Source organism: Pseudonaja textilis, chromosome 8 (assembly GCF_049901715.1).
Source record: "Pseudonaja textilis isolate UNSWEBS1 chromosome 8, rPseTex1.2, whole genome shotgun sequence".
In the NCBI taxonomy this organism is placed as follows: Eukaryota; Metazoa; Chordata; class Lepidosauria; order Squamata; family Elapidae; genus Pseudonaja; species Pseudonaja textilis.
Genome location: NC_141997.1, coordinates 20,359,172 through 20,412,006, shown reverse-complemented (window position 1 = coordinate 20,412,006; position 52,835 = coordinate 20,359,172). Strand labels below are relative to the sequence as shown.

The window sequence follows — 52,835 nt, the reverse complement described above, 5'->3', positions numbered from 1 at the left end:
TCTTCTGCCCTATTTCTCCACCCTGCTTGCCTAGCTTGTCACACCTGCCCAGCTTTGCCTATGGGAAGGTACCCTATATTTTAACAAGGAGACTAGCCTTAAGGCACACAACATTAATGCATTATAATTGTTAGCTTCAGAATTGTAGCAATTGTAGCTGACTCAGACATCCTTAAGTATATTGTAATTTACAGGAAGTCTCTTCTTTGTTCTCAGAAAAGGATGCAGCACAGTGACAATACTGTCGTTTTGGCCACAGTGATAACCAGAGGGTGATTAGGATAGATTCCATTGTAAATAGATAGCTCTCAATTACTTGAAGCAATTTCTGATATGCAGCTACTAACAACAAAACCAAACTAAATTCTCCACTTACATTGAAATGTTTTCATAAAGACAGCCACATTGGAGTCTAAGGAACTCCTGCTCTCTTTACAAATGTACTTCTCACATATTTTTGTGTGGGAAGAGAAGCTCCAAGTGAAATATTTGCTTTCTCAGTGGGCCCCTCCGGTCTTATTAAGAATTACCTTTTCAATAAAAATCATTGATATCACATCTATGTATGCTCTCACAAGGCAAACAGGTTTGGCTATAATTTATAAGCATTTACTTCATAGTCCCCATAACTAGATGTTTCTTAGCAATATTTGCCCAGTACGCATTCTAGTCATTATCAACTAAAAGTGGTCTCTGCTGTCATCTATCACAGTGGTGGCTAACCTTTTTGGGCTCCTGTGCCAAAAATTGTGCATGTGCCCCCCATGCTCCATGCACATATGCATGTGACCCCCCATGCACCACACATCTCTGTACATGCGAGACCCCTCCGTACCTCCCATGCCTCTGTGCATGTGTACATATCTCCCGCGCTCCCCCGCCCCTGTGCATGCACGCGAGATACCCGACAACCAGTTGTCGGGTGGGCAGCATGCGTGCATGCGCAGTGCGGCTCTTCCGGGCGACTTCTCGTGTGCCAGCAGAAGTGGCTCTGCATGCCATGTCTGGCACACATGCCACAGGTTCGTCCTTATGGCTCTATCATCACCTGGTAAATCAGACATGAGCAGCTGTTGGTTGCCTGCCACTTCTGGGTTATCCAAAAAGTACATAAAATAGCCATAATGGCATGATTACTCATTAATTATATACAGAAAACTAAATATAATAAGTGTGTTAAGTCTTGAACACAGTAATGCTAAAAATAACTCCAAATTTAACAAATTCTCTTTTCAAGGGTCTCTTTTCTGACCCTTGATCCTTGTGGTTTTTTACCATCAGCTCTCTGTTTCAAATACCAGTAACTCTTGATTGATTAAAAAAAAACCCTGCCTTCTCTTGAAGCAAGTGAAACTTACACTGTTGTGATATTTGTCTTCAAATTATGCTGAATGTTAAAAGTCAATACTTCATGGTTCATATTTTGAACTAAAATATATTAAATTTAAAAAATCACTCCCGCAACCCAACACGTAAATCAAAAAAGGGAAAAGTACTTCATTCCATTTATTTAAAAAAACAACATTTTGGATTCACAGTGATTTGCTACCTGTAGGAGTGTCCTGGGATTGCATTACTTGTTGACTAATTGCAAAGTGTTTACTTTTGCAGAGTAGGCAAACAAGTCACTTAAGAGACAAACAAGCAATTTAGTCATAAGTGCAGCATCCTCCAACTAGATGCCCACACAGCTATTCGGCTTCAGGAAGACGGGTGTTGCCTAAGCCATTTGGGGAGGCAGATCAACAATGCATGTTGCCACTGTTTTGCAGTCATGATGCAAGAAACATGACAGGTAATTAAAATTCAATTCCAAGCATAGAAGCAAAACTGCCTGCCCAACTTCAACTATCCACTATCTTTCTGATGACCTGAATTCAAAAGCCCATGTTTTCACTGTTAAATGGTTCATTTGTTTGGCTTAGGGTTACGTATCACATTTAATAAAAGTGTCATGAAGGACATGAATGAACTACTTCAAAAGTATCGATGTAATGGAAATTTCAAATAAAATATGCACATAGTAAAGGTTAGTGAGGAGGATACATCTTGTTCTTCTTAGTCTCCTGAGAAATACTATCAAAGTATCTTAATTTGTTGCTGTTTTCTACAGCCTTACACTGAATGAAGTACAGCCTTTTTTTAAATGGCAGTGGGGGTTATTTAGGGCTCAGCAGACTATTTGATGAGATGTTTTGAAAAAATAAAAAGTTGTTGAGGAAATTAATGCCCAGACCAGCACTCCTTGCACACCTAGAACTTTCTCAGTTGCCTTTTCAACAAAGAGAATGTGCAACCATTCCAATAACAGATGGTGGAAGCAGTGGTGGGATTCTAATTTTTTTACCAGCAGTTTGGTGGGTGTAGCATGCTGTGCGCACGTGTGCAAAGGGTTTCCTACTGACCTTCTCTTGCAATCCTGCACTCTCCCTGTCTGTTAAACAGCTGATGTTCGGCAATCCGTTGTGCCGTGCAAAGCAACTGAGCTTTAAAACCAGGAAACAAAAGGTCAGTATAGAGCCGGGGTGGGAGGGTCCAGCAGCTGATTGTCAGAGTGAACTAGTTCACTCACAGATGATCCTTGGAGCTACCGGTTGGGCTGAACCGGGCTGAGCCAGTAGAATATCACCCCTGGGTGGAAGGTAGAATCAGTAAAAAAACATTAAATGAAATTTCAGTATATCATGGCCAGTGCAATTCTGTTGTCTTGGGTGCAGTGAAAAGCATTCTCACAGCAAAGTAAAATATAGGTAGTCCTTGACTTAAGATCAGAACTGAGCCTAAAATTTGTTGTTAAGTGAGATATTTGTTAAGTGGGTTTTGCTCCATTTTATGAAGTTTGTTACCAGTTAAGTGAATCATTGCAGTTGTTAAATTAGTAACCCAGTTGTTAAATGAATCTGGCTTCCCCATTGCTTGTCAGAAGGTCGCAAAAGGTAATAAATAACATGACCTTGGAAAATAGCAATCATCATAAATACCTGTCTCTTCACAGGTCTCTATATCAGTGTTGTCAAATTGTCCATCATATGATCAATTCATAGGCTCATCAAATCAAATCAATCATATGGCTCTTTGCAGTCTCCTTATATTCCCTCACAAACTGCTGGTTAGGTAGGAGCCCACTTACCTAAGCGTCTTAAGTATGGTTCACTGAACTGTAGAAGCGATTACCCACAAAGCAACTTAAATATTAAAATATCAAAAAACAGGTCTTGAGAACAGATGACTGTGATGCTGGATTAAATTGCATTGTCAAACAAATAAACCTTCCCTCCTCAAAATAAAATCATGAATGGAAGATATAAGAAAGAATATCTAAAATGGAATTTCATTGGACCAGAATGGACAGGTGCATGCACTATAGTTCAAAGTCCCTGGTTCAAAGCTTACTTTAGCAGAGAATACAGTAGTCAGCTTTTGATAAGACCAATAATCCAAGCAATATCACATTTTAGTATCCACCATAACACACAATTAATACCATTCTAGATTTTGATGCTGCAGTATAGCTACTGCAATAATATATATGAAGAGCTTCCATTATTCCATTTTATGTTTTTGTTCCAACTCAGATTACCAGATTAAAACTATGTTTCCACATTTTAGTCTAAAAACTACAGTCCTGTATTTATTATTTGGATTCACCACTAGATGTCTCCAATAAACAATTCTTATTAAAACAGAATTGTCTAACCATTCTAACCAATTAGGCAGTTGTCTATTAAATTAATTATAATACAAAATTAATTTGGTAGTACTGATATATGAAAAATTCCGGTCCCAGAGATGTTTTGCCAGGTATCTTCATCATCCAAAGTTGTGAATAAATATATGTGGTTGTACAGGTCAAATGTAATTAACAGCAATAATATACCATATTTTTCAGACTGTAAGACATACTCCCCCGCCTCCCAAAAAGTGGGTGGAAATGTCTGTGCATCTTATAGAATGAATACAGGCCTGTTTTTGGCCTCTCAAACCTTCCTCACGTCCCATTTTTGCTGTCCCCGACATCCACAGGCACTTTGCAGGCTAAAAACAGGATGCATGGAGGCCTCAGAAGGCCAAAAATGGGCCTGTTTTTAGCCTGAGGAGTGCTTGTAGATGCCAGGGAGGGCAAAAACGGGACATCTGGAGGCAAAAAACTATTTTTTCTTGTTTTCCTCCTCTAAACTTAAGTGCATCTTATGACCCGGTACGTCTTTTAGTCCGGAAAATACGATTATAAATGGTTGGAAATGAATGCATATTTGAATCAATTAACTGTTAATGTGAAACACATGAATTTATTCTTTATCTATCTTAGAAAGTCTAGATAACTTTTTTATTATGTCTTGAGAACTGTATTGCTAAATGTAACCTAAAGCTCAATTTTATTAGTTTCACAATGAAATTCTTCGTGCCTTGGTGAAAATGTTTGAGTGGATAAATGATAACATACATTGTTTATTAAAAACAATCTGAAGATCACTTTTCTATGCAAATTCACATTCTAGATAAGAAAGTGCTCTGTATTTAAAACAAAGATGGATGAAATTGTGATTGCATCTGTGCAGGGAACTTTGCCAAAAGCAATTTGTCTTTTACCAAATTTAAACTTAACAGCATTCTCCAGTGAGCCATGCTGGCTGGGGAATTTTCCATGTTGAACTTCAGGTATCTTAAAAAGTTTCCAAGATTGGAAAACCCTACATTACAACATTTAAAAAGTGTGCAAATGGAGTCAAAAAAAGCCCTTTTCCAGTTTCCCAGGAATTCTAACCTAGTTAAAATGTGTTTCTCAATGGGATCACAACTTCTGATTATTATAAGAGATTCATTCAAACTATAAGCAGAGGCTCACACTGCTCAAATTCTGTCGGTACTATGTAAGAACTTGAATTGATATGTATAATCATAAAAACATTTCCCTGAAGCTGATGAATTTTTCTGTCCGGCAGAGGTAAGCATGCTAGGTCCTCTATTTTACACTACCACTTTCCTTATTCCAGATTATTAATCATACTTGTCAAATGCATCAAGTTTAACTATCTCAGCCTAGTCAATTCACATTGTAAGAAAATACATGAAAAACGTGGGAGGTTTACATTGATAACCTTGCACCTTGATCAATGCAAGCATCATATCTCATTTTGGAAGCTACTATTCAACACTAACGTTTATAACAAATATTAAAACATCAAATATCGTTTTGATACTGAGGGGGGCAATAAGTTCTTGCATAAGAATGATAGAATAACTATGTAGTCTTTCTCTGTGAATACAATGCAAGCCATTCTTTTGAAAAAAAGCAAAAAAAAATTAGGCATAAGTTAATAAATTTGAATATCTTGACTTTAGTGAAGTCAGTGTATTTGCATGCTATGATTTATGATTCAAGCAAACCAGGCCACAGTGATGTACTTAGCACATTGTGTGAGCTCTCATAAATGGTCATCTTCTGTTCAGATTACTGCTAGAAAGTAATCTAGACTAGATTAGAAGTAAGCCAGCATGTTGAATGGTTCGGGAGGGAAGATTTCATCTTTCATTAGGTTCACTTTTTATGAAAATTGAACGGACCCCGCTCCGATCCGAAAACAGACAGCAGGTAGCCCGCTGTGCCTGATAACGTTGCTGCGAAAGTTGCTTTCGCTTCCCTCGGACGTTTGCAAAACAAGGCGGAACAAGTTCGCCGCTAATACCCGTGTTTTCTGAAAAAAAGAAAAAGAAAAAGAAAAAGCAAGCTACGTAAAACGTGTCTATCAAAATACGCCAGATTTACACCCAATGGTTGAAAAGGAAGTTCTAAAAGCACTGGGTAACTGAGACCGCCCCGTGGAGCTCTTTCTAAATAGATGTCACCTACCCAACTCGGCGAAAGATCACCCCGAGCCGCCCTACGGCTGAAGGAAGAGGAAGGCCGGCCAAAAAGGAGCCATTGGGTTACCTGCGCTTCCTTTTCAGGAAGCCTCCGGACGGCGGGCCGACCTCTCTCCGGCCACGCACGTGCGCTGCGGCGGCCATGTGCGCCCTGCTCACCAGGCTGGAGACTGGGCGGGCTCAGGAGGGCGGTGCTGCCCTCCGCCGGGGAGGATGAGTTATACAACGGCTCGGAGTTGCATAAGCGCCCGAGCCCAGAAATAGTCGCGGTCGCCCGCTCGGGTGGCTCCAGAGAGGGAGCGCGCGCCGTCCGATTCTCCTCCCCCTGACCCCGCTGCCGTCTCCACCGCCGGGGACCGCCCGAAGCAGGGCCGGCGGCGCTCCTGAGTCGCCCGGCCCTCTAGCGCGAGGGTCCGAAGCCGGGCTGGGCCGGGGGCGGAGGCGATGGAAGGCTACGCTGGGACGATTCCCCGCGCCGCCTGCCTTCGCGGAGCCTGAGTTCGAGCATGGAGCCATAGCAGCCGCAGCACCCCGCCGCCGCCGCCGCCGCCACACCCACTTGGCTTCTTGGCGGCGACAATGGAGCTGGGGCCGGCCGCCGGGCAGCCGGCGCAACAGTATCCCCACCATCCCCAGGCCCTGTCGGGCGGAGGTCCCTGCCCGGAGATGCTGCAAGTGGCCGAGGAGGCTTTCCGAGGCGGGCAATTCGCGCTGGCGGCCGAAATCCTGAGCTCGCAGCTGGCTGAGCTGCCGCAGCCCGAGCGGGGCCTGTGCCTCCGCCAAGGGGACGCGCTGGCCCGCGCGGGGCGCATGGCCGAAGCGTTGGACTCGTACAGTGTCGCCGCTAGATTGGCCCGCTTGCGTCCCGAGGAGTTACGCGAACTGACCGAGAGTTTCGCCCTCCTCGTCCGCGACAAGGAGCTGCAGCTGCCTCCCTGGCAGGGCCCTGGGAGCGGCGGCGGCGCCCCCGAGGCGGCTGACCCGCTGGGGGACCCCGCTTGCTGCCGCCCTCCGGAGCCTCTTTGTTGCCCTTCGTGCCTGCGTCTCCTCCACGAGCCGGTGACTCTGCACTGCGGGCACACCCACTGCAAGCGTTGCGCCAGGAGCGGCGGCGAGCAGTGTGTCCGCTGCGTTGTCCGGCGTCCCGTCTCCGCCTGTGCCTCTTCTGCGGCCCCCAGCACGGCCGGTCAAGCCCCCGCCGACCTCCGCGTGAACGTGGTGCTGGGCAGTTTGCTGGAGAAATGGTTCCCGGCCGAGAACAGAGCGCGCCGGCTGTGCGCCGAAGGGGATGCCTTGCGGGAGAAGCAGGATCTGGCGGCCGCTTTGGAGAAGTACAACCAGGCCCTTGAACTCGGTGAGTGCCCGTTCGCCTCGCCCCCATTTACATCGTAGTCGCCTTGCTGATTTCCCTCAGTCGCCGGGAACAAGCCAATTTTAGAAAAGACTAGCGTGACATTTAAAACCTCACTGCTGTAACAGTCATAAACCCACTTTTTGGGCCCACAAAGAACGGAAGAGGAGGGGGTGGTGAAAAAATAGGCCGACTTGTATTATTGCATGTTTGCTCTTAGCTAGGAAACAGGTTAGTGGGGAAGGAAACTCCACTGTAATCAGTCTCCCAGTGTGAGGTATTATATCTTCTTAGGCAATTAAAAGGCATACACCACACTTGCAAAGTTGTTCTGCTGGTCTGCTTTGAGAGTCTGCATTTTGATGTTATGTTTCAGATATAACCATTTCTTAGAACTATTCTATACTGTTCTGTGCATCTCTCTGTGTGCACTGTTGACTATTCTGTGTGTCCCTCTCTGTGTTAGCTGCTGTAACCTAAAAGAACTTAGTTTAGATCACTTTTCCTGCAATACAAGGCTTGTATGATGAATTGTATTACGAAAGGGAAGGCATCAGATAAATACATTTCTAGTGCAGTCCTGCTTAGAAGTGTCACACAGATCTGAAAATGTCCCATGAGAAGTTGATTCATTCTATCAGATTTCACAATTCAATGATATTGGTGGTATTGTTTTTAAAAATTGGAAGAAGAGGAGGGGTAAATGTGATCCTTTTTAATTGCATTTTCTGAATATCATAAAAGCCAGCATAAAATGATTTGCATTCTTCTACATACTACATCATAGAAACAGCCAAAGATTTTCCTAGTTATGCAAACAACTCTCTTTAGTTTGATGATTGCATTTGCAAAATAATTCCTTGTTAAATATAGTGTAAGGAATGTACTTCTCCAAAATAGACATGAAATTGGGTGATAATTAAGCTGAAATCTTAAATCTTGTGTGAGTTGTTAAATTTCTTGGCGTAAATGTCAGCAAGATATTCTGGGTCTGATGTGTGAATTAAATGTAAGTAAGAAAAAATTCTATTTGTATATTTGTCTATTATATAAAGCATAATTTTAGTACTGTTGTGAGAATCTTAGTGAAACAGCACAGTGGAAAAGTTTGTATATTGGAAACTTGGGAATGATTTAGTACATCTGAAACAGCACTTATTACTCAGGACAGCTTTTTACCTAACATCTTTTTCCTGCCAACTAATAATAGCCAATCTGATTTTCATTATCTGTGTTTCCGCTAGTCATAGAAGCAGCTGGAAATGAATGCCATAAGTATGGGTATCAGGGAGGGGAGAATTATGAAACATGCACAATGACATCATTACATAAGTGCCACAACTTACTTACAAGCATCAGATATTGAGTGCAAGGATGTAAGGATGGCATATGTTTTATGATATCATTATGGTGTGCTGTGTTAATCATTTTATTACCATTGCAGTTTGCTGCAGATGGTGCTTGGTTCTTTTCCTTTGGGGCAGAATTCCTAAAACAGCATTCTGTCAACAGATATTCTCCAGATACATTACAGACAACCACTTTCATCCCTAGATGAACAATCATGCTAGTGAAGATCATGGGAATTACAGTCAGAAATATCTGGGCACCAGCAGGTAGGAAATGCCCGCTTTAAAATGTGTATGTCCCTGTGTTAAGACATAACTTCATTGCCAGTCCTCTTAATTCAGACCAAAGCATCTAAGAATTTCCTCGACATTTCTTACAATTTGGTTGCAATAGTATATGTCAACATTTTTATTATATGGAACAGGCCAGTATATTTAATTACAAATTCAGTTCAGATAATTCAAGAGTAGAAATAATGAGTACAGAATTGCAGCTGACAAAAATCAAATAATTTGCATCATCATCATCATCATCATTGCAACACAATAAGAAAGAGAAGAAGCATAATAATATAGTCTATGCAAAATACAGACATTTTGAATGTTTGGTGTTGAATGCTGCTTATGAAATTTGATGTATGCTTCTTATACAATCATCTAGTCACTACTCTAAATTTTACAGGTCAATCTAACCATTGAAATTCAAGTAGAGAAAACCCCTATTACTTTCCTGACATGTTCTTCTAACTGAGCTTTCCCTGGCTAACCTAATAGACTAGGGAAGAGTCTTATATGGAAGGAGGCGTGCTCATTTTTTCTGTCTGCTGTTTTTGCTCTTCCCAATAGACCAAAATGTACTTTAATTGAACTGTTATTTTCCATTAGTTTCCAAATAATGCCATTGTAGAAGACATGGGCATTTTCTAAAACAAGGTGTTTCATGACTTATGTTGTCCACCCTGAGAAAAGTTTATATCTCTGTAACATGAACATCAAAATTATCTTTATAAATTTAATAGGCAACATAGTATAATTATTTTATATTTTCCCTCTAACATTGCTAATAAAAAGCTTTTATATAGTCATATTAGAAAACATTTAGAACAATGTTAGATTTTTCAGTTTTGTAATTTGATAAGAAATATATGGACAAAGTTTGAGGGGAAAACTTAGTTAAAATGCAACAACCTATGAAATTATCTTATTTCCTCCCTTTTTCCAAAGACACAATGAGGGTGCTCCTTTTTGATGAAAGATACTTATATTTATCTTGAAAACCATAAACTCAAGTTAGGGTGATTTTATGACTAATAGGTCATTCTGAAACTTAAAAACTGTTTTGGCAACACTCTGATAAGCATACAATTACCAATGAACACTTTTAAAAGTGAAATGTTAGGTAAACAAAAATATAATTCTGAAAGATATGATCACTTGATTTCAGTGGTTTTATATCTTACTTGCAAAAAGTATGGATTTTGAACAATTTAAGTGATTAGATGCTTGTGATACAAGAAAAATAAAGTTGCTAAAAAGATTTTTTCCAAAATGTTACCATAGAACTAAGTTTCAGCTGAACTCAGCCAGATGTGGAACCAGTCCTAATTCTTTGCTTTGTTTTTCTTATCCTAGTATTCCTAACATATATTACCAGAGATGGCTAGGCAGGATTATAGAATTTATACCAAACATGGCCATCCCAGAAACTCTGTAAGTTCTTCTAGAAGAAACACATGCTTCCTGTGCCAGGAGAGCGCTGCAGTTTGGTCACTGATTGTCCAGGACAGTTCTCTCAAGCTAAGGAGAGCTTTGATTGTATTGGTGTAGCTGCCATCTTGACTTTTTTAAAAACTTATTTTGCTGACACCCCACTCTACAACCCCACAGAACTCTAGAATTGGGTGAGAGGAATTTATCTTTGTCATTGCCTTTCAGTGCAATTTATATTTCAGATCATCTCCTATCTTGCAATCATGTCATGTTGGCCTCTTGATCCCTTCCAGTTGCTACTCTGCCAGGTCTTGCTGACAAGGTTGCTGCTGCCAAGACGTATGTTGCTGTTGTTAGATAGCATCTTTTCTTAGTTGGGATTATAATGTGTTGGTTGGATTTCCCCTCTTCTTATAGTTGTCCTTATGTTTAGATTTGTGAAGCTATGCTTTCAAATAACTCATGAAGACTGCTCAGATCCGTCAGTGGATTTTTCTTTTTACTTATATATATGGGAGAGAGAAAGTTTCAGGTTCGATCCGGGTACTTCATTTTGAGTTAAAGAAAAGCACAGATGCAGCTGCCTGCTTCATAGTGAAGCAGTGACTTGTTGATACTTCCTGTCCCAATTTTAGGCTACCAGATATCTGATATAAACTCAAAATCTTCTTTAACAAAATCTACTTCTTAGATGAACAAAAGTAGACTTAGAATTACAAATGGAGCTCATTGTCAATGGCAAGGATTTCCTTTAATAAGCTAGAAATAAATATTTGCACAGAAGAGATCTTGCAGAGCGTTTGATAGAATATAGTTTTAATCAGATGTCTAAGTGATTTAAATTTAAGCTTCAAGAGCAAACCTAACTGTCTCGCACAAAAATTTAATCCATTGAATTAATAATGTATTTAAACTTATTTATAATGTTTGTTGTTAAACATGCCACAGATCTGTTTTTAAAAAACAACAATATAAGAATGTGTCAGAGAAAGTCAATCTTGCCACACGACATTACCTAACTTTTGTTTAAATGTAATTACAGCTACTTTGTGTGCCTAAGGTAGAGGATATATGGAAATGCACATAATTTACGACAGGTTTTATCTACATTTTAGAGTGTCTGTACTTTTTACATTGGAAAGCATGAGGTCTAACAAATGGGATCCAATAGAAAACAAAGCCTGAATTAATCACTCTGTATCAAGTTATCAACTGTGAAATGCTTTACTGCCTTGCAGTTTATGACTCATCCTGCAGCATTTCTAGAAAAGCCTTTTCCGGTTTATGATGAAAACAGCCGTATGTAAAATATGTTGGAACTGCTGCTTTGAGACAAAATAGATTCATTGCAGGACCATTACCTTTGACCTCTGCTGGTGAAACATCCAGAATGATTTATTTATTAATTATGATTTTATCCAAAGTTTCTAACCTTTTCAGGCTTATGTAACAAATATACAGAGTAAGCAAGAGCCAGCTAAAGTCAGATAACAATTACACTTGAAATTTTTCTTTGTTCAGAAGGTTAAAAAAAACCTTTTATCCAGACTCTGGGTAAGGAGTATGGTTTCGCATGCATTATGCAGAAGCAAAGCTAGGATTACTTCTGAGTATAGGGGTTAGCAGAGCTTTATAGTTAAACAATGTCCTAGGGTAAGTAATAATTCCTGAATGTTGGCATAGCTGTATTACTATAGCTGTACATGTACTGTATTTACCAAAGAAGGATGTGGAGGTCAGATGACTGCAAATAAAGTTGGATGCATTTGAAAATCAGCCTTTATGGTTACAGGAGAAGAGCTTTAATTAACTAATGAATTAATTAATTAAATTTGTATAGCCATCTACCTCTAACCAGTAACACTGGGCAGGATACAATCATAAAGACAATTTAGACAATACAAAAGAGAAATTAAATTCAATTAGCAGCCAATAGATATTATAATCCATCAGTGTCAACATAAATTAGGAAAATGGGCCCTTCACACACTGGGGACCTCGGGCCTGGGTACATAGACAAGTCTTGAATTCCTTCGAAAAGGCTATCAGGGTTGGGACCATCCTAATCTCTGGAGGGAGACTGTTCCAGATGGCAAGGACTATGACAGAAGGCATGTATCTTGGTCCCTATCAGCCAATATTCCCTGGCCAATGGGACCTGAAGAATGCCCATCTTGCCAGATTAGATTAGACAGGTAGAAATAACTGGAGAAGGCTAACCTGGCTCAAGACATAAAAGACTTTAAACAGTGATAAAGAGCACATTGAATTGTGCCCAGAACACATTGGCAACCAATGCAGCCCCTTAAGCAATGTTATAGCCAACACCATTTATAACCCAGGCAGCTGCATTTTGCACCAGTAGAAACTTCCAAGCACTCAAGGCAGCCAAGTGAAGCATATTACAATAGTCCAAATGGGAAATAACAAGTACAGTGAACAGAGTTTGCTGGTCCTAGAATGGGCGCAGTTTGAGCACAGCACAAAACATTGTGGGTTGTTCCCTGATACCATTAGATGACATCGCTAGGACTCACTGCCTTAGAAGAGCGAGGAAAATGCTTAGGGACGACTCACATCCCGGTCAGCCCTTCTTCACTCTCCTACCATCGGGTAGGAGATATAGAAGCATAGCCAGCTGCACCAACAGGCTGAAGAACAGTTTCTACCCATGGGCTGTCAGACTTCTGAACTATGTTGACATGACTTCTTCATGTCAACATAGTATGATAGACTTGCGGGGCCAGCTGGTTGTGCAACAAGGTCACATAGTATAATAAGATTGGGACTGGGTTAGGGACTTCTTTCCTCATTCTAAGTTGTGTTGGGGGGTGCACAAAGGGAGGGTCAGCCAATCTCATTGTACACATGTACTCTGGCAATAAAGAGGACCCTTATTGTGCACTAAGCAGGACCAGAGGTGAAAAAACTTTGATACTAGAAGACCCAACATTCAAAGCCCACTTCACGAACTGACTTTCCTGTACAGCTTTGAGAAAGATTGCCTCTGTAGCTTTGAGGAAGATTGTTTTTTGCTAGCTTTCTAACTGAGCTTTGTATCAGTTGGGCACACCTGTCAGCAGCAGCAGGGAAAGGGAAAGGCAAATGGATTTGGCAAGGTGAGGCAAAAAGAAGGCCAGGCCTCTTGGTAGTGTGGGAGGGGGGTGGAGGTAAGGAGGGAGAAGGTCTGCATGCCACTGGGCCTAGTCAGCTGAGGTCTTCCATCTGTGGTGGGAAGGAGAAGGGTCTTGGGAATGGAGGTAGGAAGCCCGCCAGCCACCGCTTTATGGTCCACAGCAAGTTTCCATATACCAGTAAAACTTGCCAACAAAGGCCTCTTGGCCCAAGTGGGGGAGGGGGGATTGCAACACTCCTTTAGTTGTAAGGGTGGGCCCATTATTAATCACCCAAACTTTGATCACATGACCATGGGGTGCTGCAATGATTAAAATTTTAGGCAGGGGTTGTAAGTCCCTACTACGGTAGTAATTTCAAATAGTTGTTTAATGAATGGTTGTAAGTTATCTGTACAATAAGAGAATCCGTTCTACTAGGACATTCCTACTGTTGCAACTGGCATGCCTTTCAGAAATTGTGTGAATGGATGGGATTGTCTGATAGCACTATAAAGAAGTATCTGAGTACTTTTTAAAGATGCTTTTCTACCCACATTGCTATAAATAGGACCCCTACTAGCTATTGAATTCCTAAACAGCTTTGTGTAATTTGGACCTTGATTGTGTCTCCCAGCAGGCATTCCTGTTGCAAACACCGGTAACGCTCTCTCATAGGTTTTCTCCTCTTTACCTAGTTTGCTTTAAGAGACTCGATGTCTGGGCTACTTAGGAATTGACATTTACTACAGCTTTCCTTTATGTTACTCACATTAAACTAAAAACAATACTAGAGTATCAAAATGAGTAGAGGACAATGAAAATTGCATTCTTTTCATCTTGAATTCTTTCAGGGAAGGTATTTGAATGAGTTATTTTTTATTTATTGTCTGATCAATATCTGTTGATCATTTAAAAATAAGATTAGATAATTTTCAATATTAATTTCAAATCATCCCCTCCCCCAAATTTTGAAAAATGAGCTAAATCTTGCTTGGTTTTGTCGGCTGTTGTGCATATAGATATTTTTTCATTTTGGATGCCATTTTATTGGTTGCTATGTGAGAAATCCACACTCAATAAATCAAGTATAGTTCCCATATGAGAACTGCTATATTTAAATATTTAAAAATAGGTACATACATGGGTCACATAGTCAAATAGTTTAAAAACGATCGTTAGCAAAACTAGCTTTTCTTTTTTCTCTTTCCAAATAAGAATTCATGTTTTTGAGGTTGTGTGCAAGAGTTGTGTTGTGGCAAAATAGTGATTAAACATGTAGAATTGAAAGTGCTTGATTCAGATTTTATTTCTCTAATGTATTTACTATGAGGGAAACCACATTTTTCATCTTCTGTATTGTTAGGGCTAATATTTCAGAATTACAAAATTAAAAATTGAGGAATATTTGAAATATAATACTGTATATAAATTCTGGCTAGGAACTGCATTGCTAATTGGTTTTGATTTCATCATCACAAACTAGTAAGTGGTTTGTGTTTTTAAGAGATAATAAGTTTCCTTCCAGGGTCAATACAAGTGGTACATAACATTATTTTAAAATTGTGGTAAAAATGGTAAGTGGTAAAAATAGATAATAGATTTTCTCAGCATTTGTTTATTTACAACTTTCTGATAATGCTCTTTAAGTCTGTTAACATGTGCAGGGAAGTCTCCCTATATAGTCATTGTCTTATAGGACATTACGCGGAAACAATTTTGCTAGTGATATATAGGTAGTCCTAAATTTATGACCACAGTTGAGCCCACAATTTCTGTTGTTAAGTCATACATTTGTTAAGTGAAATTTGCCCCATTTTACAACCTTTCTTGCCATAGTTGTTAAGTGAATCACTGCAGTTGATAAGTGAATCTGGCTTCACCATTGATTTTGCTTGTCAAAACCTTATATGACCTTGGGATACAGCAACAGTCATAAGTATGAACCAGTTGCCAGGCATCTGAATTTTGATCACATGATCATGGGGGATCTCCAAAGGTTGTAAGTGTGAAAATTTGTCATAAGTCACTTTTTTCAGTGCCATTTTAACTTTGGTTATTAAATGAACTGTTGTAAGTTGAGGACTACCTGTAGTGGTCAAAACAACAAAAGTCAATTAACAACGTACAATATAGCAGGCAATACCTTACACAAAATGGCTCTCTTAAGTCCTGACAGGACAATGGGTATGTATGGTTGCATTCTCTTAGCGTACTAATAGCATAAAGAAGTCTCAATTCTGAATCCAACCAATATCTTTGCCTCTAGATTTCCACTTTTCATTTTTTAGTAGAGAAATGGCTTGCCACTGTCTTCTTCAAGGAAATTTTTTGACTACTCTAGAGCCTAGCATTTCCTGATCTTTATTTCCTGGTCTTTATCCCATGTTGTTTCAATAGTATCAGTACCTTTTTCTTCTTAGGCTACAGTACCATGTTTCCATCTGCTCTCCTGAATCCAGAAATTACCTTTTCACTGGCCAGATTCTTCCATGGCTCTAAGGAGGCAGTTTCCTTATTTTTCCCAAAGCTGCTGAAATCAGCTGAGTCAAACCTGTCTAGACATACTGGACATAAAATCTGCTAAATGGGGCACTTTTGAGAAGGCTACATTACTTTTGTTTTTTCTTCTCTCTTTCAAAGCATAGAGATTTAGTAGTGGGGTATCTCTGTCTACTCCAGTTAGTTAATTAAATTATCTTAAGTATAAATCACCTTGCTTTACTCTTTTTTCTCAAGACAGGTCTCTGAAGTATCTTTTAGTAGGTGTCCAATTTTTTGTGGTAACTACTTCATTGTGTATATGAAGGCTTATAAATCTGAAAAGAGCATTAATGCTGAAATTTATAACCAACTCTTTCCCAATCAGTATAAGGAAATAATTATGCGAATTGTATTCCTGTTATAGTTGAATCACACCAAAGTAGAGAAAAGAGAAGATACCTACTTCCCTGAGAATATTTCTCATTGTATTTATTAGAAATATTTTTGAGGGGGTATGTATAGGATTGCCTAGTAAATAAAATATAAGCTTTCATTGTGACTTTTGATACTCTCAATAACCTATAAACTTCTTGAGTATTCCCTGCTGTTTGCCTTTTGCTGTACAGTGTATACTATGTGCAGTTAAAATATGATTTATTGCTATTATTAACACAGGTTCAGAACAAGCTTGATGTAAGGCCATTTGGAAGAGAATGTTTCAATCCACTAAGTAATAATCTTTTGAATGACATCTGTTGTCAAATATGAAATAATTATCTGTGTCCATTTATTGATAAGATTATGGCAATAATTTGTTTCTTCCAACTCTGTCATCTTCTATGAACTTGCACTGATGGTACGCAAATTATTAATTTGATGTTTTAATAGGTCTTATATTGTAATTAATTGTTATGATATTGCCCTTAGTTGTAGAAAGTTGAGATGTTTATGAAATGTAATGTAAGTTGAGATGTTAAAGATGTAATGTAATGTTTGATCATATTTGATTAATATGTATCTCACAAATAATAGTTTTCCACGCATTTATTCAACATCAGAAAAGATACCAGATATCTAGACCTGTTATGAAATATAGACATTTTTTTCTTCAGTTGTAGAAAAAAAGACAGATAAGCTAGACTTTTGTTGCCCAAGTGAGTGGACAAATACTAATCATTCTGTAGATACTTCCCCCCCCCCCAGATCGACCAGCGTTGATCCATTGGTTGTGACAGGAATTGAATGACCGGCTTGTCAACCAAATCTGACATTGCTCTAGATGCTTGTTTGTAAATATCTTAATGTTCTGTTGTTTGCCTTAGAACCTGATACTGCTTGCTCTTTGCCTGTTGCTCTTGAGATAATTCTTTGCTACAATTTAGAAGGGTATATCATAGAGACAAATGCTCTCCTTCAGCAAATTACTTTTAAGAAGGAAAATTAAGTAAAATAACTCCATCATAATGTCTTGTACAATGTTGGGTTTTTTTCCGCTATCAGCTGTAAGTTTAAAATTATCCATTAGCAATCTTTGGTAAAGGTACTCATAGATGTGGGATAATCTAATGGTTCCAAAATGAATTCCTAAAACTTCCAATTTTCAAAGGACTTTCAGAGTCAGTATAAGAGTAGACTTTGTAGAGTTGCTGATACTTAATATCACTAAGTTGGATAGACAAAAAAGCAGATTGAAATGTCCTTCCTGAGTAATTCACAAGAAATCTGTTGAAGGCTGAAGTAGAGTTTTAATTCAAATTCCAAACAACTTATTTTCTTCAATGTAGCTTCAACGTGCCAATTTCACAAAGAGAATTTGAGATGATTTGAGAAAAAGAATGTCCAAAAGCAAAACTGTGTCCCCTAAAATCTACAAGAAAGCAGATAAGAAAACTACTCCCTCTCAAAAATGCACACAATGCAAACTATGCTTCTCCTAAACAAACTCATTGCAACTAAATAGTGCATATAGGTGGTTGATTAATAACAGATCCCACCAGCCCCTCACCACTCTGCCCTCCCCATGTGTCCTTGGTTTTAAAGTCTGATTTTAACTTTTTATGTTTTAACTGTAAGCCACGCAGGGTTACCCTATAATAAGATGGATGACCAATAAAATGTGTTTATTTGTTTATATTTTTCTGCCATCAGCTGTAAGTTTAAAATTATCCATTAGTAATCTTTGGTAAAGGTACTCAAAGATGTGGGATAATCTAAGAAAATCTAATCTAAGAAAAGAATTATTCTTTCCCTTAAAAAAAAAACAGATAATGTAGACACAATTCTCTCCTGTAAATTATAAATACACAAGCACAACCATTCCCTTAAAAAAGGAGAGAAGACAGCATTTTGGCCCCAAAGCAGAGTGACATAATAAGCCCAGGAAACAACAATAACAAGAAAACAACAACTAGCAAACTTTTTCATCTTTCTCTTTCTCAAATCATACCAGCAACAAGGTTCCTTGTTTTTCTAGAAAGTAGTTTCATCAATAAATTGTGGCTGAACTTTTTACAAAGATTACCACGGCAGGGGAGATGCTCAGGTGTTGAATTGTCAGATCCCATAGGAGTAAGCCCAAGTCTTCCCCCCCACCCCCCACCCCCATGATCATTGCCCACACTGTTGGCATCTTCTCAGTTTTTCTTAAAAAAAATAGCATGATTGAAACCCCAGAGCTGAAAATGTATCCATGAGAAAGGAAATAGCTTTTGCTCCTTGTCATGGAGGCGGCTGTGTGTGTGTCTGTTTATCTCACTCTACTGTTCATTCTGGCAAACCTGGACCCAGTTTCTGCCTCACAGTTATGAGCAAAGTAGGAGGGCAATTGATTTGCAATGCAGCCCCCCACACTCTCTTTCCCCGTGGAATGAATAGTGTTTTTTTGTTGGGAGAGGGACAAAAAGACCATGACCACATAGTGAGTTGTTTGAATTCCATAATTGTGACCAAGCCAGCTCCATCTTCTTTTTTTCCCCTTCTTTTTAATCTAAAGACTTGATTAAAATACAACCTGGAAGTTTATACTTATATAATTTTGTTTTTCTTCCTTTGTTTGCTTTTATGCACTCTATATAAATAGTGTTAGTAAGGCTTTGACAAGGTGTCCCACATAGGAATGTTGTATCCTTTGACCTAGTAATATGTCTAACCTTACTCCAAGTCACATCCTTTGGCCTAGTAAATATGTCTTATCTTACTTTGGGGTTAGATTTAATAAGCTGTTTCAGCCTTTCTGATACCTTCTAGATATGCAAATTCAGTGCACAGCTCTTAGCCGATGTGCCTCAAGTCCTAATACATCTGGATGGCGCTAATTTGTGGAAGACTATATTATTTGTCCACCTAGTACAAATAATTCACTTAACCACAGCAGCCAGTTTAGAATTTATTGGTTCTTCTTTTCAAACAGAGTTTAAAAATTAAACTAGCTGACCATGACCAGGGGCATAAGAAATATATTTGAAATGAAATGGTGCATCACTTAAAAAGGAAGCAATTATCCTTTTCCTTTCCAAAAGCATCACATTTGTTTCTCTGAAATTGGTTTTTATAGTTAGAAGAAATGCAGTAGAAAGTATCATGCAGTGGGTGTCTAGTTACCTAGAGACTGTCAATAGCTCATATTTTGTGAAGCAATTTAATTTTTTGTTATGATGACTCCTTTTCTAATCATTTTAATAGATTTCCAATCATTTTAATATACCTAATTAGGGTCTTACATTGTGAGTTATTGCTAATGGGGATGTGCTGAAATATGGGGGGAGGGAACAGCCATATTTCTGTTCCCTTCCCTACTTGTGTCGTCGTCCCCCCCCAAATTCTATATGTCCAGGCATGCAGTATTCTGACCACAGAGCTTTAGAAAAAGGGAGCCACTGACTCTGTATCCACCTTTTTAGTACACTGTAATTGAAATATTTACCATTGGCATACTGGAAAGGAGGAACCAGTGGGAAGGAAGGTAGCAATATTACAAGGATTTTACCTCCATTACCACCACTATCATAATTCTCTCAGATTTTAATTTCCTGATTCCATAGACCAGCCAGTCAAAAAAGGATGAACAAAAAGTCTATGTATAGCCTTCAGAGAAAGATAGGTGGCTCCAAGTCACAGTAGATTCTGTGGAGCCTCTGAATAGAACCTTGTAAGGTTGCCTTTTTAAATTGTGAAGCGCTGACCAGCATTTGTATTCACAGTAACCAGGTACAAAAAATAATTATTTTACAAGAATCAAGGCTGGGAGGACATCCAAGTGAAGAGAAGAACTAAACTCAATCATCTGAATCTCAAATTAGGTCAACAGAATATGCTAGTGAGGGTTATTATGTTAATAGTAACATAGCAAAACTATCTATTGGGCAACAGACAAATTACTGTCTGGACATCCACGCTCCCAGAAATGAACATCTTTAGATCCAATCTAGATTTAAAATCTTAAAATCAATTTAATAATCCCACTAGATGTACCTTAGTTGTGTCAGTTTCTTTCATTTGCAATATATTGTTTTGTGAGTGACCTGATGGCAACTTTTGTGTAAATTTTCATTTGTGTGAAAAAAAAATTGTCCAAATTTTCATCATCTCTACATGAATTACATAATAGCATTGCATGAATTACATAAACATAATTATAGTACAAGAATTACATAAACATCATTACATGAATTACATAAAGCAGTGGGGATGGTATATTGTAATTTATTTAATAGACATTCAGGAAGTATGGGCACCCCTTTTACACAAAAAAGCTTCACTTTGTCTGTATTACACACACTATTTCATTTTCTCAGTACAGTTAAGTCCTGTTCTTTATATAAACTAAAATAAGTTATGCATAGGAACTGTGCTTTCACAGTACTTTTACCTCAGAATTCCTTCTTTCTTGATGGTTTCTTTACTGAACTAAACTTATGATCTCTTAACTCTGACTCAAAAGTGTTTCTGAGAGATGTAGAGTTGAGACAATTAACAGTATCCAGCTCATATTTTCAATATTCAGCAAGAATGGTTGAGAACTTTGCTTCTTGTCAGTTAAAAAAAAAAATTTGAGCCATTGTCAACATTAATGGAAATCCAGGATATAAATATTTCTAACCATATTGGTTAAGCTGAGGTTGCATTATTGACACAATTTAATATTAATGTTCACTACGCATATTTTATTGATTTCCATTAGCATTAACAGTATGTATTATTAAACAAACTTTTAGGCATAGGCTTTAAATCAACTTTCCCCAATTTGATGCTGTTCAATTACCATCATCTTCAGTCTGCCCAACCAGAGGCTAGCAGGTTGAGGAAGACTAATTTAAATTGACCTCAACTATTAAAGGCTGAAAGTAAAGATAATATGATATTTATGTCATCATCAGCTCCTGGTCAATTCAGGCACAAGCTTAGTATTTTCTTGGTGGTGGTGTTTGCTGTTGCTTTCATCCACAATAATTTTTATATTATTATTTTTTAATGTCCAGATATAACTCTGGGGCTCCTGGTGGTCTCCTATCCAAGATTAGTATTATTTCCCCATATGGTTTAATAGGAAGTAGTCAAATCTTGCGAAAGGTCCGCATTGGGGTATTTGGTGCGACAAAACATTACAATTGCAGGTAGGCCCTCACTTATATAACCATTTGTTTAGTGACCATTCGAAGTTACAACACTCAAAAAGTGACTTATAACTGTTCCTCTCACTTAAAACCTTCTCAGTATCCCCATGATAAAAATTTGGGTATCTGACAATCAACACATATTTACAATGGTTGCAGCCTCCTGGAGTGATGGGGTCACCATTTGCAATCTTCCCAGCTGACTTCCAACAAGCAAAGTCAGTGGGGGAAGCCATAATAATTTAAAAACCACATGATTCCCTTAACTACAATGATTCAATCATGACAAAAAGGTTATAAAATTGGATGTGACTCACTTACCCATCTTGGTTAGTAACCAAAACTCTAGTCTCAATTGTGGTTGTACCTCAAGAATTGCCTGTATGTAACAGCTTGTTTTAGCTCCACCCTGCTGATTGTGTTGCATAAGTGAGATTGTAACTACTTTGCTAGAGCATGATCTCATAATATTTGTTTAAATATCAAGCATTTAAATTAATGTTGAAAATAATGAAATTATTCCTGTCTTTTTTATATATTTTTATATTAGTCATTTATCTTTTATCTCAGTAAAGAATTAACATAATGCCCACAGGTATGGGCCAGGATGAATAAACTTTGAAAGAAGCATAACATAACTGTTGGTTGGTAGATAAACTTTCTCAAATTACAAAAGTGTGTGTGTGTCTTGTCTGATTAATAAATTCCCAATTTAGCTTAACCACAAGAACATATTTCAAGTGAAGAATTTCTACTTGATTTTGTGTGTGTGTGGTATATATATTGTAGTGGTTAAAGCACTGCCTTTGATATGCAAAACCAGGATTAACATCCTGGCTGGTACTTAGCTAACCAGTAAGAGTCCTTGGACAAAGTTCCCCTAATGTAAAAGTGACATGAACTAGCAGAGTCATGCCAGCTTGGACTTCACCCAGATTAACAGGTTCATGTCAGATTTGGGGGAAGCAGGACAATCTGGCAACAAGTGGGCTATTGGAACAAACCATATATAAAGAGATTAGAGAACCTAGAATTGATGGAATGCTACTACAACAGGAGACTTCATGAGTAAGGATATATAAATAAGGGTGGATACATGATACATGAATAGGCATGAGTTTGCTTGACTCATAACCAGACAGAAATTATATCAGCTGTTAAGATTGAGAACTATCATTCATACAGTGCATAGATCCAGTTGTTTTCATTTTGATAAAAGATGCCAACATTTATTTTTGAAAAATCCAGAATTTCTTTGATAAACACGAACTGGACTCAATGCCTTATGAAATAAGTCATACTCTGGACTTAACTTCCTGTACTAAATGAATTTATAATTGGAGAAGGCTTTTATCACTTCTATCATGGATGTATTACTAACAGCTTAAGATGTTCTCATTCTTTTAGTTTTCTAAGTGGCTTGTGATGTCATTGATGTCATAATATGTAGGCCATTATTTGCATTGTTGTTTTGCAGGTTAGTTAAGATCCCAGAGGGTCCTTCTTAAATGAGGGCATTACTGAATTGGAAGATGGTTAAACATAGCTGAAATGGAGAGGCTGAAAGCAAGGACGTCTGATACAAAACTCTTTCCTAGATGTAGATCATGCTTTCCTTGTATTTCAAGAACAACATACTAAGACTCCTGGATATGGCATTATTTCAGCATTCCCAGTAACAGCATCCTTGGCTTAATAATTTATTTTTCCAGCTTCATTGTTCATTATTATTTAAACATTTTAGATCAGTTGCTTTTAAAGACTGAAAAAAGGAAAGGCTGATTCCTGCAAGTTTGAAGTACCTCTTATGAATAATGCTGGAAACTGCTGTATGCCTGAATGTGTTGGGAAGTTTAAGTAATGAAGAATGAACTGACTCATTTGAATGAACTAGTTATTTTTTTTAAAATGTAGTATATTAGAAAACAAGAAACTGCTTTATATTTGAAAGCAAAAAAAGCTCTTTGGAGCTACAAGGATTTGAATGTGGCATTTGTGTGCAACTTATAAAATAGCCACATATTTTCCTAGATTATGTGACTATTTCCTACAATCGCCATGGCACCCGACAAAAAAGTCATTTGGTTTAAGAAATTGCAGGTCAATATGTATTCATGTTCTGTGCTCCAACATTCCTTTTTGGCCTTAAACCGAAAGCACCACATAACCAGATTGTATTGCACTGGTTATATTTATATTATTGTACACGTGTTATGGATTTAAATTTTGCAGGCTGTTTTTCCTCAGTCGAGTACAGTTTTAGCAACATACTTTTCATATTGCACATTTGTTCATACTACTTCATTTGAAGAAATTTTTGTTACAAAAGAATGAGTGGCTAATATTTAGTTAATTACTATTTCACAAAGTTGTCATTTACACATTTTCTTCTTGTATTCCAGCTTCTTGTAAATGTTGGTTAATAGCACAACGGGCAGAACTTTGTACAGCTATGAAGAATTATCAAAAAGCTCTTCATGACGCAGAAATACTATGTCAGAATAAACCCCATTGGCCTAAGGTACAGTATCTGTTTGTAAGTTGGCAGTTAAGAAAAAAAATCAAAATATCTCTTCGCATATAAGAAACCTGGAATTATTTCTCAGGTATAATTTAAATCTCTTCAATGAGAGTTTCTAGCTTGGTGCCTTAACCATTACACAATACTGGCTTTTTAATAGCTGCTCTCAATTCTTTAGGTATACATACCATCTCTAAATATATGTAAGAGACATGAAATAATATTCAAAATAATTGCAGTATTACTTGTTATTCCCTTCTCTATTTTTTTAAGTGTGCAAGGTTTAACTTAGACGCATTTCCCACACTTAAACGTATCACGTGGAATTAAAATGTGCACCCATCATTGTTTCCCTTTGCACTTATGTTTTTTATGTTCGTTTTCTGTTCTGTTTTGAAATACCGTCTTGCCCGAAAGAGGTAAAGGCACTTTACCCAATATTTCTTGAAATCACAAAGCTTAAACTCCTTATCTCCTCCCTTCCTTCCTTCTTTCTCTGCATGCAGGGTCATTATGTCAAAGCACAAGCTCTTTCTGGATTAGGAAGGATTGAAGAAGCATTGAAGGAATTTCTTTATTGTGTTGCCTTAAATCCTGAGTGGAACTCAATGAAGATGGAAGCCCAAAAGGTATAATATTATACTTTTCATCTATAAGCAAAGCATGACGCTTTTATGTACTTAGTTTTTAGCCTGTACTGCTATGTAATCTGACCCATGTAAAATAGAAGTTGTAAGTGAAGCATTAATTGTTTGATTATTCAGTTTTTTTATTCTGCTTTTTGCTCACTGGAAGCCAGTGATTGGCTAAATGAAAATCAAAGGTATTGGGTAAACAAAACATTAGGGTGATTTATTAAAATATCAAAACAATATTTAATACAGTAACATGAACATTATAATTAATATAATTTATTCTAACTGGTGGCTGGTTGACTTTGAGTCAGTCACATTTTCAACTCACCCCATCCCATTTATGAGTGATTCATAAAAATAATAAAGGCATGATAAAAAATAAATAAGCAAATAAAGTAGCCAGTGAATTAGATACTCATAATCTGCATCTGTCAGGCTTCAAGCATCATTCAACCATGAATGAACTTCCAACTAGGAAGTATCATGACATTTGAAATGATCCTACATTTAGTGGTCTTGTTTTCATTTTTCTTAGTGGGATAGAAGAGAAGATAACAGCTTGGCACATGATTGCATATGAATGTAGAATTCTGGACAAGTAAATGAAATAGGAAACAGATAATTTGTATGAGCTGAATTTTATGGTATTTCTATTTTTTTTAATCTAGATAATGTGTGAGATGTTTTTTCCAGCATTTGAAAATGTTCCTGATAGTTTAACAACACCTTTTTGTAATCGGACCTCTTACACAAGATTGAAACCTGCATTTCTAAGTAGCATAAATACACAGTCTTCTAGTGAAGATGGGCCAGTAGCAGAGAGCTCAAAGGTACTTTACACATGAGTCTGTTCTTTATTCAGGGTATTATATATGGCATTACATTCAGCATTATATTCAGAAATGTACAGTTATCTATTTTGGTTTTAGTTTAGTTTGGGAAGGACATTATAGCTTCCCAAAGAAAACCGATTAATAATGGAGTAGAATGGAATGGAAACTAAAAATATTGAAATTATCAAAGTGGATGTATTATATAAAAATGATTATGATTCAATATAAGTTAAAATTTGCATATTTGGAGAGTTCTTTTTAAAAGCAAACATTAGCTATGGGCAGTAGGTTCTAGTTGCAACCGTGGAAGCTAGTCTGCCTTCTCCCTATATTATACATTTCTGAAATCTCATGGATGTTTGACAACATTTAAAGTTTTGGTGGGTTTTGAAGTGAGTACCTCCTTGGCCGTCATAACTCCTAATTTAAGTACATACTTGGTAACTATGCTTTATGTTGATAATTCTAAAAAGCCTGTATTAAAATACAATACATCCTTTTGTGTTCAAGTAAAGTATGCAGAGAAAGCTTTACCTGAGCAGCTGATTCTAAAGTATCCATATAGTCAAGTCCATATTATTTATTATTATTTGTTATATATAAATAATAGAGTTGATAGAAGCAGTCCCAGCAGAAGTCATATAACAGGTTGCCAAACTGTTAATTCTCAATCATGACTATGATCAACAAAGGTATGTCTATAGAAGACACATTTTTGTCTTTATGTATTTATATATAAACAAATGTATTTATTTTAGGAGACCATGTTGAGGTTAACAAGAAATCCTTCCCAAGAGAACGATGTCTATCGCTGTATTAATTCTTCAATTTCCCATCATGATTTCTACTTTGAAGAGAACAAGAAAACATTAGGGAAAGTCCTATCAAGCCTACCCAGTGCAAACTTGAAAAGAAAATTTTCTACTGATGGGGAAGACTTACAGAATCTGGATGTCCCTAGCAAAATCCATAGAAAAGGTCTGTTGCAGTCGCTTAACTAAACTGAATAAGTTAAATTGCTCAGTATTTTGGGAAAGAAAAAAAACCAATCATTTCAACAATCAGTAATAACAATATGTTATAACTTTACATTAAATGAAAATGAATATAATGTGACATTAGTTATACTTGCAGTTGTAAAGAATAAAACAAGTTATAATGATTAGATAGACTAGAACTATTAATCAAATATTAATCAAAAATATTAATCAAAATATTAAAATATTAATCAAATTGAACAAAATACACAAGCTGTGGTCCGGGTTGTCTTTGTTCTAAATAGCAGATTTCTTATACAAGGGAATAATTGTGGTATTTTTTCACCATAGAATAAGATGAACCTTTCCAGTTGCATGTCTGGAATCTCTCTTTCAATTTTTCAGAACAAAAGTTGAATTGATAATTTGTACTCATTTTAATTCTTTAGAAATGCAGTGTTTAGTCCTGTGTTCCTGTCTGATAATTTTAGAACTTACTGGAAATTGTTAGTTTTTGGTACATTCTCCTCTTCCTTTTTTGATATTTTGAATTATCTAATGAGGTCATTCAGAAAAGGATCATATTTATTTATTTCAAATGTTCTTTTTTTATTTTAAGATGGAGATGCTACTTGTGGAAACTCAGCTTCTCTTCCCATAAAAGAGATTCCTACAAATCTCATGGATGCATCTGACTTTGAGTGTTCCCTTTGTATGAGGTATTAACAAGCTGCACAAAACATCTTATTCCATAGGATTTAAATTTCAGCAGCACTTGCGTGTATCTTACGTCTGTGAACTTAGAAGCATAAGTAGACTGAAGCTGGATTTATCATCACGCAAATGTCGTGATTTATGTTCTTATGTCAGACATTATGACATAAGTGTATAAGTCACAGTATCCATGTGACGACACATTACAGTCATATAATTTTGATACTGTAATTTTCTTACAGGCACTGTTTATCTAGCTTAATACTTAGATGGAAAACAACCAAACAATTCCATTCCAGAAAAAGCAAATGTCCATTATTTTGCATGGAAATTACATATAAGTGTGTGCATGTTTGTGTGTGTGTGTATCCATCAAATTACAGCAAAATAAGCTTCTGTGCTGTTCATATTTTATGTTGCTTTTTATATTGTTATTGATACTTGATTTTGATAATTATTTCTGGATGCATTATGTTAAAAAAATTTGCTTGATGAACATTTTATAATTCTGTTAAATTGTAATGGAAGCTGCTGTGAGTACTGAACAGATACACAGTATGCTAACTTATTAAATAAGAAATGATTAATATATTTTCAGCTCATTAATTTTATAGTAAGATTTCATCATTTCTCCTCCATAATTGTGCTCAGAAACAGTTTTTGAAAGTGAATGAAAGAGTTCTATGTCATAACTTCAGAAATAAGCTCTTCTTTAGAAAGAATGGGCTAATTGTGTGGTGGATGCATGATAATACACCATACTATATATTTCAACAGCAGATTATGTACATGTGGTATTATGCAAAATCTGTGCTCTTGTGCAAAATGCTTTTAAATCAAGTTAAATCAAGTATTATTGCTGAAATAATAATAATAAACAGTGCAGAATTTAGAATTCACGACAGTTTCAATGTAAAATATTTCGCACAGTCGTTCAAGATATGCAGATGAATGGATATATGAAATTGTTATTTTCATGTCTTGTTCAGGTTATTCTATGAGCCTGTCACTACTCCTTGTGGACATACGTTCTGCCTCAAATGCCTTGAACGTTGTTTGGATCATAATCCTCACTGTCCGCTTTGTAAAGAAAAGCTCTCAGATGTAAGTCTTCCCCATCCATTTCCAGAAGCTGCTTAAATGAAAGGCTTGTGTTTCTTGAACCTTTAAGGGCCCATTTACCCCCTTAAACCATCTCCAAAAAGGGGAGAACTGACCTGATTTTTGGAGAGGGATTCAGGGTGGTTTTTTTTTCCTAAAGGGTGCAGTACAAAAGTTCAGTTACCCCATTTAATGCTTGAAAATAAAAGTTCCACATGAAAATTACAATGCGCTGATTCTGATGTCCTGAAATGAAGAGGGAAGGAAAAAATGTGACTCACCCTAATACAGATAGGTAGTATTTAAATATGTGTGATGTTTGACTTGTCTTGCCAAACAAGAAGGAAAAAAGTAGCTTTCTTTTGCATCACCTTAATATATAACAGTATTTCTCAACCTTGGGCATTTGATGTGTGAACTTCCAATTCCCAGAATTCCCTAGCTAGCTGGAGAATTCCAGAAGTTGAAGTCTACATATATCTTCAAGTGTCCAAGGATGGGAAATACTGCGATATATTTCAGAGTTATTTTCTGAAGAAGCAGTGTAGAATAATTAAGTGGCCACTCTTAAGTTCTTATTATAGCCACTTAAAACCATAACCAGGAAATTGCTAATTAAGGTAGTGATTTAGTAGTTGTGGTTTTAAGTGTCTGACTGTAGTATTCTGTGCAAATTCCTGATTCCATTCTAAGGTGTTAGAACATAAAAACATATACTTTACCATTCTCTTCCCCAGGCCAGTTTAATTACTAAATAGTAGAATAGCTAGAACTGAATAACGTGGAGTCTTGAATTCCCTTTATAGTTTTTGGCAAGTCGAACTTACAAAAAGACTATCCTTACTGAAGAATTAATAGTTCGCTACTTTCCAGAAGAATTATCTGAAAGGAAAAAGGTTTATGAAGAAGAAATGAAGGAATTATCAAAGTAAGTTATCTTCATTTACAAAGAGAATATTAGTAAAATTAAGTGGGTTGATTAAATAATTTGTTTATATTTTCATAATATTATTTATAATTCTCTGATCTTCAGACAAAAAATATTTTATTTTAGCATGCTGGTATGGTATATGTGAAAGAAGACATTTTTACATTAATGTGTCAGTTCTTTTTCATTTTCATAGAAAGTTTGATTAGGAAACCAGCACCTTATTAACATTTGGAAACCAAGTTTTGGTTTTGCACAAACTTTGCTTAGCTTTTATGAAAAGGTAGCAGTCTTAATCCCCTTTATATAATCAATATACATGTGTGGATCATGGATATATGTGCTCTGCACATGAATTGGAATATAATCAAGTTGAAGCAAAAGTCTCTGAATGAGACTTTTACAGAAATGCCATAAGTATATTCTGACATTTGCTCCAAAACTGGAGGACCGCATAATAAGTTTCTGTAACAGATAAAGTTATTGTTTGGACAAACAGTCCCCAACCTTTCCACCTTGGTGGACCAATCAAGCAGAACACAGCAAACTCCAAGACCAAAAAACACAGACCAAGACTCCCAACCAATCAGGATTAAGAAAAAACCATTCTGGCACAGCAGGAGGCTAGCCCCAAATTTAAAACAGAAACAGCTGTGAAAGTCTGACTCACAGACACACACAATACAGAAGCCTGATGATGGCAGATGAGATTCTGCCAAAACGTTGCTACAACTTTAAAAGCACAACTATAATGACGATATATATGTATGGTATTCAGCTTTGTTCGGGTATTTTCCCACGTCATTATAGTTGTGCTTTTAAAGTTGTAGCAACGTTTCGGCAGAATCTCATTTGCCATCATCAGGCTTCTGTATAGTGTTCGTCACCTGATGATGGCAGATGAGATTCTGCTGAAATGTTGCTACAACTTTAAAAGCACAACTATAATGACGTGGGAAAATACCTGAACAAAGCTGAATGCCATACATGTAAGTACCCGCAAAAACTCAAGAAAACACACACACACACACACGATAGCCTTTTGCCTTAAGCATGTAATGTACAGTTTGAAATATTTTAGCTGAGCATGGTCTTTGCTATGTTTAGATAGTCTTGTCTTGTATTTGTTAGTAACGAGAGATTCAGAAAAGCTGAATGAAAACACTAATTCAATGAAGCTTATTTGATAAGTAGTTTCAAACATGGATTTCAATTATTTGTTTTAACAGATTTCAACTTGCATAACCATAAAAGTAAATCTTCCTTTTCTTGCAGTCTAAATAAAGATGTTCCCATTTTTGTATGTACCATGGCTTTCCCTACCATTCCTTGTCCTCTTCATGTCTTTGAGCCCCGTTATCGATTAATGATAAGAAGATGCATGGAAACAGGCACTAAACAATTCGGCATGTGTTTAACTGATGAACTGAAAGGGTAAGCTAAGGATTTAGAACTCCTTTATAAAGTACTGCATTTCTGTGTGCAAAAATGGTAGGAGGGTTTATGTCCATCAGATATGGGAAACTGGTCTTATCAGGAAAATGGCGCCTGTTTTTTCTTGTCCAGTGTTGGGGAATATACAAGATCTAGCAGTTGGCTGATCAGTAACAATCTCAGCGTAAACTTTCTATTTGGGAGAAGTGCATAGTGTTTAGGGAAAATATCTGACCGTCTAGACAGGCTTCCCAATTTATGTAGACTTTTGCTTCCCATGTTCTTCTGGTGGGGATTTAATCAGAATTGAAATCCAGCTCATTTGAGGGTTATTAGATTGGGACAGATAATCTAGATACAGCATCAAAAGAACTCAAGTAGTAATTTCATAGCTTTTTACAGAACTGGAACAAGCAATAATCCTGGAAGCCTTTGTACCTCCTCTTACAACATTGGGCCTAGTAATTCCTTTTTACAACTTCATTCCAAATATATTTAGACAGGCTACGGAGAATCTGTAAGGCTGCTTCCTAAAATATATTTAGAATCACAGCCTTAACGTGGCTTTGTCCCTTCAGATTTGCAGATTACGGCTGCATGTTGGAGATCAGGGATGTGAAGTTTTTCCCTGATGGGCGCTCAGTTGTTGATACAGTTGGTGTTCGACGTTTTAGGGTCTTAAGCCATGGTCAGCGAGATGGATATAATACGGCAAACATTGAATATTTGGAAGACAAAAAGGTAACTTTTTAGTGTAGTGATTTTTTGTTACCTCATCTATTGAAAAAAAAGTTTTGTGAGCCATCTTCTAAATTACAGGATAGCTCATAATCAAATTTATGGCTGGCTTTTGTATATTCTGTATTTCAATATACAGTATATTCCTGAGGAGATTTACAAGATTACTGGGCAGTTGTTCAGTTGCCCCCTTTTCCAGGGTAGGGTTTTAAATAAGGAAATGGCATTACAGAAGCATGGTCTAAAGGAAAATAGGAATATGAAAAACAGGTGTTCCATCCAAATTACTTTCTGTTTATACACTGCTCAAAAAAATAAAGGGAACACAAAAATAAGACATCCTAGATCTGAATGAATGAAATATTCTTATTAAATACTATGTTTATTACGTAGTTGAATGTGCTAACAACACAATCACACAAAAATAATAAATAAAAATCAAATTTAGCAACCCATGGAGGTCTGGATTTGGAGTTACACTCAAAATTAAAGTGGAAATAAACACTACAGGCTGATCCAACTTTGATGTAATGTCCTTAAAACAAGTCAAAATGAGGCTCAGTAGTGTCTGTGGCCTCCACGTGCCCTTATGACTTTCTTACAACGCTGGGCATGCTCCTGATGAGGTGGTGGATGGTCTCCTGAGGGATCTCCTCCCACACCTGGACTAAAGCATCCCCCAACTCCTGGACAGTCTGTGGTGCAATGTGGCATTGGTGGATGGAGTGAGACATGATGTCCCAGATGTGCTCAGTTGGATTCAGGTCTGGGGAACTGGCGGGCCAGTCCATAGCATCAATGCCTTCGTCTTGCAGGAACTGCTGACACACTCCAGCCACATGAGGTCTAGCATTGTTGTGCATTAGGAGGAACCCAGGGCCAACCGCACCAGCATATGGTCTCACGAGGAGTCTGAGGATCTCATCTTGGTACCTAATGGCAGTCAGGCTACCTCTGGCGAACACATGGAGGGCTGTGAGGCCCCCTAAAGAAATGCCACCCCACACCATTACTGACCCACTGCCAAACCGGTCATGCTGGAAGATGTTGCAGGCAACAGAACGTTCTCCACGGCGTCTCCAGACCCTGTCACGTCTGTCACATGTGCTCAGTGTGAACCTGCTTTCATCTGTGAAGAGCACAGGGTACCAGTGGCGAATTTGCCAATCTTGGTGTTCTCTGGCAATGCCAAACATCCTGCACGGTGTTGGGCTGTAAGCACAATTCCCAAATGTGGACGTTGGGCCCTCATACCACCCTCATGGAGTCTTTTTCTGACCATTTGAGCAGCCACATGCACATTTGTAGCCCGTTGGAGGTCATTTTGCAGAGCTCTGGGAGTGCTCCTCCTGTCCCTCCTTGCACAATGGCGGAGGTAGTGGTCCTGATTCTGGGTTGTTGCCCTCCTACAGCCTCCTCCACGTCTCCTGATGTACTGGCCTGTCTCCTGGTAGGGCCTCCATGCTCTGGACACTATGCTGACAGACACAGCAAACCTTCTTGCCACAGCTCACATTGATGTGTCATCCTGGATGAGCTGCACTACCTGAGCCACTTGTGTGGGTTATAGACTCCGTCTCATGCTATCACTAGAGTGAAAGCACCGCCAGCATTCCAAAGTGACCAAACCATCAGCCAGAAAGCATAGGAACTGAGAAGTGGCCTGTGGTCACCACCTGCAGAACCACTCCTTTATTGAGGATGTCTTGCTAACTGCCTATGCTTTCCACCTGTTGTCTACTCCATTTGCACAATAGCATGTGAAATCGATTGTCAATCAGTGTTGCTACCTAAGTGGACAGTTTGATTTCACAGAAGTGTGATTGACTTGGAGTTACATTGTGTTGTTTAAGTGTTCCCTTTATTTTTTTGAGCAGTGTATATATTTTTACACAGAAGGGAGATTTTTAGCAGAAAATGTTAGGAATGCCATTTTCTAATCTGCTTGCAAATTATATCAGATCTTCTAATGTGTAGCACCAATTCTCTTCTTTAAACTGATGCAAAGGTATTAGCAAGCTCTATCAGATCACATGCTTTGGTCAGTGGCTTTTAATCCTATTTGTATGATTGGTTTCTCTAAGAGTGTAATGTAATGCAGCTCTAAAGATAAATACACAAAGAACTGGCTCTCCCTTACTCATGAAAGTTGAAGTTAAATGGATTGGCATTTTAGATGAACAATGGTACAATCCAGAATTAGCATTTTACTGCCATTTCACAAATGTGATTCAAATATTCAAATAATTCATATGTATTAAAAAATCTGCAAATAGTTTTTATATCTGTAGTAAAAAATATCAGTTCCCATGTTCTGTACTTTTCCACATCAATCTTCATCATTGATTGTGAATAGAAAACAATCTACTAAGTGATGAATTGGCAAACAGCCAATTAACTAGTAATTCACGATTATCCTATTGAATACTGAACACCTGAAGTTATCTGTGATGCTTTCTTGGAATTTTGGGCTGATTCAAAAGACAGATGATTTTTAAAAAGTTGCCTGTTTAGGATATTTAAAAGTAACTAAACTTTTTTAAATGGTATTTGATTTTGTTATCCTGTACATAACATGCATTTATTTAAACCCATTTTAATAACTCAAATTAGGCTGAAGGAGCAGAGTATGAAGAGCTGGTCCGCATTCACGATTCCGTTTACGATCAAGCTGTGTCCTGGTTTACTTGTCTTAAAGACAATATGAAAGCACAAATTTTAAACCATTTTGGACCAATGCCAGGGAAAGAACGTGAGCCGCAGGTAAATACGCAATGGTATATCAGTGCTAAAAATGAATGGGGTACAACAATAAATAACCACAGTGAATAATATATGCAAACAATTCACATAAAGTAAGTGCTTAAGTTAAAATCTGTGAAGCTAAAATGTTCATAAATTGTGTGAAAATACAGAGGATATGAAGTTGAAAAATGCAACTCTGAATATCTGATTTGTCCCTGTCTTTCGTCTCCTTCCCTACCATTTGTTTACTTCTGTTAACACTTCATTGTGGCATAAGCTAGTAGTTCACCTGTACCCCTGCACCCACCTGTATCTCCAGTCTCTTCCCTGACATTCCAATATGCCTTATTCTATCAGCCTGTTCATTTACCTCCATTCTCCCAGTGTCTTGCCTTCCCTCCTTTCCTCTCTTCTCTGCTCTGATTTTGTGTGTGTGTGTGTGTGTGTGTGTGTGTGTGTGTGTGTGTGTGTGTGTGTAAATATAGGTATGTTTATAATTGTACTTAAAACTCCTATAAAGAAGATCAGAAGTCACTTCTTCTTACCTATTTTCTTTCTCTTCTATTTTTCATTTACTTTTTCTATCTTACACTGTTAGCTGTGATTTCTTTCTTTTTTTCTTCCATGGTCTATATTAATTTAAATATATTAAATATATAAAATTATATTTAATATAGTTTTTCAAACTGTTAATAAAATTATATAGGTAATTAAAGACAGCCACTAGCAAGCAGTTTGTAGAGTTACCTCAAGTGGGCACCATGAATAAATTTCAAGAGTTTAACCCCTTTACAGGTCAAAATCCAATAATGAGAGTATGATAATTAAAAAAAAAAAACAATTATTGTAAAACTCTGCTGGTAGGAATCCATAATTTGGTTTTCAAACACACGCAACTCCTGAAAATATTTTGGTGGCTATATAAAAAATGCCATGTTCTCGTTTACTTTTAAATTTAAAAAAATTCGATCCCAGTTGCATTAATCCAATTACATTTTTGTTTTTAAGATTGTATTTTGGGCTACTGTAAGATGCCCTGTATTCCCTACTGGAACCATAGTTCCATTTCATTTTGCTCACATAGACTTGTTTTTACAACAGCATGTGGACAAATTATATATTAACATTTTAGATTGTTTCCTTGGTTGCATTTACCTTTTCTTAGAATATGAGTCATATGCTTATGTTACAGTACATAATATAACTACTCCCTTAAAACCAATAAGGCAATTCTGCAAAAATAGCAATATAGAACTTGCTTTAATGTTGTGTTTCTTCCTCATTTGTTTCTGTAAATTTGTTGTATTTCTGTGCCCTTTAAATCCCTTTTGAAATTTTCATCATGCCCAAATTGCTTTTGAGGTAGGGGCTGCCTATTTTTTTGCCCAAGAGTTCCAGGAGGAGAACAATTATGTGCTTTCAGATAAACAGGGTGATTGTGTTTCAGGGTTTTTAATTTCATGGGGGATTTAGTCACTTCAAGGTTGATTAATGTTTCTGAAACCTCAAGTTTTCATACTGCAAATCTGCAGGAAATTACGTTCATAATGCTTGATGGTTTGCCATTGAATTTTGGCACACATCATTCACTGGACTATGTGGGAGCCAGAAAAAGCAGTTTAGAGTTTGGTTGTCATCTGTCTTTATTCTATTGTTTTTAGGCTGGTATTTTTCTGTAATTGTGAAATATCAACATAATGACAATAATGTTGCGGGACAGTCTTACTACATAAAATAGGAAGGAAACCTATGACTCTAGATCTTGCTGGACTGCAATTTTTTGCATTCCCCTGGCTGAAAGCAATAGATCAGCAGTATCTGGAGAGCTGTAGGTTCACTACAGAAATACATTGTGGGTGACCAAGAACTATTTTCAGTTTCTGCATTCTGTGACTGGCACAGAATGTTATCTTCTTAGATTTTCTTACAGCTATGAAATGGTGTTCTATCTGCTTGAGTTTATGTTACTAAAAACAGTTAATTTATTAATATTTTCTTTACAGAGTAATCCCAGCGGTCCAGCTTGGTACTGGTGGCTGTTGGCAGTATTACCACTAGAGAACAGAGCCCAATTGGCCATTCTTGCCATGACTTCACTTAAAGATCGCCTCATTGCCATTCGCCGCGTATTAATATTTGTGACCCGCAAAAGACCTAGATGACATAGTCTTATTTATGAAGATACATTGAAAACAACTGGTTTCTAATGCTAAGAAAACAGTTAGTAACTGAACAGTTCTTCCCTCTGCTCATTTAAGCATTCATTCTTCTTTGCACTTGCTGGACCCAATAGTTAATTAAGTATTCTGTGCCTCTTGTCCTGGAATAATCTGAGCCTCTTGGAAGTTATGCCACAACAGAGCGTACAGAAGTTGCAGGCATCAACTGAGTACATAATCACCATCTACTCATCATAATGAGACAACGAAGTCAGAAGTACTAAAATGTCTATAAATCCCCAATTGACATTTTTATTTCTTTGTAGAAATAGACTTGAAATAGTGGATTAGAAACTGAGATTATATATTGTCAGAATTGTCCTTGTGATAGCCAATTAAAAAGAAATTCTCAAATGTTCCTCCGGAAAAAAACATCAAAAGCAACTTTTTATCTGCAACACGTGGACAGAAATATCAGAAGTAAATAGGATTGGTAGGAAAAAAAGTTCCACTTCCAAACAATATTGTCCAAAAGAGTATCTGATGAACAGCTTTGTGGCTGGTTATAAGCCAATTCCTTGTGTTTGTAATTTGCATGCTGTATGTATTGAGAAAACTGTTTAATAATATATCTAAGAAGATTGAGTCATTCTTCCTTCCCAAACCCTCCTCCCTTCAGAATGACATCAGGAATCTACAGTGAGGAGTTATCTGTGGAAAGCCTTGTAGTTGGGACATGGAACTAATAGCCTCATAATGGACTTATTTTTGTCTTAGGGAAAGCTTCTTCTGCCATTAAATACTTGAGACTGCGAAGCTCCGTGGCTGGATCATGGCCAGCATATTTAGTGTATATCTACACTGTTAATTTCAAGCTCTTCAGCGATTATCTTACTAAAGGCTGTTGAAAAATCGAATCACCATTTCAATTGTATCCTTCTAGTTTTGTCTGGAAGTAACACTTAAGTAAAAACCATCTTTACTCACAACTGCCATACCAGCCTAATAGGTTCTTCTAAGAAAACATAATTACATATACTTTTGAAAACCAAAACCTTAATATTACTTGTTATGTACTGAATACTGTACGTGCTTGAAGTTCTTGCTGACATGAAAGGAGACACAAATGGAATCCTGTACTGCAAATTTCAATGCAAGTTTAAATCAGATGTAAATATATCTGTATTTTGATGTCTTCGTGTATGTGGTTAACTTTTTAAAAATTGTCAAATTATTGGAAATAGTTTAGCAGTTCAGTTGTAAACATGAAACAGCAAATTAGTATTGCTAATTCAAACTGCTGGGATCTCTGAATTTCCAGAAACAAACAAACAGGACATGAAAATAATATTAGTTCTGGTTTTAGAACATAGTGCAAAGACACAGCAGGCTAAAAATACCGGTTGTAAAAAAAATTAATCTGGCAAGAAAATAATGACATACCAAAATATTTCAAAAGTGCCTCCTTTATGAATTAGGAACAGCATGTGCTCTTTTGAAAAAAAGCATAGAAATTTCATATACAAAAAGTCTAATTATTAAAAAGACTGATTTTACTAAGTGCTATAATTATGTGGGATTAGAAGATTGTCTAAAAAATCTTGACCAGATAGCAGTTTCCTAAGACTGATCAACACAGCCTGAATGTACTGTAATTGCTTCTTCTTGGAATTCACCTTTTGTAGTTAAGTATTGACCTGTGACTGCTCTTTCAATTGTTAACTCTGCAACTTGCAAATGAAGCTCTAATAATTTCTGCCATAGCCTTCCTGCAAGTTCTAATTTCTTTACCAGAGTTTGTAGATTCTCTTTCAAGTATTTTTTAAAAGTTTGCACCTGGTCCTGGTTGACCTTGGTTAATCTTGAATACTAAACAAAGTCAGTTCTCATTACTACTTGGATGGGAAATCATCTGGCATCTCTAAAGCTGTATGTGAGACCAGGAAATTTAAAAAAAAAAAGCATGCCAGAAGGAGACCATGGCAAGCCACTTCAGTATCATGCCAGGAATACCACATGAATTTCTCCAGGTAGTCACCAGAAGTCAAGCGTGATTACCTGTTTCAACATTAAAGCGAGAGAAGGAGGTTCTCACTTTGTTCTCTCTTTCTATCCCTTCCCTGGGTGCTATCACACTTTCCTTCAACACAGCTGTCTTCCTGTTCATTCACTAGACTAAAAGCTTCCAAGTTTTATCAAGAAAGGTTTTTCAAAAGGAACTTCAGTATTTTTATGCAGGGAACTTGGACCTCTTTCATTATTTTTCACAGTAGTTTTAGCTGTGATTGCTTGGACTGTCTCTGGCAAGATTTGGGTTCACCTCTTGGTTTTCTCTTTCCCTTTTCTAGTTTCTGTTCCTAAGTTACTGTTTTGGCACTTCCCATTTTTGAGGCAGAATCCTATATACTATCCCTGAGATTCCCCTCTGAATCTTTTGGATGAGGAATTTTATGAGAGTCTTCAGCATGGTACTTTTGCGCTTTAAAATCAAAAGCCAGACTGATGAGCCTTTCAGCCATCAGAACTTGGTCACCTCAGCAGGAATATTGACATATGTATACGGTAAAAGCCAAAAGTTTTAGGTTCCTTCTCTTAGGCTGATCAATCTGGCAATTGACAGAGGGCTGAGGATTGCAGTGTCCTCATCGTCCAAATGCTTTGCAGATTAATATTTTATCAGAACATAATTTTATTGAGTATAATAGGGCTTCAAAGGCACCCTAGCCACTCCTGTAAAAACACACACACACACACACACACACACACACACACACACACACACACACAAACCTGAAATCCATAATAGGTCTGCTTCTAAACAATAGGTGAAGCTTAAACCATTTTAAATTATTTCTCCATTCATGAAATATTTGCTACAGTGGCCTTTATCTGCTGTTTTCAAATATCCTTTTTTTCCTTTCAGTTGCTAAGGGTGCTTTGGGATTCCGATAAGCTGATGATCAGCAGATTTCTGCTCTTTGATTCATGCTGCAGTTCATTTTCAATTAAAAGGAATAAGATTTGTTCAGAAAACTGTATGCACTAGTCATACAGCGCCTTGTCTGGTATTGGGTAGCGCCTTAATTTTGCAGCACTAGAATGATTGTACTAACAAAGCACCATAAAAACAAAATCTGGCACTCATGACCAGTTTTTAAAAAATATTTAATGTAGATAAAACTTGAAACAAATATATTCATGTTTTGAAACTAGTTGAAGTGTGTATGTGGATAAGTGTAGATCATTGTACATGTGTAAATATTATTCCTTACTTTTTATACTTAGTAAAACAAAAGTCAGGTATGTGTTTCAGCTATGTTTGGCACTTCGTTGCATAAAACCAAATTTTTTTAAAAAAATTGCTGCAATGTTTTTTTTGTGTATATTTGGAATATTCATGGGAAAATGTATTTAAGTGACATTTCAAATAAATAATTTCTGTTTGCCATTGTCGTATTTAATTTTTCTAACTATAAACCATGAACAGTTTTATCAAAATCAAATATTGCATACATCTCTTGAAAAAAACTATGGGTGAAACTTGAAAAATTAGAATATCGTACAAAAATTCATTTATTTCAGTAATGCAACTTAAAAGGTGAACCTAATATATAAGATAGACTCATTATACATAAAGCAAGATAGTTCAAGCCGTGATGTGTCATAATTGAGATGATTATGGCTTACAGCTCATGAAACCCCCAAATCCACAATCTCTGAAAATTAGAATATTGTGCAAAGGTTCAATATTCTAGTCTCAAAGTGTCCCACTCTAATCAGCTAATTAAGCCATAACAGCCGCAAAGGGTTCCTGAGCCTTTAAATGGTCTCTCAGTCAGGTTCAGTAGGAATCACAATCATGGGAAAAACTGCTGACCTGACAGTTGTGCAGAAAACCATCATTGACACCCTCCATAAGGAGGGAAAGCCTCAAAAGGTAATTGCAAAAGAAGTTGGATGTTCCCAAAGTGCTAAATCAAAGCACATTAATAGAAAGTTATGTGGAAGGGAAGAGAGTAGAAGAAAAAGGTGCACAAGCAGCAGGGATGACTGCAGCCTGGAGAGGGTTGTCAGGAAAAGGCCATTCAAAAGTGTTGGGGACTTTCACAAGGAGTGGACTGAGGCTGGAGTCAGTGCATCAAGAGCCACCACACACAGACAGATCCTGGACATGGGCTTCAAATGTCGTATTCCTCTTGTCAAGCCGCTCCTGAACAACAAACAATGTCAGAAGCATCTTGGGCTAAAGAAAAAAAGAACTGGTCTGTTGCTCAATTGTCCTCTTTTCTGCTGGGAGCAACTTGCATCACACTTGGAAACCAAGGACCCAGAGTCTGGAGGAAGAATGGAGAGGCACATACTGCAAGATGCTTGAAGTCCAGTGTGAAGTTGTTAGTGTTTGGGGACAAACCCCCAAGCAGAGTGCACAGCAGCAGTCAGGCCAGGCAGCCAAATGAGAGAGAGGCTGGGCCCAAGAGTATACACACACTGGAGACAAAAACACTGTTTGTAGTTTTAAATAGTTATTTTAATTCATTTAGAGTTTAAGCATTGTCATTCAGTCCATATGTCATTATCCAATATATCCATCCAGTAACCTAGTCCATTAACTAGTCAGTACAATGTCTTTATCTGCTTGTAAATCTTCTCCTTCCGATACCTTTCTCTCGAAGACAACGCTGAGTATGCACAGGATATCAGCTCACCAAGTAAACAGTCCTTTTGTTCAGCACAGTAGCCAACAAGCATTAACAAGCAGACGTCTCAAACAGGAGTAAACAGCAGGCAGCAGAGATCAGAGAAACCAGGGACCAGACCAGGAACAGAGACCAGTAACCAGGACAGTGACCAGGAAGTGTTACGTTTCTCTCACTGCCTCTTATTGCAGCTTGCAACCGCACCCTTAATTATCTAATTACATTGCAGTTTGGTGCTTAAAGCTACAAACACTTAAACCTAGGTTCATATATTTATTCACCCAAACCTAGTTGGTGTATCCATATACCCAACAGAAGTTCCCACAGTCTGAATTGATTTGGGGAGCCATGTCATCTGCTGGTGTTGGTCCACTGTGCTTCATTAAGTCCAGGGTCAACATAGCCATCTACCAGGAGATTTTGGAGCACATCATGCTTCCTTCTGCAGACGAGCTTTATGGGAATGCTGACTTCATTTTCCAGCAGGACTTGGCACCTGCCCACACTGCCAAAAGCACCAAAACCTGGTTCAATGACCATGGGATTACTGTGCTTGATTGGCCAGCAAACTCGCCTGACCTGAACCCCATAGAGAATCTATGGGGCATTACCAAGAGAAAGATGAGAGACATGAGACCGAACAATGCAGAAGAGCTGAAGGCTGCTACTGAAGCATCCTGGTCTTCCATAACACCTCAAAGTGCCACCGGCTGATAGCTTCCATGCCACGCTGCATTGAGGCAGAAATTACTGCAAAAGGGGCCCAAACCAAGTATTGAGTACATATGCATGCTTATACTTTTCAGATGTCCGATATTGTTCTATGTACAATCTTTGTTTTATTGATTGCATGTAATATTCTAATTTTCTGAGATTGTGGATTTGGGGTTTTCATGAGCTGTAAACCATAATCCCATCCAACCCCACCCCATCCAATCCAACATCACTCAAAACTAGGCACGCACTCCCCTAACTACCCCTATTCCAACCACAACTGGCCTTAAATGCAAGCTACTCAATGCAAGAAGCCTTGTAAATAAAATACCTACATTACTCCTCTTACTAAATACTAAATACAACATTATATTTGTCTGTGAAACATGGCTCAACGCATCTCTCCCTGACTCCATTACCACAGTAATAGACTCATCTTTACTGATCAGATCATGAAATCCGCAGAGGAGGTGGTGTTGTTATCTTCTATAAAAAGTCCCTACATCTAAAAAACATCCAAGTTACCCAGGAGCTTGCTATTTCTGAGACCATCGTCTGTGAACTGTCCTTAAATATCATATTTCGGTTCTTACTATGTTACAGAGCCCCTGATTATGACATTGAACATGCAAACAAGCTAAATACACTACTAACATGGGCAGCATCCTGCCCACATGCTTTTATCTTTCTTGATGACTTCAATCTACCTCATATTAACTGGACCCTTAATGAATGTACAACTGAACCCACACATGCAACCTTCTACAATGCAGTAACAAATCTGGGACTAGAACAACCAGTAACCAACAACACTAGACTTAACAACTGCCTCAATCTCATCTTCTGCAATAGTTTGAATTCAATTTATGGAGTACAAATTAAAAAACCCTTTTCCAACAGTGACCACAACATGATTGACTTTTGTCTCAACATACGTCGACACAAAAATCATCACAATGATGGAATCCCCAATTATAACTTCAAAAAGGGCAACTATGATCTTATAAACAATGATCTCTCATCCCTTGATTGGCAATTTCTATTTACTGGATGCAATACTGTAGAAGACCATTACAACATATTTTTACTTGAAGTCAAAAGAGTCATCAAACTATATGTACCAATAACAACTCCAAAAACCAGAAAAAACAAATTACCCATAACAATAAGGAAGCTTCAATCCAAAAAGAAATCACTTTGGTGGAAAAACAAATCTGGTCACGTTGCCAACTTCAAAAGCCGATACAAAAATTTATGCCACCAGATAATGACTGAATGCACCAATTATCACATTAAACAAGAAGAAAATCTATGCACCAATTCCACCTGCGCTTTCTACAATTTTGTAAACAACAAACTAAAAGGCTCAAGGTCCATCCCACCCCTGTAAGGACCTAATGGTAAAGACTGCAACGACGACACTATTAAAGCCAACCTCTTTAACACATTCTTTGGCTCAGTATTTGTAAACAGCAATGGATCATGCCCAGTATTTCCTAGTTGAACCACGGACAACTACAATGATCTAATACATATCGATTTTACAGAAGACAATGTTGAAAAAGCCTTATGCAATCTAAAACCATCTCTCTCTATTGGACCGGATGGAATATGTGCCTACTTCTTAAAAAAGCTATCCACTGCCATAGCAGAACCTCTAAGCATAATCTTTGAAAAATCTTTCAGGACCAGCTCCTTGCCAAAACTAGGGTCACAAGCCACGGTCATCCCTATCTTCAAAAAGGAGACCCCAGTCTAGTTGAAAATTACAGACCAATCTCTTTATGCTGCGTCACCTGTAAAGTCATGGAATCAATTATTAACCAATCCATCATCTTCCACTTAGAAACAAACAACCTACTCTCTAATAAACAATTTGGTTTCAGGAAAAAACTGTCATGTAATCTGCAACTTTTATACTGCAAAAACATATGGACTACACAACTCGATCAGAGCTAAGCAATAGATGGAATCTACATAGACTTCTGTAAAGCCTTTGATTCAGTGGTACACAACAAACTACTCCTAAAACTTAAAATCTTATGGTATCTCTGGACACCTGCATAACTGGATAGAAGCATTCCTGTCAAACAGACAACAAATGGTCAAAATTGGGAGCGTCCTATCAAATTCTGTACCTGTCAACAGTGGTGTCCCCCAAGGCAGTGTTCTAGGACCAACTCTTTTCAAACTCTACATAAATGACCTCTGTGATCATATTAAGAGCAACTGCGTTCTCTTCGCTGATGATGTACAGCTATTCAACACCACAGACAATACTGCTTTCCTTCAAAAAGACCTTGACTATGTATCAGAATGGTCAAACAAATGGCAACTTCAAATCTCAACAAATAAATGCTCTGTCTTACATATTGGCAAAAAAAATCAGAAAATAAAATACAAGCTGAATAGTCAAGACCTTGTTGATCCAAACTCTGTCAAGGATCTTGGAGTACTCATCTCTAATGATCTAAGTGCTAGAGCCCACTGTAACTACATAGCCAAAAAGGCATTAAGAGTTGTTAAGCTAATCTTACGTAGCTTTTTCTCTGGTAATATTTACACTAATAACTAGAGCATACAAAATATTTTCTAGACCAATACTCGAATACAGCTCATCAGTCTGGAACCCACATTATGTATCTGATATTAACACAGTTGAGAAAGTCCAGAAATATTTCACAAGAAGTTCTCCACTCCTCTACTCATAGCACAATACCTTATGCCACCAGACTTGAAATTCTAGACCTAGAAAACCTAGAACTACGCCGCCTTTGGTCCGATCTAAGTGTAGTATATAAAATCATACATTGCAATGTCCTACCTGTCAATGAATACTTCAGCTTCAACCATAACAACACAAGAGCAAACAATAGATACAAACTCAAAGTTAATCACACCAAACTTGATTGTAGGAAATACGACTTCAGCAACAGAGTGGTCAATGTCTGGAATACTCTACCTGACTCTGTGGTTTCTTCCCCAAACCCCAAAAACTTTAACCTTAGACTGTCTACTATTTACCTCACCCCTTTCCTAAGAGTTCTGTAGGGGGTGTGCATAAGCGCACCAACATGCCTACCATCCCTGTCCTATTGTTTCTTTTATTTTTTTTATTTTTCTTATATGTATCCATGTATTCATAACTATGTTTTTACTTATACCTATTATCTTGTAAGCAATTGACAAATAAATAAATGAAAATAAACAACAAATAAATAATCATCACAATTATGACACATCAAGGCTTGAACTATCTTGCTTTGCATGTAATGAGTCTATCTCATATATTAGTTTCATCTTTTAAGTTGCATTACTGAAATAAATGAACTTTTGCATGATATTCTAATTTTTTGAGTTTCACCCGTATAGCCTTATTTTTTCAGGTCACTGAAATTTAGCTACATCCAATATTAGTCTATTATTTTCTTCATTGGTTGAATGCTGTTTGCACATGTATATTAATGTAGAAGACATTATCTGAGATTAGTAACAATAGGAATAGCTTCTTATGTATCTGATTTCCAGGCATTTTCTCTTCAGAATTGCACTACCTCTTCCCAACTCTTTTCTTGCCTTCCAGGAGGAGGAGAAAATGTTAGCAAGCCTTTCTTTTCACTACTTTTTGCTGTTTCACATTTTTAAAAAAGTAGAAGTATTTTCAGCCTAAAATACTTCCTGCTGTCTAATCTCTAAAGAATTTATTTGCTGCTAGTTACACACATTTAATTGTCACATTTTATCTCCACACAAGTCTAACCAAAACTACAGGTGGTTCTGTAGTTTATGACCATGATTGAGCCTGCCAATAAATTGTGCTGTTTGGGATTCCGATAAGCTGATAATCAGCAGATTTCTGCTCTTTGATTCATGCTGCAGTTCATTTTCAGTGAAAAGGAATAAGAGCCAGTCATCACGTGACCGACAGAATTTTATGACCTTTATTTGCAGCGTTCGTTAAGGAAACAACATAGTATTAGTGAACACATTGTTCAGGATGAAGCACTTTTGCCAGAAACGAAGTAAATGCCACGTTTTAGCAAACACATTGTTAACCATAGCCTCATGAACTCAGAATGCAGTGAATGGTCATAAATGCCGGCCAATTGCCCGAAATGTAATCAAATGTCCATTGGGGGCAGCCATTGGAACTACAAAACTGGGTTGAAAGTAACTTTTGGGGTGCTCTGTCATAACTTTGGGGTGGCCATAACTCAAGGAACACCTGTAATTTTAACATTGTTGGAGGAATATATTAGGCAGCATTTCATAGCACAATCTATTGATAATTATTATTTTTCTGAACTGGAACTTAATTTTTAAGCTACAGTATGTACAGGTTTTATACAATTTTATATAAAGCACTTTAAAGCATGTTAATTTTCATTAGTGGATTCTTTTTTATCATAGTATACTTTCATACAATATGTCACAGAATACTGAATCATCATCCAAACTTAATTTAAATGCTGGTGGGTCATTTAGGAGTTTTATATGTTGTTAATGGGTTTGGAACAAATTATGCAATCGAAATATAATTTCCAGCAATTCCCGCTGCCTGGTGGTCATCCCAACCGGGTTCCAGGATAATTATATCACCACCAGCCTGGTGTTGAAATATTTATCACTTACAAATGAAGAATGTTCCTGACATTAGTTTTCCAGTGTGTTATTTTAAAGTCAATTTTTTTAAAGAAATAAAGTTCAAATTTGTACTTTTTCTTTCATTGCAGTAAAGAACATATATAAGATTTACTGCAACTGAGTAAGCGAATACAGTTAGTTCTCAACTTATGACCACAACTGAGCCCAAAATATCTGTTGCTAAGCAAGACAGGAGTTAAGTGAGTTGTGACCCATTTTATGAGCTTTCTTGCCACAATTGTTGTGAATCACTGCAGATGTTAATAACACAGTTTTGTGAATCTGGCTTTCCCATTAACTTTGCTTGTCAGAAGGTCCCAAAAGATAATCACATGACCATGGGATACTGCAATCATAAATACAAGTTAGTTTCAAGCATCTGAAATTTAATCATGTGACCATGGGAATGCTATAACAGTCGTGTGAAAAACAGTCATAAGTCACTTTTCTCGGTTCCATTCTAACTTTGAACAGTCCATAATCAAACTGTGGTAAGTTGAAGACTACCTGTAGTTTTCCAAACTACTGAACTATATCAACTTTGGTGCAGTGCATTCATAATCTTCATTAGATCATTGACATGTCAAATAATCATTTGTTAAATTGATTTCAAATTCCAGCGGGGTTTATGCTGGAATGTCTTAATTGTCTCATAAGACGGGACAGATTTCAATATTAAAGAGATAAAAGGACATCTTCTGAAGTTCCACGAGATATTTTTATAGGATTTTAATAAGAAATAATTTGTAATAATCCTGGAGATATTCAATCTTGATTATTGCAATTCTCTGTACAGGGTTGCTCTAGAACAGTGGTCCCCAACCTTTTTTGTGCCACGGCCCGGTACCGGCATCACAAAGTGATCCGTGGCCCGGTACCGGCATCAGCACACATGACAAGGCAAGGCGAGCCGAGCGACCCCAAAGCAAGAGCTCTCTTTTTCGGCTTCATTTGTTCAACTAGAACCCATCCAACAAAGTGGAAAACTTGTCCTTCCACTAAATCCAAATTAAATTTGTTTTCGCTCAGTTTTTTTTTTTAACAGCGGCACCCCATCTGACCCCCACACCTCATGGCGCTTACCCACCTGCTTGCCTTGCAAGGAAAAGATTCTCCCGCAGAAGCGGTGCAGCCAACTCCCTGATATCCTCCTATATGGCCGTTTGAATTTAATCTTGCGCCTGGAGGTCATGTGAGCAACACGGCCCTGCCCGATTAGTGCAGCCGGGAGCTTGAAATTAGTCAATCAGGAAGCAACAAAATGTTACTCGGCTCACTCTTTCTGTCCAGGGCTCAGCAGCCTGTGTGGTTCTTTTGAAAAATGCATGCCGGCTATTACCATTCCCCGCCCCACCACACTTCCCTCAGGGCTAACCGCCCAGATTGGCTATTTTTTGCATATAAAGTTTTGCGTTTGCCTATATCCTGGTCCTACCTCTCTCTCTTTTTTTTTTGTTCTGTAATTTGTGAGTTCCTTTTGGGGGGAACGAATGCCTGCTGTAGCAGAACTATATGCAGTTCATTTTTCGTATTTTCATTTTGGGAGAAAGGAAAAAAGAAAAATTAGAGTCTTTAAAAAAAACTTTCTCATCGAAACAAGATGGCAGTGCCCAGCAAACCGGCGGCCCAGTAGAAAATGTTCCACGGACCGGTACCGGTCCAGGGACCGGTGGTTGGGGACCCCTGCTCTAGAAGACATTGCTGGTTCTGAATGTTGCATAGGCCATTATGACCATGTTGTGGTTTCTCATGTGACCTCTGATTCATGACTTGCACTGGTTACTCATAGGCTTTTGGGAGCAATTGGAAGATTCTGGGTATCATCTATAAAGCCCTTCATCCATGTATGACCTGATCATTTGAAGTACTGCTGTCTCCTGTAGTTTTTGATTGTCTCATAAATTGTAAGAGAGTTGTCATGCTCCAGGTCCCACTGATTAAGTAATGACACCTGCAAGCAGGCCTTCACTATCATGGCACCTGAACTCTGGAACAACATACCCCAGAGATTTGTATGGCCTCACTGTGGCCTTATTTAAGTGATTTGTGAAGACCTGACTGATCCTCTAGGCATTGATTTAGAAAGGGTGATGGCCTTTTGTGTGGTGTTTTACTTTTTAATTGTATTTATTGTTATTGGGCGCTACCTTCATGATATCTAAACTATATTTCTACTTATTTTTGTAAGCTGTCCAGAATTGTGATACATTGGGTCAACCTATAAAAAATTATGACTTAGAATATAAATACATGTTAGAATACCACATTGTAATCCAGTTATACAAAAGGAACAAAAATCACTATTCTTTTCTAAAGATGACTCTAAAAATATCAACCGCACTGTATCAAATACCTCTCCTATGTTTAATGAAGCTGTTACTATTCCAGTTTCTCTGACTTTATATAAAAATATTAATCAATATTTAAGGCTTTTCATGCAGCCAAACTACATGGATGGATAATCAAAGGTAATGTCATATGTAGGGTCCATGCCAGGGTTATCAATCTTTTAATATTGAGAAAATTAGAATACAGCTTACAAAATCAAATTCTTTTATAAGCCTTCAAAATCACATTATATAACACTCCATAAAGTAAGTTAGCAAAACATTTTTAAGCATTATTACAAGTGACAAACAACATAGGAGTTAAAAAAAAAAGTCAGTGTGTGACTCATCCCACTCAATAGGATAACCCCCAGAACCAGCTTTTCACATGCTTTCATAGATTTAATAGTATCTATTTTTTCTGAAGAGATAAAGCTGAAGGCTGGTCATGTATAATCTTTCTAAGAGCTACATTATATTTTAAATGATTACTTTCTTCTCTCAATATAATTTGACTTAGTATTATTAAAATTAGTACATTTTTTAAAAAATCTGGTTTTAAATTAGAGACATTATGTACTGTGTCCTGAGCACCCTTAGAAATAGAAATTACAATCCTTTGTCACTTCTTTAATCAAAAGGCCAATGTGTTTCAGGTCTTTCCTCTCAAACTCAGTGTTTTTGTTTTTCACAATTCAATTAATTTTTACTTATCAGATGCATAAAAGGAACTAAGACCCAATTTGCATACGATGCTCCCTACATGCACCATGCATCTTTGCGCATACGAAGACCCAATTTGCATACGATGCTCCCTACATGCACCATGCATCTTTGTGCATGCGCGCACATCTCCCGCGTACCCCTGCCCCCAGCACATGCACACCAGATATCCGATAATCAGCTGTTGGGTAGGCAGCACACACACATGCGCAGTGGGGCTCTTCTGGGCAATCTCTTGCATGCCGGCAGAAGTGGGTCTGCGTGCCACTTCTGGCATGTGTGCCACAGGTTCGCCATCACGGCCTTTGTGTATTAGTTTTACTTTTGTTTCTTGTTTGTTTGTTTTATGGTTAGATGGATAGCTATATAAATTTAATTAATAAACAAATCCATGTACATAACTGTAGAAGCAAGAGGGAATATGTGTTTTATGGTAGATGTGTTTTATGAAATATAGAGAAGTTAAAAGCAGCCTAGCCTTCTCTAACCTAGTATCCTCCAAGTCATTGATTCTACATCACACAAGGTTCCTTAACCAACAAGATTCTCAACACAGAGAACCTGAAATCATTTAATTGATTTTAGGCTACTTTCTTTGTCAAAAGTCATATCAAAGCATATTTATTGGCAAAACATTAAAATAACAATTAAAATGGATATTGTGTTTGGAAGGCTTCAGTGATATGGCTAACATATCAAGGTTAGTACCATTCAAATGTGAATTTGAACATTCAGAGAAGGATCTCATGTGCATTTTTGACAGATGACAGTGTATGGAGTGCAACACAAATAACAACAGAGTATCTCTCTTTGGGGATATGAAAATATCAAGAATTTAAATACTACTCAATCATTAAAAGCTTTTTGGTATGTGTTCATCTAATATACACACAGTCAAGTATCCAACATTAATCAGAATTGTAATGGATAAGTAGGTTACAGTTCAAGGTAAGTTGAATAACCATGTAGATTGACAAGTGCATTTTATTTTGAAAGCAAATAGCTGTAACCTACCGTGTTTTACACATTAATATTGTCAATACTGTTGAAGTTTTACAAATGCAAATATATTTGTACAATGTTATTTGTTATTTCAGTTCTGATGTGTGTTTGCATTCAGTGCATGGTCTTCTTTCCTATTGATGATGCGCTTTAGAAGGCTCATTTGAAAATGCAGACAAGTATAATAGTTTGACTGGTTTATTGAGCTTTTGTGCATAGGTAATATCTTTCCTTTTTTGCAGGCAGCAGCCACCTCTCTGAATAAAAAAAAAAACTACAACCAAAATCAACATAGGAAAAACCAAAATAGTTGCTTTATTTGTTGAGTAAGCAGAATGGTAGGATTTTTAAAAAACATCAAGGAAACCTCATAGGAACCTTTAGGATTTAAATATAAATACCAGGAAGAAACTAGAACTTTTTAAATTGGGTCTTATGAGCAATGAACTAGAAAAGACTTGTGACAGATTAATTTTCTATATTGTAACTGCAGCATGACTATTGTATGCTCAATGAAAAAAGACTCATGACATTCGCACTTTGGAGGATTGAATTATGAAAATATTAGAACTCACAGACTATTTGATCAGAGGGAAAAACTTTTCTCTAAGACTAGAAACATTATATGGACTTTTTGCTGAAAGAAAAAAAGATAAGACATTTTATAGGTCTGATGATAAAAAATGTGGACTAAATTAAGGGTTGAAGGGATTTGTATAACATCTAAGAAGCAGTGAGAATTATATATAGTAGTTCTTCAGGTTTGAAGAAGACACATTGTTGTGTAGTTCATTTGCAGACTTGTAGTGGCTCTGCAGTTCCATTCTGGAAGTGCAGAGTCTACCTCAATGGGGGGACTGAAAATCCATTGTTGTGGTAATTGTAGTGTTATTCTATGACACGGTTCATGGTTTTCTATCAATATTTGGAGCACTGCTCTTCAAAGCTGGGGAGGCCTTATAGCATAGGACTCACCAGTGGGTTCTGTCAGCAGCTGCAGCTTCTGGTTGCTTTGGCTGGATGTCACAATGGCATTGCATTTCCTTCTCAGTACTTCGCATGATTGCACGATTGACTTCAAGATCTCTACACAGATTCCAGTTCATGGAGTAACTTTTGAGGTATATGACAGTCATCCATTTTGGTGACTTATCTCACACATTTCGACCTCAGCTCTTATAATCAAGGACTCAATGTTGGTGGACTCCATACAATCCAAGACTTCCAGGTTGGAGACACAGTCTTCCCAAAGAATGCTGAATATGAAACAGAGGCCACATGTAAAATTTCTCCAGTTGTCTGATGTGCCTTTGATAAGAGTCCAGAACTCACTTCAGTATAGGACAGAAGGGATAATCACAGATCAGTAGATTTTTCAGTTTTGTGGAGATACAGATGTTGTATTTATTGATTACTGTAGTACTCAGCCCCTCCAGTGCCTGATTGGTCTTTCTGATTTTGGAGTTCAAGAAGGGCTGTCTAGTTATTCAGGATTCTGCAGGACACCTTGGGCACTGAGACAAATGACCATTGGTCAAAGACCACCCAAGTGCAGGTTTGTGTCTAAAATTGCCAGTCGCCATTGTTTTTCCACTCCCCCATCACTACAGGACTCAACTAATTGGATTTAGACTGAGATGATTTGCAGATGAGTTGTAGATAAAGATGAATTGCACAACAGAAACCTGTGCATGATGGGAGTTTAGGTGGAACAACCATTCTCTCAGAAGAGAACTTAATCCAGTGGTATGGAAAATCATTATGACAGGTGACCATTCCTGCTGCAGTAGATAACCAGAATGTTCTTAGCACACTACAACACATGCTGGGGATTTCTTCTTGACTATTGATCAGGCTGTTATGCTTAATCTGCCAGGGCCAGAACTTCACATGGTGAAATTTTCACTTCACCAAGAGTCAAAGATCTATCAGCTACCATCACTTGGTGTGACCATCTGCTGAGATAATTTACCAGGATGTGTTTGCTTGTGCATGTTACAGCTACTTGGTGCCACAGATGAGACTGAATGCCACTGGGAATCAAAGATGAATAACAGCCCTATGAAGACCATTGCAGACCCTTCCACCAGAGGTTATATATCCCTCGCTGGATACCCCATATATCCCAAGAGAGATTATAAGATTGCAATTATCTATTGAAAAGAAGGTTGGAGGTTTTATAACTTTAGTTTTTCTTTTTTCTTTCTTATCTATCCTTTTCTGTAGATTTGTCTTTTTCTGAAATTCTTAATAAATATAAAGCCATAAAGAAAACCTCGTAGAAATAAGTTTGCATGTCTGGGCTTGCTTATCTTCAAGCCTGAATTTTTAATGGTCAGAACAGGGGTGTTGTTAAATCAGAGAATTATTACAAAGAATAATTCTTTTGCACGGTACTCTATTGAATCAGCAACTCTATTTAAAAAATGGAAAAAAACTTCCCTATTAAAATGAGAAAA

The 52,835-nt window shown here is 37.4% G+C and overlaps 1 protein-coding gene across 1 annotated transcript; it reads left to right on the top strand.

Moving 5' to 3' along the window:
* Positions 1–5,852: 5,852 nt before the first annotated feature.
* LONRF2 (LON peptidase N-terminal domain and ring finger 2) lies at positions 5,853–39,715 on the top strand. The gene is made up of 12 exons (XM_026707561.2): positions 5,853–7,219; positions 23,887–24,005; positions 24,512–24,634; positions 25,309–25,470; positions 26,232–26,451; positions 27,070–27,169; positions 28,154–28,268; positions 29,072–29,193; positions 30,469–30,627; positions 31,206–31,368; positions 33,979–34,128; positions 36,114–39,715. The coding sequence occupies exons 1-12, from the start codon at positions 6,445–6,447 to the stop codon at positions 36,270–36,272; spliced, it is 2,367 nt and encodes a 788-aa protein (XP_026563346.1). The 5' UTR covers positions 5,853–6,444; the 3' UTR covers positions 36,273–39,715.
* The last annotated feature ends 13,120 nt before the right edge of the window (positions 39,716–52,835 follow it).

Coding starts and splice junctions, on each gene's coding strand:
- LONRF2 (XM_026707561.2), top strand. CDS start 6,445: ATGGAGCTGGGGCCGGCCGCCGGGCAGCCGGCGCAACAGTATCCCCAC. Junction 7,220..23,886: donor CAACCAGGCCCTTGAACTCG/GTGAGTGCCCGT, acceptor CTTGTATTCCAG/CTTCTTGTAAATGTTGGTTA. Junction 27,170..28,153: donor GAGTGTTCCCTTTGTATGAG/GTATTAACAAGC, acceptor TGTCTTGTTCAG/GTTATTCTATGAGCCTGTCA.